This window comes from Strix uralensis, chromosome 32 (genome assembly GCF_047716275.1).
Source record: "Strix uralensis isolate ZFMK-TIS-50842 chromosome 32, bStrUra1, whole genome shotgun sequence".
In the NCBI taxonomy this organism is placed as follows: Eukaryota; Metazoa; Chordata; class Aves; order Strigiformes; family Strigidae; genus Strix; species Strix uralensis.
The window spans coordinates 1,994,436-2,055,383 of NC_134003.1; the positions used below are offsets into that span (position 1 = coordinate 1,994,436).

Consider the following 60,948-nt stretch of genomic DNA (forward strand, 5'->3'; position numbering starts at 1 on the left):
ACCTACATCAGCAGAGCATCCATCCCCAAGCATTTTCCTTTGATTATTTCTTCATTAGCAAGTGCTCTTGACTCAGCTTTTCAAACAAACTTCTGTGCTCTGAAGTTGAACAGAACTGGTTTGACCACATAAACCATATCTTAGCTAAGCAAGAGCCTTTATTACTACTGTCCCTGCCTTACACAAGGATATAATTTTCTAAAACAATTTCAAATTAATAGGTGCTGACAATATTAACGTTCTATATTGTGGTGTATGCAGTTGCATTACTCTTTGCCCTTTATTACCTTTGTTTGTCACTCTAGAGCACAACACAAACTGGGGAGAAAAAAGAAAATTCTGTATAGTATATGGGAGAATTTTGAAAAGAGTTAATTATGTTGTAGTTAAGGGACTGCGTCTTAATATGACAGGGAGGATTCTGTTCCTAGTTCCGTCAGGAACCTCCCAAATGCCACAGATATCAACTAAGAGGGGAACCCGCAGTGCTTATTAGCAAGAATCTTTTTGTAGGGGTGAATTTCATACTTAATATATGTGCTTTAATACCCATGTTTTAAAACAGCAATTTTGGGGTGCATCCTCGAAGGACTTCCAGACAGAAATTACCAAAGAGTTAGAACCAAGAGACATTGAAAACTTAGAGAGGAGAAGAAGAGACTCTAGACTATATTTTCAGCTGAACTGTGAGCTCCTCTGACATACATGATATTCATCCTACCTTGTTAGAACCAAATCATGAAAACCGGAGGCTACCTCTGCCGTGGCACATACCAACAGGCTGAACACTACCCCAGGCAGTACTGGTGGACTTAACTGGGCCCCTGTGCACGATGGGCGGCTCCCACACACGCAGAGGCTCCCTCCAGTGGCACAGGCCACCGGGAGGACCTTGTCCAAGTGCGCGTGCAGTACATTCCTTTTCCCAGAAATCAGTTCACCACACTCACTCTTCCCTCTGGAGAGAAGCTTTGTGCATAAAAAAAATGTCAAGCATATTTAAATGAATTAAAACCATCACCATCATAGTATTTATGACATAGTGCATTTATGACATTGTGCATTTATGACATTAATTATTCTTATTTCATGAGGCACCCCTAAAGATCCCCTGGGCTGTGGAGCTTATCAGGAATATTCCGGAGACATCAGAAAACAAGATTTCAAAGTAGTTCACAACCATCTGTTAGTATGTTATACATGGTAATTATTTTATGTTAATAGGAATAATATCCTAGTGGATTTAGACTGCTCTGACCTCATGCAGAATGAAATATGTAAAACATTTATTTAATCAGCTCCTCATTTTAAGCTTCATAATTGGAGATGGCTTCATTTTTATTTAAAAGATAACTCTGTGATAGCTTTGCTCTTTAAAGTTTTTGCACCAGATACTTTCTCTGGCTTAAGAATATATCTGTAAACCTCATTAACGTGATATCAGATGAAAACCAAGCCCTGTCTTTCTAGTGATTTATGTAGGCATGGAGACAAATACTAGATGTTAACTTGTATTTCCAATAAGGAAAATAAAACTTGTGTGTGCTGACACACTGTGCCACTGACATCTCTGCGACTCCCTGCGCAATCATGTTTTTAGCAAAGGTAATTCACCAGAAGTCTATTAATTCGTTGGGTATTTTTAATTCTTAATTAAATCAGTAGAGTAAAACCAGGAAATTAGAAGATGAAAGAACTTGCAAGTTACCATCTGCATTTTGTATTATTACCCAACTCAGCTTTAGATAATCATAAACAGTGAGCAAAACAATTACTGCAACTACAGGAGTAATACATGCAACAAAGTTTGCTTCATAAGTAATTAAGGTGTTTTACACAAAGGGTGTCTCAGCTCCTCCAGGCAATCTGCAAAAGGGTATAAAACTCTCTCCGTGCAAGGCTTTTCCAGCTACTTCTCTTGACTTGTTCTCTCCGGTACACTGAGTAAGTCTGATTTGACAACTATAAAAACCTTGAGTTTAATTTTGCTTTAGTGTGAATTTTTGTTAAAATCGGGTCTAAATCCTGCATAAATATTGTGACTCTCAGAGACATTAGTAAACATCTTTCTACAGATGTTTTCTATGCTGGATAAAGGATGTAAAAATAAAAGCAAGGGCTTTTCAAAACTGCTTTGGACTGTTAATTTTATGGGAGAATTAGGAAGTTAAATCTGAAAAATTTTCGGAAGAGCTCTGAAAATAGATTTTAGCATTGTTTTTGTATATATGATTTGATTAGGGGATTCAGCAGTTGTTACACGGGGGAATTTCACAGATAACTATTGAAGTAAAAAACTTGCTCAAATTCAGTTCTGTGTAGCTATAGACACGCAGTGTTACTGTTGTTCGTTATCTACCGATCTTTAGCTGATTTAATTGGGGTCACAACAAGCTACACCAAGTCATGATTAGATACTATGACTTCATGTAACTCTGGAAATAAGCTTTCATTTCTAATTATTAAAACTTTGCTAGTACTTTAATGTGTTTTTACAGAGATTAAATTAAGAATTTTTTTAGGTCAAAGCTATGTTCTAACCTAAGGGTATTTGGGGGAAAATGCTATGCATGTTTGCCTTTTTTTCTTTAGCATGATACATTTAAGGATACTTTTGCTTTCCTCTGAATATAGCCGAGACAAGTAACTACATCAAAGAGCTCACTGTCCTGCGCCAGCATGCTGCTAGCACCTGGTGCTAGATATCACTGAGCTTCTGAAGTGGAGGAAAAAGTAGCTTTCAGGATATTTTTACTTTATGCTTGGCAATATAATAGTTTATTTATTAGAAATTGTCGCTGGCTACATATTTTAGGATCCTGTATACTACTTCTCCATAAGTAAGACTTATTGATTTGAGAGATTGGCTCCAAATTACCCACCACCTGCTTTAGAAACATTCTGCATTTTCTGTTTACTAATTGTAAGGAGTACTGCAAAGCTGCCATGTCCCCTAGTCTTTGTCTTCCAAATGTTCTCAAGGACAGCAGTTCTGGTATTCTGCAGCACACTGGACTTAACGGAGAATAAAATTATGCTTTTGCCTTATTCATCACTATAAGGTATCTTTGATTTACAAGTTTAAAAAAATAGTGTAATGCTATACCATGGAGAATCAGCCTTTATGTGAAGATTTAAACTGAAGAAAGAAATAAACACTATTAAACGTGTGTACCTTAGCTGAAGATGCAATTCTCTTATCTGGGTTGACAATACCACCACAATATAAATATTTTAAGTTATGTGTCTTACTTATTAAACCAGTATTTTTAAACCCCCCCCCTATATTCTTAGCCTTTCATTTTCCTGTGTTTTAGTGGAACATTTTGGTATCTGGAAATAACAGGAACCTGCAATAAAAATAATAAAGAAAATTAAGCGGGCTGCTAAACAGATTAGTCAACACTCAAATCTATTGAGAATCCAGATTTTCACCACCACCACCCCTCTCCCTTGTGCCCCACCTGCAAAATGCAGACTGTAGGCACTGCCCTGAGAAGCTGTGTGTGGGAGGAAAAGGGATGCTGTGGGAACAAGTTCAAGCTTGTCTCCAGGAACTATTACAAAGGACTGGGAGGTTCTAGAGCAGATGTTTGTTTTGGAGGTGGCACACAAAGAAGGGGGAGGATTTTTGCTCCCAGAGAAAAAGAAGTAAAGTGAGTAAGCTTAAAGCAGCAAATTAGAAAGGACAAATAGATGTAGGCTAACTAAAAGGTGGCAGATAAAAGGAAAGGAGCCCAGCTGCTGTCTTTATGCAAGTTCTCTCTGTCTAAAGATCTCTCAGAGCCAATCTTAGAAGCATCAATAACCAAGAGCATGATTGTCGGGTTTTTTTCTAACTCTGCAAATAAATTGCAGGCACTCCCCTACCACGGCCAGGCGATGGCTTCCGACCAGCTGGCATGCACCAACCCCTGTGAAGCAAAATGTCCCCAGCCCCTGGCCACCAGCAGCAATGAACCCTGCGTTGTGGCCTGCGGTGACTCCCGGGTGATTATATACCCACCACCCGTTGTCGTCACCTTCCCAGGGCCCATCCTCACCACCTATCCACAGCAAACCGTCGTGGGAGCCTCAGAGCCCACCGAGGTGGCCCTGGCAGAGCCCTCCACCGCAGCACCTCTGCCAGCAGAAGTGACAGGGAGGCTGGAGGCAGCAGTTGCCCCCCAGGTCATTGCCCGACCTGAGCCACGGTGTGCCCCTAAATACTCCTACACCTATTCCTCCCAATGGACACATCCATGCAATTCATACCGCTCCGGGAAACGGTGGACATACTAAACTCAGCCATAGTGTGCACAGAGCAGTTTAAAGAAGCAGCAGAAGAAACTTGAGATGCAAATTGGGGGTGAAGCTGATAGACACCAGCCAGAATGCTGCGTGTTGTCCGGCTCCAGCTGAAAAGAATGAGAGCTGCAAATACTCAGTACCTGTGAGAGGCAGGCTCATGTGTGCATTTTCTCATTTTGGCTTTAGTTTAGATCTGTTAACCTCTGGCTTTTCAGTTTAGTCATCTGCTTACATTGTGCTTTGTCTTATTTCAGTTATCTTATTGACACTGAACTTAGGAAGGTGACTTAGAATGCTAGAAATTGCACACAGCAACTGCGCCAAAGGACAAAAACCATTTTTTATAGACTGCATCACTTTGAGTCTGGTGATTAGCCAGAGCCTCATTGAACCCCTGGAAAGATGGTCTTTATATTCTGCACAATTTTGTTCCAGAATTGTAGAAAAGCTGTCTCTTTCCAAATAAATTTTCTGTACCAAAGTATGTCTTCTGGTTTTCATTACCACATAAGCATTTCCTTCTTCTTTTAATTATCAATTGAATTTATAGTATATTTATCCTTGCTTATAGGTACTCCATGTTTCTTCTTTGAGTGCAAATGTCAGAAAATCCCAGGAATACATTTCTACACAATTTCATTAAAAATGTGTTGAACAGTTGACACTCCCTAGGAAGAACCTGAGTCCCTGACAGTTGCTGCTTGGAGCAACAGTCACTGCAAGGGCTTGGGTAATGCTCAGCTCCTAATTTGTCACATCCATCTCAGGACAGAACAACTTTCCAGACCTTCGCCCCAAGCCCAAAGGAATACATGAAAATCTGGGTGCAGCTGACAGGGTGGAGAAATGTGTGGCCCCCACACGGCCCTCTGACACATTGTGCAGAGCTTCCCTGAGGTCACCGGGGAAGGATGCCCTTGGGCTGCCCACAGGTGATGACAATTGTGAATGCACTAGCCATATAGCAGGGTGTATGCTCAATGCATCACCCCGAGCATTGACTGACTGTTGGGAATAGGGTGCAGAGTATGAATGGGAAAGAAATATGCCACTAGTTTAGTTTTCATTCTAGTTTTCATTCCTCTATACTCTATAGACCTCACAAAACAGAAAGCAGTATCTCACCTTTGAAATCTGTCTTTTGTAATGAAGCTAATCATTTGTTAGGAACTTCACTACCTTGCAGTTCTAAAGTCTTTTCTGAGAGAAATTCAGAGATTCCACAATTTTTTTTAGCGAATTAATTACCATCTAAACTTTCACACCATCGCTCAGTTACAGACATAATTCCAATCACAGTGAAGAACAATTTCAGACTAAGAAAAATTGTTCATGCAATGTGGATACTCTAATGTGGATAGAAAATCCAATAGGCAGTGTCAGAAACAAAACAGCATAGAAACAATTGATGTTATATTTGGGATAGCAGCTGTTAAAGGTGGGGTGTTACTATTCAATCTCTGATAGTCAGTTGTTAGCCACCACCACCCACCTGGTTTACGGACTGGCCAAACTGAAGAATTATAAGGGGAATGTGTGTGACTTATGATCTCTCTTTTCTCAAGATTAATTACCTCTAAAATATTCCACTTGGCAGCAGTTGGCAATGGATATTGAGAGATATGGGTTACTTTAGATTGCAGTAGTAAAGGAGCAACATGCAAAATTCTTACATGAGTCACCCCTGTCCACCTACTTCCAAAACTCCACACTCTGCCATCCAGTAAATACCATCATTTACCTGCCAGCACATCAACCCCCAATATGTTTCCCTTATAAGGGCTGTCATCCCCTTTTCCCCTGGTAATCAAAACTGCATTCACACTATGGGACATTTTTCTACCATCCTGTCTCACCTATTATGTTTATAATCTTTCTTGATGGTTTAAGTCCTAACTCAATGGCTTGTTGTCTGTTTAAGATACTAATTTGGGCCCCGTATCAATTAAAAATTCTAAACTTATCTGTCTAAGACCCACAGGGATATGTACGCAGGGCTCCTTGTCAGTGGACCATTGGTAGGAATTCACCATGTGGAGTGGGCAGTCTGACCCCCAAACCACACTTCTAGTTTTTTGACTCTCTCAATTCCCCTCTTGATGTCACAGAAGGATTAAATTTCCCTTCCTGAGGGAGAGCGATTGCCTGCATTTCCCTTTGATCTCCTAATTTGGTGGGTGCATTGCCCATGTGACATCAATTGGGGTGCCCCCAGGGCCAATGCCTTCCGACAAAGATCAGGCCTTCCTGGATCCTAAGATTGACCTGGCCTGCCCTGGGGCAGTTCAAACTCCCCATGAGGAGGCCACTCAGGGTGGAGTTTTCGCTGACTTGCTGGACTTCCTGATCTCCATCCCCACCACTGCCCGGCTCAGCGCAGCCCATCTCATGCCCATCAGCACCCAGATCGTGTCACACTTCCATCCACTTTCTTACAGGTGCAGGAGGGGTTGGAGGGTTTCACTGGATGTGGTTGATGGCCCTTTGCACCTTTTCTCTGAGGGCCTGAATGTGTGTCTTTAAAGCATCCAGGAGTCCTCTAATGAGAGGTCTAAGGTTATTGGGGTCCACCAGTGTGGCAATCACTATCCCGTGTCACCTCTTCTCATACGTCACCTGAATACAAGCAGCATTTGTAGTCCTTCCACCAATTCTGATAATCCCTTCACCTCGATAGTAACAGGTATCCACCTCTCCTTGGGGTCGACATGCCCAGCCCAATAAGCCACTCGCAATGTCATAGACTGGTTACCCACTAGCCAGTCACTGAAGAACACTCTGGGACCCCAGACACCCCCACCTCATCATCACTCAACAGGATTCGATCATCTACCCTGTTAAAGAAACCCTCCACAGATACTCGGTTTCAGTACCATGAGAAAACCATGAGTCAACATTGTGATACAACACAGCTTTTATTGCAGTTTGAGGGGAGGAGGGATTGGGGAGAAGAGCAGATCCCTGGCAAAGGGCAGCCTACATCTGGCAGCAGGCAGAACAACAGCGAGCATCAGCCGTGCTGCAGGAACAGGCACCCAGCACGGGGCTGCGTCATCAGGGGCAGCAATGAGTCCTGAAGTGAAGCTCAAGTGGGGCAGGAGGAAGGCAGAGTGTGGCCCCGAGCAGGCACAAGCTATGGAGCCCAGCAATGCCAAAGGGATGTCCTTCCTTCGGGCGTCATGTTGGGCAAGCTTGCATTCGTCTGTGGCCAGAGCAAGTGTGGGGCTTAGCAGGGAGAACAGTTGCCATTGAGGTACCTGTGGGATCCGCCCCAGCCACCATATCCACAGCCCCCATAGCCTCCATAGCCTCCATGGCCCCCATAACCCCCATAACCTCCATAGCCTCCCCAGCCACCATAGCCTCCATAGCCACCCCAACCACCATAGCCACGGCCTCCAAAACTGCCGCCATAGCCAGATCCAACACCAGGCACTCCCGCTGAGCCAACAACACTTTGCTGTGGGAAGGAGCTGAGGATGGGCCCGGGGAAGGTGACCACCGAGGCCGGGGGCTGGATCACCACCGTGGAGTCGGGGCACTGCCGCACACAGGGCTCATTGCAAGTGTCAGCCAGTGGGGCTGGGGCGGCCACCCCACAGGTCGTGTTGCACAGGCTGGAGCAGGACATCTTTCAGGCAGGCAAGGACTCCTGGAAAACACACCAGGAATTAAGCACGGGTGCTGGGAAGGGGCCTTATTGAGGGAGGCATGGAGAGATGCCCAAGAGGTTTCCAAGAGCTGGACTTACCCAGTTGGTGAGGAGAGTCCACCGGAGGAAGATGGATAGAGGGCTGCAGAGCCCTCAGCTCTTTTATACATGTCCCAGAGTGCCCGGGGCATCAGCCAAAGGGGCCGTGGTAAAAACCCCAGATAATCATGCAATCCATTGGTCAAGCTTCATAACACAGATTGTGACGCGAGACAATTACATGCCTCCTAATTCTGGACACTGGCGTACAAATGTGGCCTGAAGAGGGTAGGGGTGATGGGAGAGACAAACCATGACATGCCACCACATGAAAGACAAGGTGCTGCTGATGTAGCTGACCAGGTAGCACCAATAAAACCCAATCTTTCCATAATCCCCCCACTTTTCTTATGTGACAACATTCTGAGCATCTTGCAGAAGTGCTTTGCATCCTGTGCACAGACATCATATCTGTCATTACCTCCTTTTTACAAGCTGGTAAACAGAGTCACTGGGATGTTGGGCGAAGGGAGAAGCCATTCCACACTCTCGGAGTGACTCCCAAATCCACACCCTCTCCCAGTTCCTTTGATGGCTGGAGGCCTTTTGGGGCAGCACATCAGGAGTATCCCTAAGCCTTCACCATCTCCATGCCTGTGCTTCACAGGGTGTACTTGGAGCACACCAATTAACTGCCATGCAAAGAGAAGGGACACTCTTAGCGCTGTGTTACGTGAAGACCCATAGGAGCAAGGGGTCAACACACACATGAGTGAGGAGCAGTGAAATGAGATGGCAAGGTCATGTGTGAGGGGGGACGTGCACAGAGCAGCTGGAGAGCAGGAGGGGTAGCAGGACACTTTCAGCTTCCTTGGCCTCATGTCTGTGAGTGTGGTCCTTCTTGAGACCACTCTGGAGGGAGTCAATTACTCAGCATTGAGGGCTGTGCCAGGAGATGCTGGCTGAGCACCCACAGAGAGCCAGGCTGCATGTGGCCACGCTCCCCACAGGCACCAGCACACTCGACACTGCTGGCTCCGGACGCATGACTGGACTGTTGCTGAGTGTGGTGTGGTTGGGAACAGAAATCTTCTGCAAGATGTTTAGAACATTGGCATGTAAGCGAAGCAGGGGAATAAAGGACAGATTAAGGTTTATTGGTGCCACCAGGTCAGCTACAACACTGCCTTTTCTTTCATGTAATGGCATGTCACGTTTTGTACCTCCCACCACCACTTTCTTCTCCAGCGTGCATTTGCACGCCAATGTGCCCAGTGAGGAGGCATGAAATTGTCTCGCATCACAATCTGTGTCAAGAAGGTTGTCCTTTTGACTTCATGATTACCTGGGGTTTCCACCACCACCCCTTTAGCTGATGCCCCGGGCACTCTGGGACATGTATAAAAGAGCTGAGGGCTCTGCAGCCTCTATCCATCTTCCTCTGCTGAACTCTCCTCACCAACTGGGTAAGTCCAGCTCTTGGAAACCTCTTGGGCATCTCTCCATGCCTCCCTCAATACAGCCCATTCCCTGCACCATTTTCTAATTCCTGGTGTGTTTTCCAGGAGTCCTCTCCCGCCTGAAAGATGTCCTGCTCCAGCCTGTGCAACACGTCCTGTGGGGTGGCTGCCCCAGCCCCACTGGCTGACACTTGCAATCAGCCCTGCGTGCGGCAGTGCCCCGACTCCACGGTGGTGATCCAGCCCCCGGCCTCGGTGGTCACCTTCCCCGGGCCCATCCTCAGCTCCTTCCCACAGCACAGCACTGTTGGCTCAGCGGGAGTGCCCGGTGTTGGATCTGGCTACGGCGGCAGTTTTGGAGGCCGTGGTGGTTTTGGAGGCTATGGTGGCTATGGAGGCTATGGTGGCTGGGGAGGCCACAGAGGCTATGGAGGCTGGGGAGGCTATGGAGGCTATGGGGGCTGTGGATATGGAAGCTGGGGTGGATCCCACAGGTACCTCAATGGCAACTGTTCTCCCTGCTAAGCCCCACGCTTGCTCTAGCCACAGGCGAATGCAATCCTGCCCAACATGACACCCAAAGGAAGGACATCCCTTTGGCATTGCTGGGCTCCACAGCTTGTGCCTGCTCGGGGCCACACTCTGCCTTCCTCCTGCCCCACTTGAGCTTCACTTCAGGACTCATTGCTGCCCCTGATGACGCAGCCCCGTGCTGGGTGCCTGTTCCTGCAGCACGGCTGATGCTCGCTGTTGCTCTGCCTGCTGCCAGATGTAGGCTGCCCTTTGCCAGGGATCTGCTCTTCTCCCCAATCCCTCCTCCCCTCAAACTGCAATAAAAACTGTGTTGCATCACAATGTCAACCCATGGGGTTTTTTTCATCCTTCCTCTGTACCCTGTACCCTGAGTGACAGCCTTTTCTCCCAGGGCCGTCTCAGCAATCTCCAAGCTGGGGCCTCCTGAGGGGCACCTGTAGGAGGTGCCTTGCTTCCTCCTGCCTGCCCTCAGCAGCACATCCCTCCACCAGATGGTTGCATGCAGTGCGGGCTGTGCTCATCTTCAACAAGAGCTTCTCCCTCTTTGCCCTCCCTGTCTTCTCCCCACTTTGAGCTCTTGCCCTCTGCAGCACAAGAAGGCCTGTTGGGCCCCACAGGGAGTTTGCCACCCACTCTGGCTATTCCCCACGGGCTGCCTGTATCCCCAGGGCTGCGGGGATTGGGGTGCCAACGGAACCACTCACATGGCAAAGGCCCAGGTCAGAGCCACATGGGAGGCCACAGTCAATAGGTGAGAGGGAGGGTGAGCAACCCATAGCACCTCCCATCTGTCAGGCCTCCATCCACTCCACATTCTTCACCCCTGCACCACCTCCTTGTCCTAGTTTTCCTCCATCTTCCAGTGCTCCCTGGAGCACTTCTGGCCCCATCAGAAGCAGAAGCTCTTCCTGGCATTCCCTGAGTTACTCACCCCACCACCTGGAGACACGACTCTGCCCAGGAATGACAGGAGAGCTTCCCACAGCCCGCTGGTCTGGACCAGACTTTCCTGGCCCTTTGCTGCCCTTCCTCACTCACCACTCCACACAGTAGCCCACACTGTCACAGCCCCAGAAAGCACCCAACCACAGCAGCCAAGACAGGGTCACCAGAATCCCCTTCCATGACCGTGCCCTCAGCAGACACACAGGGGAAACCACATGAGCCAAGGGCTGGTGGATGGCCGAGAGACCGTGCAGGGGGACCTGGCCACACATGGGGATGGCCAGACACTGAAACAGCCTCAAGGGGAAGAGAAAATGTGCAAGATTCAGTTGAGGTGGTGGAAAAAAACAAATGCCTGCTCTTGCCATTTTGCTGCCTTTTTTCTCATCCTCTGCATCCACAGTTGCAGAAACATCTTTTCATGAGCTCCCCAGCAGTGACCAGCCTGCTGCCACACTGCACTTCCTGATGGCTCTGGCCAGAACTGTCTGTGTCCAAGACCACGTTGCCATGCTGGGCTCACAAGATCCAAAGAGACTTGGGGAAGGGAAGGGATGGGTCTCAGGAGGGTCGTCAGTCCAATCTCCTGCTCAGAGAGCTTTGTGCTTCATGTCACTGGATATTCATGGCCTCTTCATGGCTCCGAGAGGAATCTGGGGAAGACCTGGAAGCGTCTGTCTCACCCCTTCCCAGTGGACCCCCCATCCAGCTTAGCACAGGGACATGGCCAGCAGCCCTGTAGCCCCAGTGGTCGTCTCTCCATTTCCCTGCGCCTCCACATGTGATCGTTAAAAAGCCAATAAAAGGAGATAATACTGGGATACTGGTTTTGCAGAGAATTTGGAAGAGCTTCTGCAAGACACCTAAGGTGCTTTCACATATTTGGTGTGGGCTTTGGGAATGGTTGTGTTAATTGCTGGTGGGAGACCAGAGGAAGGTCAGTGGCGTGTGCTCTGTAAGACCCAGCTGGGGCTGCCATCATCAGTTGTCATACACTGAGCAAGCTGTCAATATGCTCCAAGGGCACAACCGTGGGAGATTCAAGCAGTCCAGACTGACACACCCACAGCTTTGAAGGAAGTGGAAAAGAGCAGGAAGGATGAAGAAAAACCATGGGTCGACATTGCGATGCAAAATAGCTTTTATTGTAGTTGGAGGGGAGGAGGAAGGTGGGAGAAGAGCAGGGGCCTGGGCAGAGATTTCACCTTCCCTGGCAGTGGGCAGAGTACAACGAGAATCAGCCGTGACTCAGGAGAAGGCACCCAGTGTGGGTCTCTGTCATCAGGAAGCAATGAATCTTGACGGGATGCTCAAGCAGGGCAGGAGGAAGGCAGAGTTGGCCCCCAGGAAGGCACAAGGTATCCAGGCTCTGGAGTCCAGCAGTACCAAAGGAATGTCCTTCACAGAGTATTGTGTCTGGATGTGCCAGGGCACTTTCCAGAGCCTGCCTTTGTGTATGCCTGGAACAAGTATCAGGCTTAGCAAGGCGCACAGTTGCCATTGAGGTATCTGTGGCCTCGGTTCCACCCGCCATATCCACAGCCCCCATAGCCTCCATAGCCTCCCCAGCCACCATAGCCTCCATAGCCTCCCCAGCCCCCATAGCCTCTGTGGCCTCCCCAGCCACCATAGCCTCCAAAACCACCACGGCCTCCAAAACTGCCGCCATAGCCAGATCCAACGCCGGGCACTCCCGCCGAGCCAACAACGCTTTGCTGTGGGAAGGAGCTGAGGATGGGCCCAGGGAAGGTGACCACCGAGGCTGGGGGCTGGATCACCACCGTGGAGTCAGGGCACTGCCGCACACAGGGCTCATTGCAAGTGTCAGCCAGTGGGGCTGGGGCGGCCACCCCACAGGTCGTGTTGCACAGGCTGGAGCAGGACATCCTTTTCTTTGTTAGGTAACGCTGCAAGACAAGGCAGAGCTACAGCTCAGTGCAAGGCCTGATCCCAAATCCTTCCTGGCTCTCTCACACTTCACACCTGTGTCCCAGGACAAGCTCTGGATCCTCTCATGCACTCAGAGCAGAATGCTGGTTTGGACCCCTTGCCTCCCCTCATGCTCCCTGCTTCCTACTCGCCCACGGGTGTGAGGAAAAACTCCCTCAGTCAAAGCAGATGGAAAATCGCCAAGCTCCTAAAGGACTTCATTCCATTGGTACACTCAGGCATTGTACCTACAGGTTTAGATTTCCATCCTTTCCACAGCTCTCAAACAGCACCATCACACCGTACCACTGCACTATGAAAGCGCGGTGCAGAAAGACACAGCAAGAGATACCATGAGAAACCACTGCTGAGGAACGAATAATGGACATAAAACTTGGACTTACCACAGAGATCAGGACAGTCAAGCACAGGAAGATGGATAGAGGGCTGCAAAGTCCTCAGCTCTTTTATACATGTCCCAGAGTGCCCGGGGCATCAGCCAAGGGGCGGTTGCAAAAAAATCCCGTAATTATGAAATGAAGCAAACAAACTTCAAGACACAGATAGTGATGTGGGACAATTACATGCCTCCTCACTGGGGACACTGACGTGCAAAAGCTTCTGCAGAAGAAAGAGATGATGGGAGGGACATATCATTATATGAAGACAAGGCGCTGCTTTAGCTGAACCTGCGGCACCAATAAAACTTTATCTGTCCCTAATCCCTCACTTTGCTTATGTGGAAGAATCTGGGGCAACTTGCAGAAGATTGCTGTGCCCAACCACGCCACACTCAGCAGCAGTCCAGCCACACGTGACCAGAGCCAGCAGTGACAAGCATGCCAGTGCCTGTGGGGAGCGTGGCCACGTGCAGCCTGGCTCTCTAGGGGTGCTTGACCAGCATCTCCTGGCACAGCCCTCAATACACAGCTGAGTAATCAAGTCCCTCCAGAGAGGGGTCAGGAAGGACCATGTTCACAGACGTGAGGCAGAAGGAGCTGACAGTCACCTGGTTCTGTTGCTGCCCTTCTGCTCCTCCATATCTGTTCACCCTCTCAGAGGTCCAACCTGCTCTATCCCACTGCCGTGCCCATCACATCTCTACCAGTCCCCCATGCGTTTGTGATTTTGCCATGCATGGGACCTGTCTCCTCTACTCCTTGCGTGGCCATCAAATGAAACCAGGACCTAAAACTCCCCATGTGCTCCAGAGCCTTAGAGATGGGCAATTAATAGAGATGTCTGTGGACCCCAGGCGCATCAGGTGTGCAGCTGTTGTGGGCATTTGGAGGTGGTGAGCATTGGGAAGTCACCGTGAGCGTGTCGAATGGCTTCTCCCTTTGCGCAACCTCCCAATGCCTCTGTTTACCAGCCTGTAAAAGAGAGGGAAGGACAGGCGTGATGCCTGCGCCCAGGATTGCAAAGCACTTCTGCAAGATGCTCAGGATTCTTCTACGTAGGCAAAGTGCTGGATTAAGGAGAGATAAGGTCTTATTAGTGCCGCGAGTTCTGCTACAACATCACCTTGTCTCTCATGTAATGGTGTGTCATGGATTGTCCCTCCCACCACCACTTTCCTCTCCAGCATGCATTTGCATGCCTGTGTACATGAGGAGGGATATAATTGTCCCATATCACTATCTGTGTCATAAAGCTTGTCCACTGGCTTTCATGATTACCAGCGGTTTCCATCACCACCCCCTTGGCTGATGCCCCGGGCAGTCTGGGACATGTATAAAAGAGCTGAGGACTCTGCAGCCTCTATCCATCTTCCTCCACTGGATTCTCCTCATCAACTGGGTAAGTCCAGCTCTTGGAAGCCTCTTGGGCATCTCTCCATGCCTCCCTCAATAAGGCCCCTTCCTCGCACCCTTGCCTAATCCCCGGTGTGTTTTCCAGGAGTCCTTGCCTGCCTGAAAGATGTCCTGCACCAGCCTGTGCAACACAGCCTGTGGGGTGGCTGCCCCAGCCCCACTGGCTGACACTTGCAATGAGCCCTGTGTGCGGCAGTGCCCCGACTCCACGGTGGTGATCCAGCCCCCGGCCTCGGTGGTCACCTTCCCCGGGCCCATCCTCAGCTCCTTCCCACAGCAAAGCGTTGTTGGCTCGGCGGGAGTGCCCGGTGTTGGATCTGGCTACGGCGGCAGTTTTGGAGGCCGTGGTGGTTTTGGAGGCTATGGTGGCTGGGGAGGCTATGGAGGCTATGGGGGTTATGGGGGCTATGGAGGCTGTGGTGGCTGGGGAGGCTATGGAGGCTATGGGGGTTTGGGATTTTGTGGCTGGGGACGAGGCCACAGGTACCTCAATGGCAACTGTTCGCCCTGCTAAGACCCACACTGGATCTGATCGCAAATAGAGGAGAGCTCCAGAATAACCCCCTACACATCCCAAGTCAATACCACAGGAAGGACATCCGTGTGGCACTGCTGGGCTCCAGAGTTTGGATGCCTTATGTCTGCTTGGGGCCACACTCTGCCTTTCTCCCGCTCTGCTACTCCTCCCTTCAAAGCTCCCTGTGCCCTGATGACAGAGACCCACACTTGGTGCCTGCTCCTGCAGCACGGCTGATGCTCACTGTTGCTCTGCCTGCTGCCAGATGTTGGCTGACCTTGACCCTGAAGACCCTGCTCTTCTTCCAAATCCCTCTTCCCCTCAAACTTCAATAAAACCTGTGTTGCATCGCAATGTTGACCCATGCTGTGTCTTCATCCGTCATAGAATCTTAGGATCAGAGAATGGTTTGGTTTGGAAGGGACTTTAAAGACTTTCTAGTTCCCAAACCCCCTGCCACGGGGAGGGACACCTTCCACTAGCCCAGGTTGCTCAAAGCCCCATCCAACCTGGCCTTGAACCCTTCCAGGGAGGGGGCAGCCACAGTTTCTCTGGGCAACCTGTGCCAGTGTCTCACCACCCTCACAGGGAAGAATTTCTTCCTTGTATCTCATCTAAATCTATCCTCTATCAGTTTAAAACCATCACCCCTCATCCTATCCCTACACCCCTTATAAAGAGTAGGTCCTTATCTTTACTGTAGCTCCTTTAAGTGCTGGGAGACGGCTATAAGGTTTTACTGAAGCCAGCTGAACACCCCCAACTGTCTCAGCCTGTCCTCACGAGGAGGGTGCTCCAGCCCCTCATCTTTGTGGCCTCCTCTAGACCCACTCAAGCATGTCCGTGTCCTTCTTATTTTGGGGGGCACAGAGCTGGATACTGCACTGCAAGTGGGGCCTCAGGAGAGTGGAGCAGAGGAGAAGAATCGCCTCCCTCGCCCTGCTGGCCACACTTCTCTGGATGCAGCCCAGGACATGGGTGGCTTTCTGAGCTGTGAGCACCCTTTCCTGGCTCACACTTAGTTTTCCAATCACTATTACCCACAAGTTCTTCTCCTTGGGGCTGCTCTCAATCCACTCCTCACCCAGCCTGCGTTTGTGCTTGGGATTTCCCCAAAACATAACCAGGACCTTGCACTTGGCCTCTTTGAATTTTATGATGTTCCCACAGACCCAACTCTCCAGCCTGTCCAGGTCCCTCTGGATGGCATCCCTTCTCTCCAGTGTATCAACTGCATCACACATCTCAGTGTTGTCGCAAACATACTAATGGTGCAAATTTACTGAGGGGGACCTGGCCACACATGGGGATGGCCAGACACTGAAACAGCCTCAAGGGGAAGAGAAAATGTGCAAGATTCAATTGAGGTGGTGGAAAAAAACAAATGCCTGCTCTTGCCATTTTGCTGCCTTTTTTCTCATCCTCTGCATCCACAGTTGCAGAAACATCTTTTCATGAGCTCCCCAGCAGTGACCAGCCTGCTGCCACACTGCACTTCCTGATGGCTCTGGCCAGAACTGTCTGTGTCCAAGACCACGTTGCCATGCTGGGCTCACAAGATCCAAAGAGACTTGGGGAAGGGAAGGGATGGGTCTCAGGAGGGTTGTCAGTCCAATCTCCTGCTCAGAGAGCTTTGTGCTTCATGTCACTGGATATTCGTGGCCTCTTCATGGCTCTGAGAGGAATCTGGGGAAGACCTGGAAGCGTCTGTCTCACCCCTTCCCAGTGGAACCCCCATCCAGCTAGACACAGGGGTATGGCCAGCAGCCCTGTACATGCAGTGGTCATCTCTCCATCTCTCTGCAACTCCACGTGTGACAATTAATAAGCCTGGCATGCGGGTTTTGCAGAAAAGTTTGGAAAAGCTTCTGTGACACAACTATGGCAATACACATATTCAGTGAGGAATTTGTGAATGTGTTGTGTTTATTGCTGGTGGGAGACAAGAGAAAGCTCAGTGGCGTGTGCTCTATAAGATGCAGCTGGGGCTGCCATCATCAGTTGTCACACTGAACAAACGACACAAATACTGCAAGGGCGCAACTGTGGGAGATTCAAGCAGCCCAGACTGACATGCTCTGAGATTTGGATGAAGTAGAAAAGAAGCAGGAAGGCTGAAGAAAACACATGGGTCAACATTGCAACGCAACACAGCTTTTATTGTTTGAGGGGAGCTTTTACAGTTTGAGGGGAGGAGGGAGTTGGGAGAAGAGCAGGGCCCTGGCCAGGGCCTTTGCCTCTTTCCTGGCAGAGGGCACAGTAAAATGAGCATCAGCCATGCTGCAGGAAAAGGCACCCAGTGTGGGCCCTGATCATCAGGAAGTAACAAGCCTTGAAGGGATGTTCAAGCAGGGTAGGAGGAAAGCAGAGTTGGGCCCGAGGGAGGCACGAGACATCCAAGATCTGGAGCCCAACAGTGTTGAAGGGATGTCCTCCCTTCTGGCGACATGTTGGGCAAGATTGCATTTGTCTTCAACCAGACCCAGTGTGGGGCTTAGCAGGGCGAACAGTTGCCATTGACGTACCTGTGGCATCCACCCCAGCCGCCATATCCACAGCCCCCATAGCCTCCATAGCCTCCCCAGCCTCCATAGCCTCTGTGGCCTCCCCAGCCACCATAACCTCCATAGCCCCCATAGCCTCCAAAACCACCACGGCCTCCAAAACTGCCGCCGTAGCCCGATCCAACACCGGGCACTCCCGCTGAGCCAACAACGCTGTGCTGTGGGAAGGAGCTGAGGATGGGCCCGGGGAAGGTGACCACCGAGGCTGGGGGCTGGATCACCACCGTGGAGTCGGGGCACTGCCGCACGCAGGGCTCATTGCAAGTGTCAGCCAGTGGGGCTGGGGCGGCCACCCCACAGGACGTGTTGCACAGGCTGGTGCAGGACATCTTTCAGACAGGCAAGGACTCCTGGAAACACACCAGCGATTAGAAAAGGGTGCCAGGAAAGGGCCTTATCAAGAGAGGCCGTGACAGATGGCCAAGAGGCTTCCAAGAGCTGGACTTACACAGTTGATGAGGAGAGTCCAGCGGAGGAAGATGGTTAGAGGTTGCAGAGTCCTCAGCTCTTTTATACATGTCCCAGACTGTCCAGGGACATCAGCCAAGGGGGTGGTTGCAAAAAACTCCATGAAATTATGAACTGAGGCAGACAAGCCTCATGACACAGAGAGTGATGAGAGACAATTTTATCCCTCCTCATGGGGGACACTGGCGTGCGAACACACCCTTGAGAAGAAAGAGGTGATGGGAGGGGAATGATATTACATGAAAGACAGAGAACTGCTGTAGCTGAATCCGCAGCACCAATAAACCTTGATCTGTCCCTAATCCCTCACTTTGCTTACCTGGAAGAATCTGGGACATCTTGCAGAAGATTGCTGTGCCCAACCACGCCAAACTCAGCAGCAGTCCAGCCACACGCCCAGAGCCAGCAGTGCCGAGCGTGCCGGTGCCTGTGGGGAGCGTGGCCACGTGCAGCCTGGCTCTCTAGGGGTGCTTGACCAGCATCTCCTGGCACAGCCCTCAATACACAGCTGAGTAATCAAGTCCCTCCAGAGAGGGTTAAGGGGGACCAAGCTAACAGACATGAGGCAGAAGGAGCTGACAGTCACCTGGTTCTGTTGCTGCCCTTCTGCTCCTCCATATCTGTTCACCCTCTCAGAGGTCCAACCTGCTCTATCCCACTGCCATGCCCATCACATCTCTACCAGCACCCCATGCGTTTGTGATTTTGCCACGCATGGGACCTGTCTCCTCTACTCCTTGCGTGGCCGTCAAGTGAAACCAGGACCTAAAACTCCCCATGTGCTCCAGAGCCTTAGAGGTGGGCAATTAATAGAGATGTCTGTGGACCCCAGGCGCATCAGGTGTGCAGCTGTTGTGGGCATTTGGAGGTGGTGAGCATTGGGAAGTCACCGTGAGCGTGTCGAATGGCTTCTCCCTTTGCGCAACCTCCCAATGCCTCTGTTTACCAGCCTGTAAAAGAGAGGGAAGGACAGGCGTGATGCCTGCGCCCAGGATTGCAAAGCACTTCTGCAAGATGCTCAGGATTCTTCTGCGCAGCTAAAGTGGAGGGGATTAGGGACAGATCAGGGTTTATTAGGGATGTGTGGTCAGCTACAGCAGTGCCTGCTCTTTCATGTAATGGCGTGTCATGGACTGTCCCTCCCATCACCTCCTCCTTCTCCAGGGCACATCTATACATCAATGTGCCCAGTGAAGAGGGGATATAATTGTCTCTCATCCCTATATGTGTCATGAAGCTTGACCAATGGATGGCATGATTACCTGGGGATTCTGTGGCTGTCCCCTTGGCTGATGCCCCAGGCAGTCTGGGACTTGTATAAAAGAGCTGAGGGCTCTGCAGCCTCTATCCATCTTCCTCCACTGGATTCTCCTCATCAACTGGGTAAGTCCAGCTCTTGGAAACCTCTTGGGCGTCTCTCCATGCCTCCCTCAATACAGCCCCTTGTTTGACTCTTGTCTAATGCCCGGTCTGTTTTCCAGGAGTGCTTCCCTACCTGAAAGATGTCCTGCTCCAGCCTATGCAACACATCCTGTGGGGTGGCCGCCCCAGCCCCACTGGCTGACACTTGCAATGAGCCCTGCGTGCGGCAGTGCCCTGACTCCACGGTGGTGATCCAGCCCCCAGCCTCGGTGGTCACCTTCCCCGGGCCCATCCTCAGCTCCTTCCCACAGCAAAGCGTTGTTGGTTCGGCGGGAGTGCCCGGCGTTGGATCTGGCTATGGCGGCAGTTTTGGAGGCCGTGGTGGTTTTGGAGGCTATGGTGGCTGGGGTAGCTATGGAGGCCATGGAGGCTGGGGAGGCTATGGAGGCTATGGGGGTTGTGGATATGGCGGCTGGGGCCGAGGCTCTGGGTACCTTCGTGGCAACTGCGGTTCCTGCTAAGCCCCACACTGGGTCCAGGTACCTATGAAAGAGGCCTCCGAATAGTCCCTGGCACATCCCAACAGGATGCTCTGTGAAAGGATCTATTTGGACTGCTGGGCTCCAGAGCTTGGATGCCTCGTGCCTGCCTGGGGCCCAACTCTGCCCCAACTCCTGCCCTGCCTAAGCATCCCTTCAGGACTCATTCCTTCCTGATTATTAGGGCCCACTCTGAGTGCCTCCTCCTGCAGCACGGCTGATGCTTGTTGTACTGTGCCCTCTGACAGGAAACAGGCAAAGGCCCTGGCCAGGGCCCTGCTCTTCTCCCAACTCTCTCCTCCCCTGAAACTGCAATAAAAGCTGTGTTGCATCGCAATGTTGACCCATGTTTTTTCTTCACCCTTCCTACTTCTTTCCCACTTCCCCAAAAGCTGAGGGCGTGCAGGTGTGGGCTGCTTGAATCTCCAACAGTACTAGTAGGAATCTTCACATCTTCCCTTCCCCTCAAGGCTGTTTCAGTCTCTGCCCATCCCCATGTGTGGTCAGGTCCCTCTGCACGGACACTCGGCCATCCACCAGGTCCTGGCTCATGTGGTGTCCCCTATGTCTCTGCTGTGGACACTGTGGTGGAGGGGTGTTCTGGTGACCCCACCATGACTGTGGTGGCTGCATCCTTTCGAAGGGGTGTGACAGTGTGAGCTACTGTGTGGGCTGGAGAGTGAGGAAGGGCAGCAAAGGGGCCAGCGAAGTCTGGTCCAGACCAGTGGGAAGCTCTCTTCTCATTCCTAGGCAGATCTGTGTCCACAGATGGTGGGGTGGGTGACACAGGTAATGGCAGGAAGAGCTTCTGCTCAAGCAGTGGGGGCAAGGGGGGGTAAGATTTGCTTCAGGAAACATTGTAAAATGGAGGAAACGAGGACAAAGAAGTATTAGAGGGTGCAGGAAGGTGGAGTGTTTGGAAGCATGGAATTTGCGGAGGCGCTGGGTGTTGCTCACCCTCTCTCTCACCTATCAACTGTGGCCTCCCATGTGGCTCTGACCTGGCCATTTGCCATGTGAGTGTCTCCATTGGCACTCCAATCCCCGCAGCCCCGGGGGGAAAAGCAGCCCATGGGTAATGGTCAGAGTGGGTGGCAAACCCCTGTGGGGCCAGCAGGTCTTCTTGTGCTGCAGAGGACAGGAGCCCAAAATGGGGAGAAGACAGGGAGGGCAAAGAGGGAGAAGCTTTTGCTGAAGGAGTCCTCTACTGCAGGCAAAAGGCTCATGAAGGGATTTGTCTCCAAGGGCAGGCAGGAGGAAGAGGAGCAGCTCTCATACACAGCTCTCAGGAGACCTTGGGTTGGTCATGGCTGGGATGGCCCATGCAGCCAAGGCTGCCGCTTGAGGTATGGAAGAAGGGGATTGAGTGCACCTTCAGCAAGTTCACTGACGACACCGAGCTGTGTGGTGCCGCCAACACACTGGAGAGAAGGGATGCCATCCAGAGGGACCTGGACAGGCTGGAGAGTTGGGTCTGTGGGAACCTCATGAAGTCCAGCAAGGCCAAGTACAAGGTCCTGCCCATGGGTCGGGTCTATTCCAAGCACAAATCCAGTCTGGGTGAGGAGTGGATTGAGAGCAGCCCTGCAGAGAAGGACTTGAGTGTATTAGTGGTTGGAAAACTGAGCCAGAAATGTGCACTCGCGGCCCAGAAAGCCAATCGTGTCCTAGGATGCATCAAGAGAAATGTGGCCAGCAAGTTGAGGGAGGGCATTGTCGCCCTCTAGCCGGCTCTTGTGAGACCCCAACTGCAGTGGTGTGTCAAGCTCTTGGGATCCCAATATCAGAAGGACACAGACCTGCTGAACTGGGTGCAAAGAAGGCCACGAAGATGATAAGGGTGTTAGCGTACCTCCCTCATGAGGACAGGCTGAGAGAGTTGGGGGTGTTCAGCTGGAGAAGAGAAGGCTCCAGGGAGACCTTAGAGCAGCCTCCCAGCACTTAAAGGAGCTATAGTAAAGCTGATATGGGACTCTTTATCAGGGGTGTAGGGATAGGATGAGGGGTGATGGTTTTAAACGGACAGAGGGTAGGTTTAGATTAGATCTAAGGAAGAAACTCTTCCTTGTGAGGGTGGTGAGACAGTAGCACAGGTTGCCCAGGGAAACTGTGGCTGCCCCCTCCCTGGAAGGGTTCAAGGCCAGGTTGGATGGGGCTTTGGGCAACCTGGGCTAGTGGAAAGTGTCCCTCCCCATGGCAGGGGGTTTGGGAACTAGAAAGTCCCTTCCAAACCAAACCATTCCCTGATTCTGTGATTCTATGAAGGATGAAGAAACAGCATGGGTCAACATTGTGGTGCAACACAGCTTTTATTGAAGTTTGAGGGGAGGAGGGGTTGGGGAGAAGAGCAGGGCCCTGGTCAAGGGAAGCCAACAACTCCTGGCAGCAGGCAGAACAACAGCGAGCATCAGCCGTGTGGCAGGAGCAGGCACCCAGCACGGGGCTGCATCATCAGGGGCAGCAATGAGTCCTGAAGTGAAGCTCAAGTGGGGCAGGAGGAAGGCACAGTGTGGCTCCAAACAGGCACAAGCTGTGGAGCCCAGCAATGCCAAAGGGATGTCCTTCCTTTGGGCGTCATGTTGGGCAGGATTGCATTCATCTGTGGCCAGAGCAATTGTTGGGCTTAGCAGGGCGAACAATTGCCATTGAGGTACCTGTGACATCCACCCCAGCCGCCATATCCACAGCCCCCATAGCCTCCATAACCTCCCCAGCCACCATAGCCTCCACAGCCACCCCAGCCACCATAGCCTCTGTGGCCTCCCCAGCCACCATAGCCTCCATAGCCCCCATAGCCTCCAAAACCACCACGGCCTCCAAAACTGCCGCCGTAGCCAGATCCAACACCAGGCACTCCCGCTGAGCCAACAGTGCTGTGCTGCGGGAAGGAGCTGAGGATGGGCCCGGGGAAGGTGACCACCGAGGCTGGGGGCTGGATCACCACCGTGGAGTCAGGGCACTGCCGCACGCAGGGCTCATTGCAAGTGTCAGCCAGTGGGGCTGGGGCGGCCACCCCACAGGTCGTGTTGCATAGGCTGGAGCAGGACATCTTTCAGGTAGGGAAGCACTCCTGGAAAACAGACCAGGCATTAGACAAGAGTGCAAACAAGGGGCTGTATTGAGGGAGGCATGGAGAGATGCCCAAGAGGCTTCCAAGAGCTGGACTTACCCAGTTGATGAGGAGAATCCAGTGGAGGAAGATGGATAGAGGCTGCAGAGCCCTCAGCTCTTTTATACAAGTCCCAGGCTGCCTGGGGCATCAGCCAAGGGGGTGGTGATGGAAACCCCTGGTAATCATGAAAGCCAGTGGACAAGCTTTATGACACAGATAGTGATATGGGACAATTATATCCCCTCTTCACTGGGCACATTGATGTATAGATGTGCCCTGGAGAAGGAGGAGGTGATGGGAGGGACAGTCCATGACACGCCATTACATGAAAGAGCAGGCACTGCTGTAGCTGACCACACATCTCTAATAAACCCTGATCTGTCCCTAATCCCCTCCACTTTAGCTATGAAGAAAAATCCTGAGCATCTTGCAGAAGTGCTTTGCAATCCTGGGCGCAGGCATCACGCCTGTCCTTCCCTCTCTTTTACAGGCTGGTAAACAGAGGCATTGGGAGGTTGCGCAAAGGGAGAAGCCATTCGACACGCTCACGGTGACTTCCCAATGCTCACCACCTCCAAATGCCCACAACAGCTGCACACCTGATGCACCTGGGGTCCACAGACATCTCTATTAATTGCCCACCTCTAAGGCTCTGGAGCACATGGGGAGTTTTAGGTCCTGGTTTCACTTGACGGCCACGCAAGGAGTAGTGGAGACAGGTCCCATGCGTGGCAAAATCACAAATGCATGGGGTGCTGGTAGAGATGTGATGGGCACGGCAGTGGGATAGAGCAGGTTGGACCTCTGAGAGGGTGAACAGATATGGAGGAGCAGAAGGGCAGCAACAGAACCAGGTGACTGTCAGCTCCTTCTGCCTCATGTCTGTTAGCTTGGTCCCCCTTAACCCTCTCTGGAGGGACTTGATTACTCAGCTGTGTATTGAGGGCTGTGCCAGGAGATGCTGGTCAAGCACCCCTAGAGAGCCAGGCTGCACGTGGCCACGCTCCCCACAGGCACCGGCACGCTCGGCACTGCTGGCTCTGGGCGTGTGGCTGGACTGCTGCTGAGTTTGGCGTGGTTGGGCACAGCAATCTTCTGCAAGATGTCCCAGATTCTTCCAGGTAAGCAAAGTGAGGGATTAGGGACAGATCAAGGTTTATTGGTGCTGCGGATTCAGCTACAGCAGTTCTCTGTCTTTCATGTAATATCATTCCCCTCCCATCACCTCTTTCTTCTCAAGGGTGTGTTAGCACACCCAGTGTCCCCCACGAGGAGGGATAAAATTGTCTCTCATCACTCTCTGTGTCATGAAGCTTGTCTGCCTCAGTTCATAATTTCATGGAGATTTTTGCAACCACCCCCTTGGCTGATGTCCCTGGACAGTCTGGGACATGTATAAAAGAGCTGAGGACTTTGCAGCCCTCTATCCATCTTCCTCCACTTGAATCTCCTGATCATTTTGGTAAGTCCAAGTCTTCCCTTCCTCAGCAGTGGTTTCTCACGGTATCTCTTGCTGTTTGCTGCACCGTGCGTTCATAGTGCAGTGGTAGGGTGTAATGGTGCTGTTTGTGAGCTGTGGAAAGGATGGAAATCTAAAGTTGCAGGTACAATGCCTGAGTGTACCAATGGAATGAAGTCCTTTAGGAGCTTGGCGATTTTCCATCTGCTTTGACTGAGGGAATTTTTCCTCACACCCGTGGGCGAGTAGGAAGCAGGGAGCATGAGGGGAGGCAAGGGGTCCAAACCAGCATTTCATCTCTGGAATGTGTTTTTGCTCTGAGTGCGTGAGATGATCCAGAGCATGTCCTGCGACACAGGTGTGAAGTGTGAGAGAGCCAGGAAGGGTTTGGGATCCGGCCTTGCACTGAGCTGTAGCTCTGCCTTGTCTTGCAGCATTACCTACCAAACAGTAGGATGTCCTGCTCCAGCCTGTGCAACACGACCTGTGGGGTGGCCGCCCCAGCCCCACTGGCTGACACTTGCAATGAGCCCTGCGTGCGGCAGTGCCCCGACTCCACGGTGGTGATCCAGCCCCCAGCCTCGGTGGTCACCTTCCCTGGGCCCATCCTCAGCTCTTTCCCACAGCACAGCACTGTTGGCTCAGCGGGAGTGCCCGGCGTTGGATCTGGCTACGGCGGCAGTTTTGGAGGCCGTGGTGGTTTTGGAGGCTATGGGGGCTATGGAGGCTATGGTGGCTGGGGAGGCCACAGAGGCTATGGTGGCTGGGGTGGCTGTGGAGGCTATGGTGGCTGGGGAGGTTATGGAGGCTATGGGGGCTGTGGATATGGCGGCTGGGGTGGATGTCACAGGTACCTCAATGGCAACTGTTCGCCCTGCTAAGCCCAACAATTGCTCTGGCCACAGATGAATGCAATCCTGCCCAACATGACGCCCAAAGGAAGGACATCCCTTTGGCATTGCTGGGCTCCACAGCTTGTGCCTGTTTGGAGCCACACTGTGCCTTCCTCCTGCCCCACTTGAGCTTCACTTCAGGACTCATTGCTGCCCCTGATGATGCAGCCCCGTGCTGGGTGCCTGCTCCTGCAACACGGCTGATGCTCGCTGTTGTTCTGCCTGCTGCCAGGAGTTGTTGGCTTCCCTTGACCAGGGCCCTGCTCTTCTCCCCAACCCCTCCTCCCCTCAAACTTCAATAAAAGCTGTGTTGCACCACAATGTTGACCCATGCTGTTTCTTCATCCTTCATAGAATCATAGAATCAGAGAATGGTTTGGTTTGGAAGGGACTTTCTAGTTCCCAAACCCCCTGCCACGGGGAGGGACACTTTCCACTAGCCCAGGTTGCCCAAAGCCCCATCCAACCTGGCCTTGAACCCTTCCAGGGAGGGGGCAGCCACAGTTTCCCTGGGCAACCTGTGCTACTGTCTCACCACCCTCACAAGGAAGAGTTTCTTCCTTAGATCTAATCTAAACCTACCCTCTGTCCGTTTAAAACCATCACCCCTCATCCTATCCCTACACCCCTGATAAAGAGTCCCATATCAGCTTTACTATAGCTCCTTTAAGTGCTGGGAGGCTGCTCTAAGGTCTCCCTGGAGCCTTCTCTTCTCCAGCTGAACACCCCCAACTCTCTCAGCCTGTCCTCATGAGGGAGGTACGCTAACACCCTTATCATCTTCGTGGCCTCCTTTGCACCCAGTTCAGCAGGTCTGTGTCCTTCTGATATTGGGATCCCAAGAGCTTGACACACCACTGCAGTTGGGGTCTCACAAGAGCCGGCTAGAGGGCGACAATGCCCTCCCTCAACTTGCTGGCCACATTTCTCTTGATGCATCCTAGGACACGATTGGCTTTCTGGGCCGCGAGTGCACATTTCTGGCTCAGTTTTCCAACCACTAATACACTCAAGTCCTTCTCTGCAGGGCTGCTCTCAATCCACTCCTCACCCAGACTGGATTTGTGCTTGGAATAGACCCGACCCATGGGCAGGACCTTGTACTTGGCCTTGCTGGACTTCATGAGGTTCCCACAGACCCAACTCTCCAGCCTGTCCAGGTCCCTCTGGATGGCATCCCTTCTCTCCAGTGTGTTGGCGGCACCACACAGCTCGGTGTCGTCAGTGAACTTGCTGAAGGTGCACTCAATCCCCTTCTTCCATACCTCAAGCGGCAGCCTTGGCTGCATGGGCCATCCCAGCCATGACCAACCCAAGGTCTCCTGAGAGCTGTGTATGAGAGCTGCTCCTCTTCCTCCTGCCTGCCCTTGGAGACAAATCCCTTCATGAGCCTTTTGCCTGCAGTAGAGGACTCCTTCAGCAAAAGCTTCTCCCTCTTTGCCCTCCCTGTCTTCTCCCCATTTTGGGCTCCTGTTCTCTGCAGCACAAGAAGACCTGCTGGCCCCACAGGGGTTTGCCACCCACTCTGACCATTACCCATGGGCTGCTTTTCCCCCCGGGGCTGCGGGGATTGGAGTGCCAATGGAGACACTCACATGGCAAATGGCCAGGTCAGAGCCACGTGGAAGAGAGAGGGTGAGCAACACCCAGCACCTTCCCAAATGCCATGCCTCCGTCCCCTCTACATTCCTTCACCCCTACACCAACTCCATCCCCTCATTATCCTTCATTTTCCTGTGCCCCTTATACAACCTTTGGCCCCATCTTGCCCCCACTGCTTGAGTAGAAGCTCTTCCTGGCATTCACTGTGTTCACCCACCCCACCACCTGTGGAAACAGCTCTGTCCAAGAATGACTAGATAGATTCCCACAGCCCACTGGTCTGGACCAGACTTCGCTGGCCCTTTGCTGCCCTTCCTCACTCTCCAGCCCACACAGTAGCTCACACTGCCACACCCCTTTGAAAGCACGCAGCCACAGCAGCCATGGTAGGGTCATCAGAACATGCTTCCACCACCATGCCCTCAGCAGACACGCAGGGGACACCACATGAGCCAGGACCTGGTGGATGGCCTAGAGTCTGTGCAGAGGGACCTGGCCACACATGGGGATGGGCAGAGACTGAAACAGCCTTGAGGGGAAGGGAAGATGTGAAGATTCCTACTACTACTGTTGGAGATTCAAGCAGCCCATACCTGCATGTTCTCAGCTTTTAGGGAAGTGGGAAGGAAGCAAGAAGGATGAAGAAAAAACATGGGTCAACATTGCGATGCAACACAGCTTTTATTGCAGTTTCAGGGGAGGAGAGAGTTGGGAGAAGAGCAGGGCCCTGGCCAGTGATTTTGCCTGTTTCCTGTCAGAGGGCACAGTACAACGAGCATCAGACATGCTACAGGAGAAGGCACCCAGAGTGGGCCCTGATCATCAAGAAGCAATGAGTCTGAAGGGATGCTTAAGCAGGGCAGGAGCTGGGGCAGAGTTGGGCCCCAGGCAGGCACGAGCCATCCAATCTCTGGAACTCAGCATTGCCAAAGGAATGTCCTTTCACATACCATCCTGTTAGGAAGTGTGAGGACCTTTTCTGGAGCCCTCCTTCGTCTATTCCCAGATGCGGTGTGCGGCTTAGCAGGAACCACAGCTGCCATGAAGATACCCATATCCTCGGCCCCAGCCGCCATATCCACAACCCCCATAGCCTCTAAAGCCCCCATAACCCCCAGAGCCTCCATAGCCTCCCCAGCCACCATAGCCTCCAAAACCACCACGGCCTCCAAAACCACCACGGCCTCCAAAACTGCCGCCATAGCCAGATCCAACACCGGGCACTCCTGCCGACCCAATAACGCTGTGCTGCGGGAAGGAGCTGAGGATGGGCCCGGGGAAGGTGACCACTGAGGCTGGGGGCTGGATCACCACCGTGGAGTCAGGGCACTGCCGCACGCAGGGCTCATTGCAAGTGTCAGCCAGTGGGGCTGGGGCGGCCACCCCACAGGCTGTGTTGCATAGGCTGGAGCAGGACATCTTTCAGGCAGGCAAGCACTCCTGGAAACACACCGGGGATTAGGCAAGGGTGCCAGCAAGGGGCTGTATAGAGAGAGGCGTGATAGATGCCCAAGAGGCTTCCAAGAGCTGGACTTACCTAGTTGATGAGGAGAGTCCAGTGGAGGAAGATGGATAGAGGCTGCAGAGCCCTCAGCTCCTTTATACAAGTCCCAGACTGCCTGGGGCATCAGCCAAGGGGGCGGTGGTGGAAATCCCAGGTAATCATGAAAACCGTTGGACAGGCTTCCTGACAGAAATGGGACAATTACATGCTTCCACACTGGGGACGTTGACGTACAAATGCACCCTGGAGAGGAAAGAGGTGATGGGAGGGGAATGATATTACATGAAAGACAGAGAACTGCTGTAGCTGAATCCGCAGCACCAATAAACATAATCCCTCACTTTGCTTACCTGGAAGAATCTGGGACATCTTGCAGAAGATTGCTGTGCCCAACCACGCCAAACTCAGCAGCAGTCCAGCCACACGCCCAGAGCCAGCAGTGCCGAGCGTGCCGGTGCCTGTGGGGAGCGTGGCCACGTGCAGCCTGGCCCTCTACGGGTACTCGGCCAGCATCTTCTGGCACAGCCCTCAATACACAGCTGAGTAATCAAGTCCCTCCAGAGAGGGGTCAGGCAGGACCATGATCACAGATGTGAGGCAGAAGGAGCTGACAGTCACCTGGTTCTGTTGCTGCCCTTCCGCTCCTCCATATCTGTTCACCCTCTCAGAGGTAAAACCTGCTCTATCCCACTGCCGTGCCCATCACATCTCTACCAGCACCCCATGCATTTGTGATTTTGCCACGCATGGGACCTGTCTCCACTACTCCTTGCGTGGCCGTCAAGTGAAACCAGGACCTAAAACTCCCCATGTGCTCCAGAGCCTTAGAGGTGGGCAATTAATAGAGATGTCTGTGGACCCCAGGTGCATCAGGTGTGCAGCTGTTGTGGGCATTTGGAGGTGGTGAGCATTGGGAAGTCACCGTGAGCGTGTCGAATGGCTTCTCCCTTTGCGCAACCTCCCAATGCCTCTGTTTACCAGCCTGTAAAAGAGAGGGAAGGACAGGCGTGATGCCTGCGCCCAGGATTGCAAAGCACTTCTGCAAGATGCTCAGGATTCTTCTACGCAGCTAAAGTGGAGGGGATTAGGGACAGATCAGGGTTTATTAGGGATGTGCGGTCAGCTACAGCAGTGCCTGCTCTTTCATGTAATGGCGTGTCATGGACTGTCCCTCCCATCACCTCCTCCTTCTCCAGGGCACATCTATACATCAATGTGCCCAGTGAAGAGGGGATATAATTGTCGCTCATCCCTATATGTGTCATGAAGCTTGACCAATGGATGGCATGATTACCTGGGGATTCTGTGGCTGTCCCCTTGGCTGATGCCCCAGGCAGTCTGGGACTTGTATAAAAGAGCTGAGGGCTCTGCAGCCTCTATCCATCTTCCTCCACTGGATTCTCCTCATCAACTGGGTAAGTCCAGCTCTTGGAAGCCTCTTGGGCGTCTCTCCATGCCTCCCTCAATACAGCCCCTTCCTCCTTGATGGCACCCTTGCCTAATCCCTGGTGTGTTTTCCAGGAGTGCTTCCTTACCCGAAAGATGTCCTGCTCCAGCCTGTGCAACACGTCCTGTGGGGTGGCTGCCCCAGCCCCACTGGCTGACACTTGCAATGAGCCCTGCGTGCGGCAGTGCCCCGACTCCACGGTGGTGATCCAGCCCCCAGCCTCAGTGGTCACCTTCCCCGGGCCCATCCTCAGCTCCTTCCCACAGCAGAGTGCTGTTGGCTCGGCGGGAGTGCCCGGCGTTGGATCTGGCTTCGGCGGCAGTTTTGGAGGCCGTGGCTATGGTGGCTGGGGAGGCTATGGAGGCTATGGGGGTTATGGGGGCTATGGTGGCTGGGGAGGTTATGGAGGCTATGGGGGCTGTGGATATGGAGGCTGGGGCGGATCCCACAGGTACCTCAATGGCAACTGTTCTCCCTGCTAAGCCCCACACTTGCTCCGGCCACAGACAAATGCAAGCTTGCCCAACATGACGCCCGAAGGAAGGACATCCCTTTGGCATTGCTGGGCTCCACAGCTTGTGCCTGCTCGGGGCCACACTCTGCCTTCCTCCTGCCCCACCTCAGCTTCACGTCAGGACTTGCTGCCCCTGATGGTGCAGCCCTGTGCTGGGTGCCTGTTCTTGTGGCACAGCTGATGCTCGCTATTGCTCTGCCTGCTGCCAGGAGATGTGGGCTGCCCTTGACCAGGGCCCTGCTCTTCTCCCCAATCCCTCCTCCCCTCAAATTGCAATAAAAGCTGTGTTGCATCGCAATGCTGACTCATGTTGTTTCTTCATCCTTCCTAGAATCAGAGAATCAGAGAATGGTTTAGTTTGGAAGGGACTTTAAAGACCTTCTAGTCCAGCTCCCCTGCCATGGGCAGGGTCATCTTCCACTAGCTCAGGCTGCCCGAAGCCCTGTCCAACCAGGCCTTGAACCCTTCCAGGGAGGGGCCAGCCTCAGTTTGTCTGGGCAACCTCTGCCAGTGTCTCACCACTCTCACAGGGAAGAATTTCGTCCTTATATCTAATCTAAATCTCTCCTCTTTCAGTATAAAAATTTTACCCCTCACCCTATGCCTACACCCCTGATCAAGAGTCCCTCCCCACCTTTCCTGTAGCCCCTTTAAGTGCTGGGAGGCCACTATAAGGGTTTACTGGAGCCTTCTCTTCTCCAGGCTAAACAACCCCAACTCTCGCAGGACTCTTCATGAGGGAGATGCTCTAACACCCTTATCATCTTCATGGCCTCCTCTGCACCCACTTGAGCAGGTCTGTGTCATTCTGATATTGGGATCCCAAGAGCTCAACACAGCACTGCAGTTGGGGTCTCACAAGATTGGGGTAGAGGGGGACAATGCCCTCCCTCGACCTGCTAGCCACACTTCTCTTGATGCACCCAGAACATGACTGTCTTTCTGGGCTGTGAGTGCACATTGCCGGCTCACACTCAGTTTTCCACCCACTAATACCCCCAAGTCCTTCTCCACAGGGCTGCTCTCAATCCACTCCTCACCCAGACTGGATTTGTGCTTGGGATTGCCCCAACCCATGGGAAGGACCTTGCACTTGGCCTTGATGAATTTCATGAGGTTTCCACAGACCCAACTCTCCAGCTTGTCCAGGTCCCTCTGGATGGCACCCGTTCCCTCCAGTGCGTTGGCCGCAGCACACACTCGGTGTCGTCAACGTACTTGCTGAAGATGCACTCAATCCCCGTCCTCCATACCCCATACACCGAGTGACAGCCTTGGCTACCTGGGCTGTCTCAGCCATATCCAAGCCGGGGTCTCCTGAGGGGCACCTGTGGGAGCTGCCTCACTTCCTCATGCTTGCCCTTGGAGACGCATCCCTCAATCACATATATGCCTGCAGTGGAGGCTATCCTCATCTCCTTCAGGAAGAGCTTCTCCCTCTTTGCCTTCCCTGTCCTCTCCCCACTTTGGGCCCTCCGCAGCCCAAGAAGACCTCTTGGGCCCCACAGGGAGTTTGCCACCCACTCTGACCATTGCCCAGGGCTCCCGGGATTGGGGTGCCAATGGAGCCACTCACATGGCAAAGGCCCAGGTCAGAGCCAAATAGGCGGCCATGGCTGATAAGGGAGAGAAAAAATGACCGATCCCTGGCGCCTCCTCAACTGCCATGCTTCCATTCCCTCCACCTTCCTGCACCGCTGCACCACCTCCTCCTCCTGGTTTTCCTCCATCTTACAATGCTCCTTATAGAAATTCTGGCCCCATCTTGCCGCCACTGCTTGAGCTGAAGCTCTTTCTGGCAATTCCCTGTGTCACCCACCCAGTGCATGGGGACACAGCTCTGCCCAGGAATGACAAGACAGCTTCCCACAGCCCGATGGGGTGGACAAGAATTTGCTGGCCCGTTGCTGCGCTTCGTCGCCCACCAGCCCACCCAGTAGCCCACACTGCCACAGCCCTTCGAAAGCACCCAGCTGCAGTATCCATGGCGGGGTCACCAGAACCCCCTTCCACCACCGTGCCCTCAGCAGACACACAGGGGACATCACAAGAGCCAGGACCTGGTAGATGGCCAAGAGTCCATGCAGGGGGACCTGGCTACATGTGGGAATGGGCAGACATTGATACAGCCTTGAGGGGAAGAGAAATTTTGAAGATTCCTACTACTACTGTGGGAGATTCAAGCAGCCCAGACCAACATGCACTCAGTCTTAGGGAAGTGGGAAAGAAGCAGGAAGGATGAAGAAAAACCATGGGTCGCTATTGCAATGCAACACAGCTTTTATTGCAGTTTGAGGGGATGAGGGATTTGGGAGAAAAGCAGGGTCCTGGCTAGGGCCTTTCCCTGTTTCTTGGCAGAGGGCAGAGTACAATGAGCATCAGCCATGCCACAGAAGAAGGTCCCTGTTGTGGGCCCTGGTCATCAGGTTGAAACGAGTCCTGAAGAGATGCTCAAGCGGGGCAGGAGGAAGGCAGAGCTGGGCCCCAGGCAGGCACGAGGTATCCAAGCTCTGGAGCCCAGCAGTGCTAGAGGGATCTCCTTCCACAGAGCGTTGTGTTGGGATGTGCCAGGGCCTTTTCCGGAGACCTTCTTCTGTGCCCAAACACGGCGTGGGGCTTAGCAGGAACCGCAGTTGCCACGGAGGTACCCACGGCCTCGGCCCCAGCCGCCATATCCACAACCCCCATAACCTCCATAGCCTCCCCAGCCACCATAGCCGCCATAGCCCCCATAGCCACCATAGCCTCCCCAGCCACCATAGCCACGGCCTCCAAAACTGCCGCCGAAGCCTGATCCAACACCGGGCACTCCTGCCGAGCCAACAGCACTCTGCTGCGGGAAGGAGCTGAGGATGGGCCCGGGGAAGGTGACCACCGAGGCTGGGGGCTGGATCACCACCGTGGAGTCGGGGCACTGCCGCACGCAGGGTTCATTACAAGTGTCAGCCAGTGGGGCCGGGGCGGCCACCCCACAGGTCGTGTTGCACAGGCTGGAGCAGGACATCCTCCTGTTTGGTAGGTAACGCTGCAAGACAAGGCAGAGCTACGGCTCAGTGCAAGGCCTGATCCCAAATCCCTCCTGGCTCTCTTGCACTTCAAACCTGTCTCCCAGGACAAGCTCTGGATCATCTCACGCACTCAGAGCAAAAACACATTCCAGAGATGAAATGCTGGTTTGGACCCCTTGCCTCCCCTCATGCTCCCTGGTTCCTCCTCGCCTACGGGAGTGAGGAGAAACTCCATCAGCCACAGCAGATGCAAAATCACTAAGCTCCCAAAGGTCCATTGGTAGACTCAGGACATCGTACCTACAAGTTTAGATTTCCATCCTTTCCACAGCTCTCAAACAACACCATCACACCCTTCAACTGCACTATGAGAGCGTGGTGGAGCACACAGCAAGAGATACCTTGAGAAACCACTGCTGAGGAAGAAACAAGGGACATAACACTTGGACTTACCACAGAGATCAGGAGAGTCAAGCAGAGGAAGATGGATAGAGGCTGCAGAGCTCTCAGCTCTTTTATACACATACCATACTGCCGGGGCCACCGGCCAAGGGGGCGGTTGTAAAAAAATCCACGTAATTATGAACTGAAGCGAACAAGGTTAATGACACAGATAGTGATGTGGGACAATTACATGCTTCCACACCGGGGACACCTGTATGCAAACGTGTCCTACAGAAGGAAGAAGTGATGGGAGGGACATGTTATTATATGAAAGACAAGGCGTTGCTGTAGCTGAACCCGTGGCACCAATAAACCGTGATCTGTCCCTAATCCCTCACTTTGCTTACCTGGAAGAATCTGGGACATCTTGCAGAAGATTGCTGTGCCCAACCACGCCACACTCAGCAGCAGTCCAGCCACATGCCCAGAGCCAGCAGTGACAAGCGTGCCGTTGCCTGTGGGGAGCGTGGCCATGTGCAGCCTGGCTCTCTGTGGGAGCTCGGCCAGCATCTCCTGGCACAGTCCTCAATACACAGCTGAGTAATCAAGTCCCTCCAGAGAGGGTTCACAGACATGAAGCAGAAGGAGCTGACAGTCACCTGGTTCTGTTGCTGCCCTTCTGCTCCTCCATATCTGTTCACCCTCTCAGAGGTCCAACCTGCTCTATCCCACTGCCGTGCCCATCACGTCTATACGTGCCCCCTGTACGTTTGTGATTTTGCCATGCGTGGGACCTGTCTCCTCTACTCCTTGCGTGGCCGTCAAGTGAAACCGGGACCTAAAAATCCCAATGTCCTCCAGAGCCTTAGAGGTGGGCAATTAATAGAGATGTCTGTGGACCCCAGGTGTCGGGGTCACCATTAGCCGGGGTCCTTATTTCTCCGTGCAGGAACAGAAATGACACAACACCAGTGTGATGATCAGATCGTCCATCTTTATTTTCCCAATCCTGGTTACATTTATATTCTACTAAGTTCCGTACACACACTCATCTATCTTCTAATAGGCTACAGGTTATCTACACCCACTGTTCATGCGCCTCTACAAGCATTTGCACTGGTTAATTGCAATTAGCACGTAAAGCCCAAAACTTGCCAAAAACTCCCTTGTCTCATACCCTGTTTTGCTCAGACTTACGTGCTTTTGCTGACCACAGGTGTTTCTCAGTTATCTGCCATCTTGGGTGTTTTTGTCAGCCTTATTTTGCTGCCCTTGTCTTCATCCTTGCATTCTTCTGCCTGCACTAACTTCCCCCAGCGCAGCCCAGACTCCTACACCCAGGCGCATCAGGTGTGCAGCTGTTGTGGGCATTTGGAGGTGGTGAGCATTGGGAAGTGACCGTGAGCGTGTGGAATGGCTTCTCTCTTTGCACAACCTCCCAATGCCTCTGTTTACCAGCCTGTAAAAGAGAGGGAAGGACAGGTGTGATGCCTGCGCCCAGGATTGCAAAGCACTTCTGCAAGATGCTCAGGATTCTTCTACGCAGCTAAAGTGGAGGGGATTAGGGACAGATCAGGGTTTATTAGGGATGTGCGGTCAGCTACAGCAGTGCCTGCTCTTTCATGTAATGGCGTGTCATGGACTGTCCCTCCCATCACCTCCTCCTTCTCCAGGGCACATCTATACATCAATGTGCCCAGTGAAGAGGGGATATAATTGTCGCTCATCCCTATATGTGTCATGAAGCTTGACCAATGGATGGCATGATTACCTGGGGATTCTGTGGCTGTCCCCTTGGCTGATGCCCCAGGCAGTCTGGGACTTGTATAAAAGAGCTGAGGGCTCTGCAGCCTCTATCCATCTTCCTCCACTGGATTCTCCTCATCAACTGGGTAAGTCCAGCTCTTGGAAGCCTCTTGGGCGTCTCTCCATGCCTCCCTCAATACAGCCCCTTCCTCCTTGATGGCACCCTTGCCTAATCCCCGGTGTGTTTTCCAGGAGTGCTTCCTTACCCGAAAGATGTCCTGCTCCAGCCTGTGCAACACGTCCTGTGGGGTGGCTGCCCCAGCCCCACTGGCTGACACTTGCAATGAGCCCTGCGTGCGGCAGTGCCCCGACTCCACGGTGGTGATCCAGCCCCCAGCCTCAGTGGTCACCTTCCCCGGGCCCATCCTCAGCTCCTTCCCACAGCAGAGTGCTGTTGGCTCGGCGGGAGTGCCCGGCGTTGGATCTGGCTTCGGCGGCAGTTTTGGAGGCCGTGGCTATGGTGGCTGGGGAGGCTATGGAGGCTATGGGGGTTATGGGGGCTATGGTGGCTGGGGAGGTTATGGAGGCTATGGGGGCTGTGGATATGGAGGCTGGGGCGGATCCCACAGGTACCTCAATGGCAACTGTTCTCCCTGCTAAGCCCCACACTTGCTCTGGCCACAGACAAATGCAAGCTTGCCCAACATGACGCCCGAAGGAAGGACATCCCTTTGGCATTGCTGGGCTCCACAGCTTGTGCCTGCTCGGGGCCACACTCTGCCTTCCTCCTGCCCCACCTCAGCTTCACGTCAGGACTTGCTGCCCCTGATGGTGCAGCCCTGTGCTGGGTGCCTGTTCTTGTGGCACAGCTGATGCTCGCTATTGCTCTGCCTGCTGCCAGGAGATGTGGGCTGCCCTTGACCAGGGCCCTGCTCTTCTCCCCAATCCCTCCTCCCCTCAAATTGCAATAAAAGCTGTGTTGCATCGCAATGCTGACTCATGTTGTTTCTTCATCCTTCCTAGAATCAGAGAATCAGAGAATGGTTTAGTTTGGAAGGGACTTTAAAGACCTTCTAGTCCAGCTCCCCTGCCATGGGCAGGGTCATCTTCCACTAGCTCAGGCTGCCCGAAGCCCTGTCCAACCAGGCCTTGAACCCTTCCAGGGAGGGGCCAGCCTCAGTTTGTCTGGGCAACCTCTGCCAGTGTCTCACCACTCTCACAGGGAAGAATTTCGTCCTTATATCTAATCTAAATCTCTCCTCTTTCAGTATAAAAATTTTACCCCTCACCCTATGCCTACACCCCTGATCAAGAGTCCCTCCCCACCTTTCCTGTAGCCCCTTTAAGTGCTGGGAGGCCACTATAAGGGTTTACTGGAGCCTTCTCTTCTCCAGGCTAAACAACCCCAACTCTCGCAGGACTCTTCATGAGGGAGATGCTCTAACACCCTTATCATCTTCATGGCCTCCTCTGCACCCACTTGAGCAGGTCTGTGTCATTCTGATATTGGGATCCCAAGAGCTCAACACAGCACTGCAGTTGGGGTCTCACAAGATTGGGGTAGAGGGGGACAATGCCCTCCCTCGACCTGCTAGCCACACTTCTCTTGATGCACCCAGAACACGACTGTCTTTCTGGGCTGTGAGTGCACATTGCCGGCTCACACTCAGTTTTCCACCCACTAATACCCCCAAGTCCTTCTCCACAGGGCTGCTCTCAATCCACTCCTCACCCAGACTGGATTTGTGCTTGGGATTGCCCCAACCCATGGGAAGGACCTTGCACTTGGCCTTGATGAATTTCATGAGGTTTCCACAGACCCAACTCTCCAGCTTGTCCAGGTCCCTCTGGATGGCACCCGTTCCCTCCAGTGCGTTGGCCGCAGCACACACTCGGTGTCGTCAACGTACTTGCTGAAGATGCACTCAATCCCCGTCCTCCATACCCCATACACCGAGTGACAGCCTTGGCTACCTGGGCTGTCTCAGCCATATCCAAGCCGGGGTCTCCTGAGGGGCACCTGTGGGAGCTGCCTCACTTCCTCATGCTTGCCCTTGGAGACGCATCCCTCAATCACATATATGCCTGCAGTGGAGGCTATCCTCATCTCCTTCAGGAAGAGCTTCTCCCTCTTTGCCTTCCCTGTCCTCTCCCCACTTTGGGCCCTCCGCAGCCCAAGAAGACCTCTTGGGCCCCACAGGGAGTTTGCCACCCACTCTGACCATTGCCCAGGGCTCCCGGGATTGGGGTGCCAATGGAGCCACTCACATGGCAAAGGCCCAGGTCAGAGCCAAATAGGCGGCCATGGCTGATAAGGGAGAGAAAAAATGACCGATCCCTGGCGCCTCCTCAACTGCCATGCTTCCATTCCCTCCACCTTCCTGCACCGCTGCACCACCTCCTCCTCCTGGTTTTCCTCCATCTTACAATGCTCCTTATAGAAATTCTGGCCCCATCTTGCCGCCACTGCTTGAGCTGAAGCTCTTTCTGGCAATTCCCTGTGTCACCCACCCAGTGCATGGGGACACAGCTCTGCCCAGGAATGACAAGACAGCTTCCCACAGCCCGATGGGGTGGACAAGAATTTGCTGGCCCGTTGCTGCGCTTCGTCGCCCACCAGCCCACCCAGTAGCCCACACTGCCACAGCCCTTCGAAAGCACCCAGCTGCAGTATCCATGGCGGGGTCACCAGAACCCCCTTCCACCACCGTGCCCTCAGCAGACACACAGGGGACATCACAAGAGCCAGGACCTGGTAGATGGCCAAGAGTCCATGCAGGGGGACCTGGCTACATGTGGGAATGGGCAGACATTGATACAGCCTTGAGGGGAAGAGAAATTTTGAAGATTCCTACTACTACTGTGGGAGATTCAAGCAGCCCAGACCAACATGCACTCAGTCTTAGGGAAGTGGGAAAGAAGCAGGAAGGATGAAGAAAAACCATGGGTCGCTATTGCAATGCAACACAGCTTTTATTGCAGTTTGAGGGGATGAGGGATTTGGGAGAAAAGCAGGGTCCTGGCTAGGGCCTTTCCCTGTTTCTTGGCAGAGGGCAGAGTACAATGAGCATCAGCCATGCCACAGAAGAAGGTCCCTGTTGTGGGCCCTGGTCATCAGGTTGAAACGAGTCCTGAAGAGATGCTCAAGCGGGGCAGGAGGAAGGCAGAGCTGGGCCCCAGGCAGGCACGAGGTATCCAAGCTCTGGAGCCCAGCAGTGCTAGAGGGATCTCCTTCCACAGAGCGTTGTGTTGGGATGTGCCAGGGCCTTTTCCGGAGACCTTCTTCTGTGCCCAAACACGGCGTGGGGCTTAGCAGGAACCGCAGTTGCCACGGAGGTACCCACGGCCTCGGCCCCAGCCACCATATCCACAGCCGCCATAACCTCCATAGCCTCCATAGCCACCCCAGCCACCATAGCCTCCATAACCCCCATAGCCACCATAGCCTCCATGGCCACCAAAAGTGCCACCGTAGCCAGATCCAACGCCGGGCACTCCTGCCGAACCAACAACGCTGTGCTGCGGGAAGGAGCTGAGGATGGGCCCAGGGAAGGTGACCACCGAGGCCGGGGGCTGGATCACCACCGTGGAGTCGGGGCACTGCCGCACGCAGGGTTCATTACAAGTGTCAGCCAGTGGGGCCGGGGCGGCCACCCCACAGGTCGTGTTGCACAGGCTGGAGCAGGACATCCTCCTGTTTGGTAGGTAACGCTGCAAGACAAGGCAGAGCTACGGCTCAGTGCAAGGCCTGATCCCAAATCCCTCCTGGCTCTCTTGCACTTCAAACCTGTCTCCCAGGACAAGCTCTGGATCATCTCACGCACTCAGAGCAAAAACACATTCCAGAGATGAAATGCTGGTTTGGACCCCTTGCCTCCCCTCATGCTCCCTGGTTCCTTCTCGCCTACGGGAGTGAGGAGAAACTCCATCAGCCACAGCAGATGCAAAATCACCAAGCTCCCAAAGGTCCATTGGTAGACTCAGGACATCGTACCTACAAGTTTAGATTTCCATCCTTTCCACAGCTCTCAAACAACACCATCACACCCTTCAACTGCACTATGAGAGCGTGGTGGAGCACACAGCAAGAGATACCTTGAGAAACCACTGCTGAGGAAGAAACAAGGGACATAACACTTGGACTTACCACAGAGATCAGGAGAGTCAAGCAGAGGAAGATGGATAGAGGCTGCAGAGCTCTCAGCTCTTTTATACACATACCATACTGCCGGGGCCACCGGCCAAGGGGGCGGTTGTAAAAAAATCCACGTAATTATGAACTGAAGCGAACAAGGTTAATGACACAGATAGTGATGTGGGACAATTACATGCTTCCACACCGGGGACACCTGTATGCAAACGTGTCCTACAGAAGGAAGAAGTGATGGGAGGGACATGTTATTATATGAAAGACAAGGCGTTGCTGTAGCTGAACCCGTGGCACCAATAAACCGTGATCTGTCCCTAATCCCTCACTTTGCTTACCTGGAAGAATCTGGGACATCTTGCAGAAGATTGCTGTGCCCAACCACGCCACACTCAGCAGCAGTCCAGCCACATGCCCAGAGCCAGCAGTGACAAGCGTGCCGTTGCCTGTGGGGAGCGTGGCCATGTGCAGCCTGGCTCTCTGTGGGAGCTCGGCCAGCATCTCCTGGCACAGTCCTCAATACACAGCTGAGTAATCAAGTCCCTCCAGAGAGGGTTCACAGACATGAAGCAGAAGGAGCTGACAGTCACCTGGTTCTGTTGCTGCCCTTCTGCTCCTCCATATCTGTTCACCCTCTCAGAGGTCCAACCTGCTCTATCCCACTGCCGTGCCCATCACGTCTATACGTGCCCCCTGTACGTTTGTGATTTTGCCATGCGTGGGACCTGTCTCCTCTACTCCTTGCGTGGCCGTCAAGTGAAACCGGGACCTAAAAATCCCAATGTCCTCCAGAGCCTTAGAGGTGGGCAATTAATAGAGATGTCTGTGGACCCCAGGTGTCGGGGTCACCATTAGCCGGGGTCCTTATTTCTCCGTGCAGGAACAGAAATGACACAACACCAGTGTGATGATCAGATCGTCCATCTTTATTTTCCCAATCCTGGTTACATTTATATTCTACTAAGTTCCGTACACACACTCATCTATCTTCTAATAGGCTACAGGTTATCTACACCCACTGTTCATGCGCCTCTACAAGCATTTGCACTGGTTAATTGCAATTAGCACGTAAAGCCCAAAACTTGCCAAAAACTCCCTTGTCTCATACCCTGTTTTGCTCAGACTTACGTGCTTTTGCTGACCACAGGTGTTTCTCAGTTATCTGCCATCTTGGGTGTTTTTGTCAGCCTTATTTTGCTGCCCTTGTCTTCATCCTTGCATTCTTCTGCCTGCACTAACTTCCCCCAGCGCAGCCCAGACTCCTACACCCAGGCGCATCAGGTGTGCAGCTGTTGTGGGCATTTGGAGGTGGTGAGCATTGGGAAGTGACCGTGAGCGTGTGGAATGGCTTCTCTCTTTGCACAACCTCCCAATGCCTCTGTTTACCAGCCTGTAAAAGAGAGGGAAGGACAGGTGTGATGCCTGCGCCCAGGATTGCAAAGCACTTCTGCAAGATGCTCAGGATTCTTCTGCGTAGCTAAAGTGGAGGGGATTAGGGACAGATCAGGGTTTATTAGGGATGTGCGGTCAGCTACAGCAGTGCCTGCTCTTTCATGTAATGGCGTGTCATGGACTGTCCCTCCCATCACCTCCTCCTTCTCCAGGGCACATCTATACATCAATGTGCCCAGTGAAGAGGGGATATAATTGTCGCTCATCCCTATATGTGTCATGAAGCTTGACCAATGGATGGCATGATTACCTGGGGATTCTGTGGCTGTCCCCTTGGCTGATGCCCCAGGCAGTCTGGGACTTGTATAAAAGAGCTGAGGGCTCTGCAGCCTCTATCCATCTTCCTCCACTGGATTCTCCTCATCAACTGGGTAAGTCCAGCTCTTGGAAGCCTCTTGGGCGTCTCTCCATGCCTCCCTCAATACAGCCCCTTCCTCCTTGATGGCACCCTTGCCTAATCCCCGGTGTGTTTTCCAGGAGTGCTTCCTTACCCGAAAGATGTCCTGCTCCAGCCTGTGCAACACGTCCTGTGGGGTGGCTGCCCCAGCCCCACTGGCTGACACTTGCAATGAGCCCTGCGTGCGGCAGTGCCCCGACTCCACGGTGGTGATCCAGCCCCCAGCCTCAGTGGTCACCTTCCCCGGGCCCATCCTCAGCTCCTTCCCACAGCAGAGTGCTGTTGGCTCGGCGGGAGTGCCCGGCGTTGGATCTGGCTTCGGCGGCAGTTTTGGAGGCCGTGGCTATGGTGGCTGGGGAGGCTATGGAGGCTATGGGGGTTATGGGGGCTATGGTGGCTGGGGAGGTTATGGAGGCTATGGGGGCTGTGGATATGGAGGCTGGGGCGGATCCCACAGGTACCTCAATGGCAACTGTTCTCCCTGCTAAGCCCCACACTTGCTCTGGCCACAGACAAATGCAAGCTTGCCCAACATGACGCCCGAAGGAAGGACATCCCTTTGGCATTGCTGGGCTCCACAGCTTGTGCCTGCTCGGGGCCACACTCTGCCTTCCTCCTGCCCCACCTCAGCTTCACGTCAGGACTTGCTGCCCCTGATGGTGCAGCCCTGTGCTGGGTGCCTGTTCTTGTGGCACAGCTGATGCTCGCTATTGCTCTGCCTGCTGCCAGGAGATGTGGGCTGCCCTTGACCAGGGCCCTGCTCTTCTCCCCAATCCCTCCTCCCCTCAAATTGCAATAAAAGCTGTGTTGCATCGCAATGCTGACTCATGTTGTTTCTTCATCCTTCCTAGAATCAGAGAATCAGAGAATGGTTTAGTTTGGAAGGGACTTTAAAGACCTTCTAGTCCAGCTCCCCTGCCATGGGCAGGGTCATCTTCCACTAGCTCAGGCTGCCCGAAGCCCTGTCCAACCAGGCCTTGAACCCTTCCAGGGAGGGGCCAGCCTCAGTTTGTCTGGGCAACCTCTGCCAGTGTCTCACCACTCTCACAGGGAAGAATTTCGTCCTTATATCTAATCTAAATCTCTCCTCTTTCAGTATAAAAATTTTACCCCTCACCCTATGCCTACACCCCTGATCAAGAGTCCCTCCCCACCTTTCCTGTAGCCCCTTTAAGTGCTGGGAGGCCACTATAAGGGTTTACTGGAGCCTTCTCTTCTCCAGGCTAAACAACCCCAACTCTCGCAGGACTCTTCATGAGGGAGATGCTCTAACACCCTTATCATCTTCATGGCCTCCTCTGCACCCACTTGAGCAGGTCTGTGTCATTCTGATATTGGGATCCCAAGAGCTCAACACAGCACTGCAGTTGGGGTCTCACAAGATTGGGGTAGAGGGGGACAATGCCCTCCCTCGACCTGCTAGCCACACTTCTCTTGATGCACCCAGAACACGACTGTCTTTCTGGGCTGTGAGTGCACATTGCCGGCTCACACTCAGTTTTCCACCCACTAATACCCCCAAGTCCTTCTCCACAGGGCTGCTCTCAATCCACTCCTCACCCAGACTGGATTTGTGCTTGGGATTGCCCCAACCCATGGGAAGGACCTTGCACTTGGCCTTGATGAATTTCATGAGGTTTCCACAGACCCAACTCTCCAGCTTGTCCAGGTCCCTCTGGATGGCACCCGTTCCCTCCAGTGCGTTGGCCGCAGCACACACTCGGTGTCGTCAACGTACTTGCTGAAGATGCACTCAATCCCCGTCCTCCATACCCCATACACCGAGTGACAGCCTTGGCTACCTGGGCTGTCTCAGCCATATCCAAGCCGGGGTCTCCTGAGGGGCACCTGTGGGAGCTGCCTCACTTCCTCATGCTTGCCCTTGGAGACGCATCCCTCAATCACATATATGCCTGCAGTGGAGGCTATCCTCATCTCCTTCAGGAAGAGCTTCTCCCTCTTTGCCTTCCCTGTCCTCTCCCCACTTTGGGCCCTCCGCAGCCCAAGAAGACCTCTTGGGCCCCACAGGGAGTTTGCCACCCACTCTGACCATTGCCCAGGGCTCCCGGGATTGGGGTGCCAATGGAGCCACTCACATGGCAAAGGCCCAGGTCAGAGCCAAATAGGCGGCCATGGCTGATAAGGGAGAGAAAAAATGACCGATCCCTGGCGCCTCCTCAACTGCCATGCTTCCATTCCCTCCACCTTCCTGCACCGCTGCACCACCTCCTCCTCCTGGTTTTCCTCCATCTTACAATGCTCCTTATAGAAATTCTGGCCCCATCTTGCCGCCACTGCTTGAGCTGAAGCTCTTTCTGGCAATTCCCTGTGTCACCCACCCAGTGCATGGGGACACAGCTCTGCCCAGGAATGACAAGACAGCTTCCCACAGCCCGATGGGGTGGACAAGAATTTGCTGGCCCGTTGCTGCGCTTCGTCGCCCACCAGCCCACCCAGTAGCCCACACTGCCACAGCCCTTCGAAAGCACCCAGCTGCAGTATCCATGGCGGGGTCACCAGAACCCCCTTCCACCACCGTGCCCTCAGCAGACACACAGGGGACATCACAAGAGCCAGGACCTGGTAGATGGCCAAGAGTCCATGCAGGGGGACCTGGCTACATGTGGGAATGGGCAGACATTGATACAGCCTTGAGGGGAAGAGAAATTTTGAAGATTCCTACTACTACTGTGGGAGATTCAAGCAGCCCAGACCAACATGCACTCAGTCTTAGGGAAGTGGGAAAGAAGCAGGAAGGATGAAGAAAAACCATGGGTCGCTATTGCAATGCAACACAGCTTTTATTGCAGTTTGAGGGGATGAGGGATTTGGGAGAAAAGCAGGGTCCTGGCTAGGGCCTTTCCCTGTTTCTTGGCAGAGGGCAGAGTACAATGAGCATCAGCCATGCCACAGAAGAAGGTCCCTGTTGTGGGCCCTGGTCATCAGGTTGAAACGAGTCCTGAAGAGATGCTCAAGCGGGGCAGGAGGAAGGCAGAGCTGGGCCCCAGGCAGGCACGAGGTATCCAAGCTCTGGAGCCCAGCAGTGCTAGAGGGATCTCCTTCCACAGAGCGTTGTGTTGGGATGTGCCAGGGCCTTTTCCGGAGACCTTCTTCTGTGCCCAAACACGGCGTGGGGCTTAGCAGGAACCGCAGTTGCCACGGAGGTACCCACGGCCTCGGCCCCAGCCGCCATATCCACAACCCCCATAACCTCCATAGCCTCCCCAGCCACCATAGCCGCCATAGCCCCCATAGCCACCATAGCCTCCCCAGCCACCATAGCCACGGCCTCCAAAACTGCCGCCGAAGCCTGATCCAACACCGGGCACTCCTGCCGAGCCAACAGCACTCTGCTGCGGGAAGGAGCTGAGGATGGGCCCAGGGAAGGTGACCACCGAGGCTGGGGGCTGGATCACCACCGTGGAGTCGGGGCACTGCCGCACGCAGGGTTCATTACAAGTGTCAGCCAGTGGGGCCGGGGCGGCCACCCCACAGGTCGTGTTGCACAGGCTGGAGCAGGACATCCTCCTGTTTGGTAGGTAACGCTGCAAGACAAGGCAGAGCTACGGCTCAGTGCAAGGCCTGATCCCAAATCCCTCCTGGCTCTCTTGCACTTCAAACCTGTCTCCCAGGACAAGCTCTGGATCATCTCACGCACTCAGAGCAAAAACACATTCCAGAGATGAAATGCTGGTTTGGACCCCTTGCCTCCCCTCATGCTCCCTGGTTCCTCCTCGCCTACGGGAGTGAGGAGAAACTCCATCAGCCACAGCAGATACAAAATCACTAAGCTCCCAAAGGTCCATTGGTAGACTCAGGACATCGTACCTACAAGTTTAGATTTCCATCCTTTCCACAGCTCTCAAACAACACCATCACACCCTTCAACTGCACTATGAGAGCGTGGTGGAGCACACAGCAAGAGATACCTTGAGAAACCACTGCTGAGGAAGAAACAAGGGACATAACACTTGGACTTACCACAGAGATCAGGAGAGTCAAGCAGAGGAAGATGGATAGAGGCTGCAGAGCTCTCAGCTCTTTTATACACATACCATACTGCCGGGGCCACCGGCCAAGGGGGCGGTTGTAAAAAAATCCACGTAATTATGAACTGAAGCGAACAAGGTTAATGACACAGATAGTGATGTGGGACAATTACATGCTTCCACACCGGGGACACCTGTATGCAGACGTGTCCTACAGAAGGAAGAAGTGATGGGAGGGACATGTTATTATATGAAAGACAAGGCGTTGCTGTAGCTGAACCCGTGGCACCAATAAACCGTGATCTGTCCCTAATCCCTCACTTTGCTTACCTGGAAGAATCTGGGACATCTTGCAGAAGATTGCTGTGCCCAGCCACGCCACACTCAGCAGCAGTCCAGCCACATGCCCAGAGCCAGCAGTGACAAGCGTGCCGTTGCCTGTGGGGAGCGTGGCCATGTGCAGCCTGGCTCTCTGTGGGAGCTCGGCCAGCATCTCCTGGCACAGTCCTCAATACACAGCTGAGTAATCAAGTCCCTCCAGAGAGGGTTCACAGACATGAGGCAGAAGGAGCTGACAGTCACCTGGTTCTGTTGCTGCCCTTCTGCTCCTCCATATCTGTTCACCCTCTCAGAGGTCCAACCTGCTCTATCCCACTGCCGTGCCCATCACGTCTATACGTGCCCCCTGTACGTTTGTGATTTTGCCATGCATGGGACCTGTTTCCTCTACTCCTTGCGTGGCCGTCAAGTGAAACCGGGACCTAAAAATCCCAATGTCCTCCAGAGCCTTAGAGGTGGGCAATTAATAGAGATGTCTGTGGACCCCAGGTGTCGGGGTCACCATTAGCCGGGGTCCTTATTTCTCCGTGCAGGAACAGAAATGACACAACACCAGTGTGATGATCAGATCGTCCATCTTTATTTTCCCAATCCTGGTTACATTTATATTCTACTAAGTTCCGTACACGCACTCATCTATCTTCTAATAGGCTACAGGTTATCTACACCCACTGTTCATGCGCCTCTACAAGCATTTGCACTGGTTAATTGCAATTAGCACGTAAAGCCCAAAACTTGCCAAAAACTCCCTTGTCTCATACCCTGTTTTGCTCAGACTTACGTGCTTTTGCTGACCACAGGTGTTTCTCAGTTATCTGCCATCTTGGGTGTTTTTGTCAGCCTTATTTTGCTGCCCTTGTCTTCATCCTTGCATTCTTCTGCCTGCACTAACTTCCCCCAGCGCAGCCCAGACTCCTACACCCAGGCGCATCAGGTGTGCAGCTGTTGTGGGCATTTGGAGGTGGTGAGCATTGGGAAGTGACCGTGAGCGTGTGGAATGGCTTCTCTCTTTGCACAACCTCCCAATGCCTCTGTTTACCAGCCTGTAAAAGAGAGGGAAGGACAGGTGTGATGCCTGCGCCCAGGATTGCAAAGCACTTCTGCAAGATGCTCAGGATTTTTCTTCATAGCTAAAGTGGAGGGGATTAGGGACAGATCAGGGTTTATTAGGGATGTGCGGTCAGCTACAGCAGTGCCTGCTCTTTCATGTAATGGCGTGTCATGGACTGTCCCTCCCATCACCTCCTCCTTCTCCAGGGCACATCTATACATCAATGTGCCCAGTGAAGAGGGGATATAATTGTCGCTCATCCCTATATGTGTCATGAAGCTTGACCAATGGATGGCATGATTACCTGGGGATTCTGTGGCTGTCCCCTTGGCTGATGCCCCAGGCAGTCTGGGACTTGTATAAAAGAGCTGAGGGCTCTGCAGCCTCTATCCATCTTCCTCCACTGGATTCTCCTCATCAACTGGGTAAGTCCAGCTCTTGGAAGCCTCTTGGGCGTCTCTCCATGCCTCCCTCAATACAGCCCCTTCCTCCTTGATGGCACCCTTGCCTAATCCCCGGTGTGTTTTCCAGGAGTGCTTCCTTACCCGAAAGATGTCCTGCTCCAGCCTGTGCAACACGTCCTGTGGGGTGGCTGCCCCAGCCCCACTGGCTGACACTTGCAATGAGCCCTGCGTGCGGCAGTGCCCTGACTCCACGGTGGTGATCCAGCCCCCAGCCTCAGTGGTCACCTTCCCCGGGCCCATCCTCAGCTCCTTCCCACAGCAGAGTGCTGTTGGCTCGGCGGGAGTGCCCGGCGTTGGATCTGGCTTCGGCGGCAGTTTTGGAGGCCGTGGCTATGGTGGCTGGGGAGGCTATGGAGGCTATGGGGGTTATGGGGGCTATGGTGGCTGGGGAGGTTATGGAGGCTATGGGGGCTGTGGATATGGAGGCTGGGGCGGATCCCACAGGTACCTCAATGGCAACTGTTCTCCCTGCTAAGCCCCACACTTGCTCCGGCCACAGACAAATGCAAGCTTGCCCAACATGACGCCCGAAGGAAGGACATCCCTTTGGCATTGCTGGGCTCCACAGCTTGTGCCTGCTCGGGGCCACACTCTGCCTTCCTCCTGCCCCACCTCAGCTTCACGTCAGGACTTGCTGCCCCTGATGGTGCAGCCCTGTGCTGGGTGCCTGTTCTTGTGGCACAGCTGATGCTCGCTATTGCTCTGCCTGCTGCCAGGAGATGTGGGCTGCCCTTGACCAGGGCCCTGCTCTTCTCCCCAATCCCTCCTCCCCTCAAATTGCAATAAAAGCTGTGTTGCATCGCAATGCTGACTCATGTTGTTTCTTCATCCTTCCTAGAATCAGAGAATCAGAGAATGGTTTAGTTTGGAAGGGACTTTAAAGACCTTCTAGTCCAGCTCCCCTGCCATGGGCAGGGTCATCTTCCACTAGCTCAGGCTGCCCGAAGCCCTGTCCAACCAGGCCTTGAACCCTTCCAGGGAGGGGCCAGCCTCAGTTTGTCTGGGCAACCTCTGCCAGTGTCTCACCACTCTCACAGGGAAGAATTTCGTCCTTATATCTAATCTAAATCTCTCCTCTTTCAGTATAAAAATTTTACCCCTCACCCTATGCCTACACCCCTGATCAAGAGTCCCTCCCCACCTTTCCTGTAGCCCCTTTAAGTGCTGGGAGGCCACTATAAGGGTTTACTGGAGCCTTCTCTTCTCCAGGCTAAACAACCCCAACTCTCGCAGGACTCTTCATGAGGGAGATGCTCTAACACCCTTATCATCTTCATGGCCTCCTCTGCACCCACTTGAGCAGGTCTGTGTCATTCTGATATTGGGATCCCAAGAGCTCAACACAGCACTGCAGTTGGGGTCTCACAAGATTGGGGTAGAGGGGGACAATGCCCTCCCTCGACCTGCTAGCCACACTTCTCTTGATGCACCCAGAACACGACTGTCTTTCTGGGCTGTGAGTGCACATTGCCGGCTCACACTCAGTTTTCCACCCACTAATACCCCCAAGTCCTTCTCCACAGGGCTGCTCTCAATCCACTCCTCACCCAGACTGGATTTGTGCTTGGGATTGCCCCAACCCATGGGAAGGACCTTGCACTTGGCCTTGATGAATTTCATGAGGTTTCCACAGACCCAACTCTCCAGCTTGTCCAGGTCCCTCTGGATGGCACCCGTTCCCTCCAGTGCGTTGGCCGCAGCACACACTCGGTGTCGTCAACGTACTTGCTGAAGATGCACTCAATCCCCGTCCTCCATACCCCATACACCGAGTGACAGCCTTGGCTACCTGGGCTGTCTCAGCCATATCCAAGCCGGGGTCTCCTGAGGGGCACCTGTGGGAGCTGCCTCACTTCCTCATGCTTGCCCTTGGAGACGCATCCCTCAATCACATATATGCCTGCAGTGGAGGCTATCCTCATCTCCTTCAGGAAGAGCTTCTCCCTCTTTGCCCTCCCTGTCCTCTCCCCACTTTGGGCCCTCCGCAGCCCAAGAAGACCTCTTGGGCCCCACAGGGAGTTTGCCACCCACTCTGACCATTGCCCAGGGCTCCCGGGATTGGGGTGCCAATGGAGCCACTCACATGGCAAAGGCCCAGGTCAGAGCCAAATAGGCGGCCATGGCTGATAAGGGAGAGAAAAAATGACCAATCCCTGGCGCCTCCTCAACTGCCATGCTTCCATTCCCTCCACCTTCCTGCACCGCTGCACCACCTCCTCCTCCTGGTTTTCCTCCATCTTACAATGCTCCTTATAGAAATTCTGGCCCCATCTTGCCGCCACTGCTTGAGCTGAAGCTCTTTCTGGCAATTCCCTGTGTCACCCACCCAGTGCATGGGGACACAGCTCTGCCCAGGAATGACAAGACAGCTTCCCACAGCCCGATGGGGTGGACAAGAATTTGCTGGCCCGTTGCTGCGCTTCGTCGCCCACCAGCCCACCCAGTAGCCCACACTGCCACAGCCCTTCGAAAGCACCCAGCTGCAGTATCCATGGCGGGGTCACCAGAACCCCCTTCCACCACCGTGCCCTCAGCAGACACACAGGGGACATCACAAGAGCCAGGACCTGGTAGATGGCCAAGAGTCCATGCAGGGGGACCTGGCTACATGTGGGAATGGGCAGACATTGATACAGCCTTGAGGGGAAGAGAAATTTTGAAGATTCCTACTACTACTGTGGGAGATTCAAGCAGCCCAGACCAACATGCACTCAGTCTTAGGGAAGTGGGAAAGAAGCAGGAAGGATGAAGAAAAACCATGGGTCGCTATTGCAATGCAACACAGCTTTTATTGCAGTTTGAGGGGATGAGGGATTTGGGAGAAAAGCAGGGTCCTGGCTAGGGCCTTTCCCTGTTTCTTGGCAGAGGGCAGAGTACAATGAGCATCAGCCATGCCACAGAAGAAGGTCCCTGTTGTGGGCCCTGGTCATCAGGTTGAAACGAGTCCTGAAGAGATGCTCAAGCGGGGCAGGAGGAAGGCAGAGCTGGGCCCCAGGCAGGCACGAGGTATCCAAGCTCTGGAGCCCAGCAGTGCTAGAGGGATCTCCTTCCACAGAGCGTTGTGTTGGGATGTGCCAGGGCCTTTTCCGGAGACCTTCTTCTGTGCCCAAACACGGCGTGGGGCTTAGCAGGAACCGCAGTTGCCACGGAGGTACCCACGGCCTCGGCCCCAGCCACCATATCCACAGCCGCCATAACCTCCATAGCCTCCATAGCCACCCCAGCCACCATAGCCTCCATAACCCCCATAGCCACCATAGCCTCCATGGCCACCAAAAGTGCCACCGTAGCCAGATCCAACGCCGGGCACTCCTGCCGAACCAACAACGCTGTGCTGCGGGAAGGAGCTGAGGATGGGCCCAGGGAAGGTGACCACCGAGGCCGGGGGCTGGATCACCACCGTGGAGTCGGGGCACTGCCGCACGCAGGGTTCATTACAAGTGTCAGCCAGTGGGGCCGGGGCGGCCACCCCACAGGTCGTGTTGCACAGGCTGGAGCAGGACATCCTCCTGTTTGGTAGGTAACGCTGCAAGACAAGGCAGAGCTACGGCTCAGTGCAAGGCCTGATCCCAAATCCCTCCTGGCTCTCTTGCACTTCAAACCTGTCTCCCAGGACAAGCTCTGGATCATCTCACGCACTCAGAGCAAAAACACATTCCAGAGATGAAATGCTGGTTTGGACCCCTTGCCTCCCCTCATGCTCCCTGGTTCCTTCTCGCCTACGGGAGTGAGGAGAAACTCCATCAGCCACAGCAGATGCAAAATCACCAAGCTCCCAAAGGTCCATTGGTAGACTCAGGACATCGTACCTACAAGTTTAGATTTCCATCCTTTCCACAGCTCTCAAACAACACCATCACACCCTTCAACTGCACTATGAGAGCGTGGTGGAGCACACAGCAAGAGATACCTTGAGAAACCACTGCTGAGGAAGAAACAAGGGACATAACACTTGGACTTACCACAGAGATCAGGAGAGTCAAGCAGAGGAAGATGGATAGAGGCTGCAGAGCTCTCAGCTCTTTTATATATGTCCCAAACTTCCTGGGGCATCAGCCAAGGGGGCAGTAGTGAAAACCCCTTTTAATTTGATAGCAAGCGGATAATCCTCATTAAAAAGACAATTAGATCCCTCTTCACTCGGCACATGGGTGTGCAAATGTGCCCTGGAGAAGAAGAGGTCATGGGAGGGACAGTCCATGACACGCCATTACATGAAAGAGCAGGCACTGCTGTAGCTGACCGCACATCCCTAATAAACCCTGATCTGTCCCTAATCCCCTCCACTTTAGCTACGCAGAAAAATCCTGAGCATCTTGCAGAAGTGCTTTGCAATCCTGGGCGCAGGCATCACGCCTGTCCTTCCCTCTCTTTTACAGGCTGGTAAACAGAGGCATTGGGAGGTTGCGCAAAGGGAGAAGCTATTCCACACGCTCACGGTGACTTCCCAATGCTCACCACCTCCAAATGCCCACAACAGCTGCACACCTGATGCGCCTGGGGTCCACAGACATCTCTATTAATTGCCCACCTCTAAGGCTCTGGAGCACATGGGGAGTTTTAGGTCCTGGTTTCACTTGACGGCCACGCAAGGAGTAGAGGAGACAGGTCCCATGCGTGGCAAAATCACAAACGCATGGGGTGCTGGTAGAGATGTGATGGGCACGGCAGTGGGATAGAGCAGGTTGGACCTCTGAGAGGGTGAACAGATATGGAGGAGCAGAAGGGCAGCAACAGAACCAGGTGACTGTCAGCTCCTTCTGCCTCATGTCTGTGAACTCTCTCTGAAGGGACTTGATTACTCAGCTGTGTATTGAGGACTGTGTCAGGAGATGCTGGCCGAGCTCCCACAGAGAGCCAGGCTGCACATGGCCACGCTCCCCACAGGCAACAGCACGCTTGTCACTGTTGGCTCTGGGCATGTGGCTGGACTGCTGCTGAGTGTGGCGTGGTTGGGCACAGCAATCTTCTGCAAGATGTCCCAGATTTTTCCAGGTAAGCAAAGTGAGGGATTAGGGACAGACCAAGGTTTATTGGTGCCGCGGGTTCAGCTACAACAGCACCTTGTCTTTCATGTAATGACATGTCCCTCCCATCACCTCTTCCTTCTGCAGGACGCGTTTGCACACCAGTGTCCCCAGTGAGGAGGCATGTAATTGTCTCACATCACTGTCTTTATCATAAAGCTTGTCTGCTTCAGTTCATAGTTACGTGGATTCTTTTGAAACCGCCCCCTTGGCTGATGCCCCGGGCAGTCTGGGACATGTATAAAAGAGCTGAGGGCTCTGCAGCCCTCTATCCATCTTCCTCTGCTGGACTCTCCCGATCAACTAGGTAAGTCCAGATCTTGAAAGCCTCTTGGGCATCTCTCCCTGCCTCCCTCGATACAGCCCCTTCCCGGCACCCGTGCCTAATTTCTTGTGTGTTTTCCAGGAGTGCTTGCCTGTCTGAAAGATGTCCTGCACCAGCCTGTGCAACACGACCTGTGGGGTGGCTGCCCCGGCCCCGCTGGCTGACACTTGCAATGAGCCCTGCGTGCGGCAGTGCCCTGACTCCACGGTGGTGATCCAGCCCCCGGCCTCGGTGGTCACCTTCCCCGGGCCCATCCTCAGCTCCTTCCCACAGCACAGCGTTGTTGGCTCAGCGGGAGTGCCCGGCGTTGGATCTGGCTACGGTGGCACTTTTGGAGGCCGTGGTGGTTTTGGAGGCTATGGGGGCTATGGAGGCTATGGTGGCTGGGGAGGCCACAGAGGCTATGGAGGCTGGGGAGGCCATGGGGGTTATGGAGGCTATGGGGGCTGTGGATATGGTGGTTGGGGCGGATCCCACAGGTACCTCAATGGCAACTGTTCTCCCTGCTAAGCCCCACTCTGAGTCCGAGCACAGACAAATGCAATCTTGCCCAACATGATGCCCAAATGAATGACATCCCTTTGGCATTGCTGGCCTCCAGTAGTTGGATGCCTCTTACCTGCCAGGGGCCCAACTCTGCCTTCCTCCTGCCCCACTTGAGCATCCCTTCAAGGCTCATTGCTCCCTGATGACACAGGCCTGCCCTGGGTGCTTTTTCCATGGCTGATGCTCATTGTGCTCTGCCCACTGCCAGGAAACAGAGAAAGGCCCTGGCCAGCGTCCTGCTCTTATTCCAACTCCCTCCTCCCCTCAAACTGCAATAAAAACTGTGTTGCATCACAATGTTGACCCATGTTTTTTCTTTATCCTTCCTGCTTCTTTCCCACTTCTTCCAAAGCTCAGAGCATGTCAATCTGGGATGCTTGAATCTCCCACAGTTGCGCCCTTGCAGCAGTTGAGCAATTTGTTCAGTTTGTGACAACTGATGATGGCATCCCCAACTGGGTCTTGCAGAGCACATCCCACTGAGCTTCCTCTGGTCTCCCACTAGCTATAAACTCAACACATTCACAAATTCCTCACTGAATATGTGTAATTGCCATAAGTGTCTCACAGAAGCTCTCCCAAATCTTGTCCAAAGGCCACATGACAGCTTGTTAATGGTTGCACGTGGAGTTGCAGTAACACGGAGAGTTGGCCACTGCATGTACAGGGCTGCTGGCCAAGCCCCTGTGTCTAGCTGGATGGGGGATCCACTGGGAAGGGGTGAGATAGACACTGCTGGGTCTTTCCCAGATGTCTCTCAAAGCCATGAAGTGGCCATGGATATCCAGTCACATGAAGCACAAAGCTCTCTGAGCAGGAGGTTGGACTGATGACCCTCCTGAGACCCATCCCTTCCCTTCCCCAAGTCTCTTTGGATCTTGTGAGCCCAGCACGACAAGTTGGTCTTGGACAGACTCAGTTCTGGCCACAGCCATCAGGAAGGGCAGTGTGGCAGCAGGCTGATCACTGCTGGGGAGTTCAAGAAAAGATGTCTCATCTGCAACTGTGGATGCAGAGAGTGGGAAAAAAGGCAGCAAAATGGCAAGAACAGGCATTTGGTTTTTTCCACCACCTGAACTGAAGTTTACGCATTTTCTCTTTCCCTCGAGGCTGTTTCAGTCTCTGCCCATCCCCATGGCCAGGTCCCCCTGCATGGACTCTCAGCCATCCACCAGGTCGTGGCTCTTGTGGTGCCCCTGTGTGTCTGCTGAAGGCATGGTGGTGGAAGGGGGTTCTGATGACCCCGCCATGGATACTGCAGCTGGGTGCTTTCAAAGGGTTGTGGCAGTGTGGGCTACTGTGTGGAGTGGTGAGTGAGGAATGGCAGCAAAGGTCCAGCAAAGTCTGGTGCACACCAGCAGACTGTGGGAAGCTGTCTTGTCATTCCTGGGCAGAGCCGTGTCCCCATGCACTGGGTGGGTGACACAGGGAATGCCAGAAAGAGCTTCAGCTCAAGCAGTGGTGGCAAGAAGGGGCCATAATTGCTATAAGGAGCACTGGAAGATGGAGGAAAACCGGGAGGAGGAGGTGGTGCAGCGGTGCAGGAAGGTGGAGGGGATGGACGCATGGCATTTGGGGAGGTGCTGGGCATTGCTCACTCTCTCTCCCCTATTGACCATGGCTTCCCATGTGGCTCTGACCTGGGCCCTTGACATGTGAGTGGTTCCATTGGCACCTGAATCCCCGCAGCCCTGGGGGTACAGACAGCCCGTGGGTAATGGCCAGACAGGGCAGCAAATACCCTGTGAGGCCCAACAGGTCTTGGGCTGAAGAGGGCAGGAGCCCAAAGTGGGGAGAGGACAGGGAGGGCAAAGAGGGAGAAACTCTTGTTGGAGGAGATGAACACAGCCCCCACTTCAGGAAAACATCTGGTGGAGGGATGTGCTGCGAAGGGCAGGCAGGAGGAAGTGAGGCAAATCCCGCAAGCGCCCCTGACAAGGTTCTGACTAGAAGCTGTCTGGAATGGCCCAGGTAGGCAAGGCTGTCACTCGAGGTACAGGGTATGGAGGAAGGATGAAGAATAATCATGAGTCGACATTGCAATGCAACACAGCTTTTATTGCAGTTTGAGGGGAGGAGGGATTGGGGAGAAGAGCAGGGCCCTGGCCAAGGGCAGCCGACATCTCCTGGCAGCAGGCAGAGCAACAGCGAGCATTAGCCGTGCTGCAGAAGCGGGCACCCAGTGCGGGGCTGCATCATCAGGGAGAATTAAGTCCTAAAGTGAAGGTCAAGCAGGGCAGGAGGAAGGCAGAGCTGGGCCCCATGCAGGCATGAGGCATCCAAGCTCTGGAGCCCAGCAGTGCCAAAGGGATGTCCTTCATTTCGGTGTCGTGTTGGGATGTTTTCGGAGTTTTTCTGGAGCTCTCTTTTGTCTGCAACCAGATCCAGTGTGGGGCTTAACAGGAACCACAGCTGCCACCAAGGTACCCATATCCTCGGCCCCAGCCACCATATCCACAGCCTCCATAGCCTCCCCAGCCACCATAGCCTCTGTGGCCACCCCAGCCACCATAGCCTCCATAGCCCCCATAGCCTCCAAAACCACCACGGCCTCCAAAACTGCCGCCGAAGCCTGATCCAACGCCAGGCACTCCCGCTGAGCCAACAACGCTGTGCTGCGGGAAAGAGCTGAGGATGGGCCCGGGGAAGGTGACCACCGAGGCTGGGGGCTGGATCACCACCGTGGAGTCGGGGCACTGCCGCACGCAGGGCTCATTGCAAGTGTCAGCCAGTGGGGCCGGGGCGGCCACCCCACAGGTCGTGTTGCACAGGCTGGAGCAGGACATCTTTCAGACAGGCAAGCACTCCTGGAAAACACACAAGGAATTAGGCACGGGTGCCGGGAAGGGGCTGTATCGAGGGAGGCAGGGAGAGATGCCCAAGAGGCTTCCAAGAGCTGGACTTACCTAGTTGACCAGGAGAGTCCAGCAGAGGAAGATGGATAGAGGGCTGCAGAGCCCTCAGCTCTTTTATACATGTCCCAGACTGCCCGGGGCATCAGCCAAGGGGGCGGTTGCGGAAACCCCAGATAATCATGCAATCCAGTGAACGAGCTTCATGACACAGTGATGAGAGACAATTATATCCCTCCTCACTGGGGATATTGACATGCAAACATGCCCTGGAGAGAATAAGGGTAATGGGAGGGACAGTCTGTCACACATGATTACATGAAAGACCCGGTGTTGCTGTATATGACTGTGCATCCCTCATAAACCCTGATCTGTCCCTAATCCCCCCCACTTTGTGTATGTAGCAGAATCCTGAGCATCTTGCAGAAGTGCTTTGCAATCCTGGGCACAGGCATCACACCTGTCCTTCCCTCTCTTTTACAGGCTGGTAAACAGAGACAATGAGAGGTTGGTAAAGTGAGAAGCCATCCCAGCCGCTCGGTGTGGCTTCTATGTGCCCTCCATCTCCCAGTGCTGACCCCTCACAGGGGCTAGGGGCATCCCTAAGCCTTGGCCATCTCCAGACACTCGCCGGGTTTTTGGGGCTCCCAGGCTGTGAGGCACATGCTGGTGGTGCGGAGGATGCCTGCAGCCTCAGGTCAGCTTTTTCTGCAAAGGGTCCTGCAGCAGGGCTGTGGCGAGGCACAAAAGCTGTTGCAGCCCTACGTTTTCCTCAACTCACAGCCCAACCACCTTCACTTGTCAGCCTCAGTAATCTCACAGCCTGGTATTACCTGTGCCAGCACACACTGGGTGTCACGAAACAGTACCACCCTCAGTGATGTAGTGTGGGACATGGTATAGCGTGGCCCTCCCCAAGCCCCCTCTGGAGGGACTTAATTAATCAGCTGGGCAGTGAGGCCTGTGCCAGGACTGGCTACCCGGGAAGCCGCAGTGAGGCAGGGCTGCACGTGCCCACATTCTCTGCAGTCACGGGCTTGTCAAGCAGCCTGCTCTTTGCATTTTCCACAGGGGCAACTATGGGCCCCAAATACTCGTCAAGGGCCCGGAGATGGCCAAGGCTTAGGGATGCCCCTAGCCCCTGTGAGGGGTCAGCACTGGGAGATGGTGGGCACATAGGAGCCACACCGAGCAGCTGGGATGGCTTCTCACTTTACCAAACTCCCATTGTCTCTGTTTACCAGCCTGTAAAAGAGAGGGAAGGACAGGCGTGATGCCTGTGCCCAGGATTGCAAAGCACTTCTGCAAGATGCTCAGGATTCTGCTACATACACAAAGTGGGGGGGATTAGGGACAGATCAGGGTTTATGAGGGATGCACAGTCATATACAGCAACACCGGGTCTTTCATGTAATGGCATGTCATCGACTGTCCCTCCCATCACCTCTTCCTTCTCCAGGGCGCATTTGCACACCAATGGGCGCAGTGAGGAGGGATATAATTGTCTCTCATCACTATCTGTGTCATGAAGCTTGTCCACTGGATTGCATGATTATCTGGGGTTTCCGCAACCGCCCCCTTGACTGATGCCCCGGGCAGTCTGGGACATGTATAAAAGAGCTGAGGGCTCTGCAGCCCTCTATCCATCTTCCTCTGCTGGACTCTCCTGATCAACTGGGTAAGTCCAGCTCTTGGAAGCCTCTTGGGCATCTCTCCCTGCCTCCCTCGATACAGCCCCTTCCCAGCACCCGTGCCTAATTCCTTGTGTGTTTTCCAGGAGTGCTTGCCTGTCTGAAAGATGTCCTGCACCAGCCTGTGCAACACGACCTGTGGGGTGGCCGCCCCGGCCCCGCTGGCTGACACTTGCAATGAGCCCTGCGTGCGGCAGTGCCCTGACTCCACAGTGGTGATCCAGCCCCCAGCCTCGGTGGTCACCTTCCCCGGGCCCATCCTCAGCTCCTTCCCGCAGCACAGCGTTGTTGGCTCAGCGGGAGTGCCCGGTGTTGGATCAGGCTTTGGCGGCAGTTTTGGAGGCCGTGGTGGTTTTGGAGGCTATGGTGGCTGGGGTGGCTATGGAGGCTATGGTGGCTGGGGTGGCTACGGAGGCTATGGTGGCTATGGGGGTTGTGGATATGGTGGCTGGGGCCGAGGCAGCTGTGGAATCTGCTAAACCCCAGATACCCACAGAGTTCAGTTCTGCCTCTGCCCTTGGTCTCCACAAGTACCTCCTCTTGTCTTCTGCCACCAGACACAGAACAAATTTTTCAGCCCCTATTTAGGCTGTGGCAAAGCAGCTACTTGAACATTACAGTCCTTGTTTATTTGCAGAGTAGCCTTGCAGATCTTCAGGTGGCTGCTATAGGGTTTCCAGCACTGCCTCCAAAAGCTCCCCTCTATCCGTGATAGAACAAAGCTGTACTCATCCTCGGATGAGAGTCTCCCCAACAATGCCTGGCTGTGAGACTGTCAACCTGCCATAGGAGGGGGGAATCTTCAGAGTGGAGCCCTGGGTTGTGCCTTGCTGCAGCCTCATGATTTTCATGTTTCCAAACCATTGTTTCTGTGTTGATTTTTTTCCTGCTGTCACTGTTTATTGCATTTTCTATCCCAATTAAAGAATCTACATTGCATCAATAACTTGACTTTTGGTTGGTTTGTATGAGTTTGCTCTTCTGATTTTCCATGTTGGCCACGAGTATGTTGATAATGAAGCTCAAACCACAGGGTTAAATAGATGGCACGTGGGTTAGTGAACAGGGTTTGTGAGAGGTTCAACAGCTTGTGATAGACAACCTTGTGTTGTAGCACACAACAGTTACAAGCTGTTACAAATTAGCTCTATTTTAAGGAACAGCTTTTGAAGGAAAAAAATATCAGTAAATTTATTTGTTACTTTGTGGTCCTTTTCTCAAGCAGAAATATAGAATGTCTTCACTTTTTTCCATGCTAGGTAGTCTGACTTGTTTAAAGCCATTCTCAGATGGTCATAATTATTTTATAAATTTATAGTGCATTATTACTCTATTAAAATCTTACTGCTCTTGTCAGATGTTTTGTTATTGAATAGTTACTTCAAAAGTACCTGTTGAGACATTTCTATACATGCTTTAGTCAGAATGTGATTTTATAGCCTTCCAATTTGTCATGCAAATGTGGCTCTGTACAAACAACCATGATAGACCCTACCATTATTTACTTTGCCTTCTCATCCCAGAAATTTGGATTTCTTTCTAGTGTTATTTTAAGATTTCCAGGAAAGAAAGATACGTGTGTGTGGCATTTCACTAATTTCTAACTCTTTCTTTTAACTAGGTCCCCTGTTAAAGCAACTAAGTCCATAAACTGTCTGCAGAACTACTGAGATATTAGCAATTATTTTAAGTTAACATCATCTCTTACTTGTCCACTCTGAGACACTTAATACTTTCCAGTTTTTGCTTAGTAACTTATTCATAATTTTCCAGATTTTATTTCATAGATTTAGCTAATGAAAAAATGAAATTATGACCAGTTCCAGCTAAATTTATAGACCTTAATGTCAATATACAGGTTGAACAGCAACTTGCACTGCACTTCTGCAGGAACATGTCAGGCGCCAAAGTTAGGGAGTGCTTTCCTAGCAGCAAAGCCCCTCAGAAGCCATGAGAAATCTCCATCCCCAAAGCTGCTGGAAGTGTAACCCACAGCTTTACTTGCAAAGGTTTTCAAAGAATTTTGTACCTCATATTTTGTATTGCAGCACAATTGAGCTCTGTTCCTCTCATGAGACTGCCCTCAAAGTGCCTCTGTGTGTGTTCAAAGGACAGCAATCACATCCACAATGAGGGTTCTAGAGTTTAATAGGGCTTTCAAAGCACTTCACTGGCTGTTTCATGCCTAGAGTGTTACAGCATCGTACTATTAAGAGGTTACTACAGCCGCAGTTAAGTACTTCAGTCATGAATAATAGAGTCATTTCAGACTTACACCAAGGGATCTCACCCTAATAACAACTGTGTGATTGTGCAGCCTGGGAACTTCATGCCATTTCATTGTCATTCAAATGGAGCTTTGCAGTAACCTTGTAAACACTTGCCCTTACCAGCACTTAATAAGGTGAACGGAAAGTGTGCAATTTTCTGCTTTGTGTAACAGATCACGTCTCTAATCCCAGAAAGCGTCCCAGACACTGCCAGCACAAAAACACGTGAGAAAGAGGGATTTTCTCCCAACTTCTTGGCTTATTCCCCAGTTAAATTGGGTTTGCCTGCAAGCAGTCTGTGCATTTACAAATCACTAAGATGTGGTGCTGTTATGTCCAATGTCTGCACATGCACTGTGATGCTAAGGCAAATTTAAAAGAATATTTCCAAATCCTTCCTCGGAAATTCCAAAATGGGTGACTTTGTTTTCTGAGTTACTACTGGGTTATTAGCTTGGAAAATGTGTGCTCAGGTTCAGCTGACATTCATAAAAGCTACAGGGTGTGATATGTCTCCATAAAACATATCACGCAGGGGACAGAAATCTGTGTACATCCAAGTCAGAAAAAGGAAAACAGGGACATGTAATGATGCTATAACATTTTTAATAAGAAT

At 53.0% G+C, this 60,948-nt stretch overlaps 20 protein-coding genes across 20 annotated transcripts; 10 read left to right on the plus strand and 10 right to left on the minus strand.

Moving 5' to 3' along the window:
• Nucleotides 1–7,516: 7,516 nt before the first annotated feature.
• LOC141936314 (claw keratin-like) lies at nt 7,517–7,921 on the minus strand. Its single transcript, XM_074853186.1, has one exon. The coding sequence runs from the start codon at nt 7,919–7,921 to the stop codon at nt 7,517–7,519; it is 405 nt and encodes a 134-aa protein (XP_074709287.1).
• Nucleotides 7,922–9,567: 1,646 nt separating this feature from the next.
• LOC141936333 (claw keratin-like) lies at nt 9,568–9,966 on the plus strand. The gene has a single exon (XM_074853208.1). It carries the CDS (start codon nt 9,568–9,570, stop codon nt 9,964–9,966), a length of 399 nt encoding a protein of 132 aa, XP_074709309.1.
• Nucleotides 9,967–12,398: 2,432 nt separating this feature from the next.
• On the minus strand, nt 12,399–12,806 carry LOC141936320 (claw keratin-like). The gene has a single exon (XM_074853193.1). It carries the CDS (start codon nt 12,804–12,806, stop codon nt 12,399–12,401), a length of 408 nt encoding a protein of 135 aa, XP_074709294.1.
• A 1,963-nt stretch (nt 12,807–14,769) lies between these two features.
• On the plus strand, nt 14,770–15,177 carry LOC141936321 (claw keratin-like). Its single transcript, XM_074853194.1, has one exon. The coding sequence runs from the start codon at nt 14,770–14,772 to the stop codon at nt 15,175–15,177; it is 408 nt and encodes a 135-aa protein (XP_074709295.1).
• Nucleotides 15,178–17,674: 2,497 nt separating this feature from the next.
• On the minus strand, nt 17,675–18,073 carry LOC141936318 (claw keratin-like). Its single transcript, XM_074853191.1, has one exon. The coding sequence runs from the start codon at nt 18,071–18,073 to the stop codon at nt 17,675–17,677; it is 399 nt and encodes a 132-aa protein (XP_074709292.1).
• Nucleotides 18,074–19,714: 1,641 nt separating this feature from the next.
• Nucleotides 19,715–20,095, plus strand: LOC141936335 (claw keratin-like). The gene has a single exon (XM_074853212.1). It carries the CDS (start codon nt 19,715–19,717, stop codon nt 20,093–20,095), a length of 381 nt encoding a protein of 126 aa, XP_074709313.1.
• Nucleotides 20,096–22,736: 2,641 nt separating this feature from the next.
• LOC141936316 (claw keratin-like) lies at nt 22,737–23,162 on the minus strand. Its single transcript, XM_074853189.1, has one exon. The coding sequence runs from the start codon at nt 23,160–23,162 to the stop codon at nt 22,737–22,739; it is 426 nt and encodes a 141-aa protein (XP_074709290.1).
• A 1,977-nt stretch (nt 23,163–25,139) lies between these two features.
• LOC141936328 (claw keratin-like) lies at nt 25,140–25,565 on the plus strand. Its single transcript, XM_074853203.1, has one exon. The coding sequence runs from the start codon at nt 25,140–25,142 to the stop codon at nt 25,563–25,565; it is 426 nt and encodes a 141-aa protein (XP_074709304.1).
• Nucleotides 25,566–28,199: 2,634 nt separating this feature from the next.
• LOC141936306 (claw keratin-like) lies at nt 28,200–28,598 on the minus strand. Its single transcript, XM_074853179.1, has one exon. The coding sequence runs from the start codon at nt 28,596–28,598 to the stop codon at nt 28,200–28,202; it is 399 nt and encodes a 132-aa protein (XP_074709280.1).
• A 1,627-nt stretch (nt 28,599–30,225) lies between these two features.
• LOC141936322 (claw keratin-like) lies at nt 30,226–30,612 on the plus strand. Its single transcript, XM_074853195.1, has one exon. It carries the CDS (start codon nt 30,226–30,228, stop codon nt 30,610–30,612), a length of 387 nt encoding a protein of 128 aa, XP_074709296.1.
• Nucleotides 30,613–33,261: 2,649 nt separating this feature from the next.
• LOC141936319 (claw keratin-like) lies at nt 33,262–33,648 on the minus strand. Its single transcript, XM_074853192.1, has one exon. The coding sequence runs from the start codon at nt 33,646–33,648 to the stop codon at nt 33,262–33,264; it is 387 nt and encodes a 128-aa protein (XP_074709293.1).
• Nucleotides 33,649–36,055: 2,407 nt separating this feature from the next.
• LOC141936329 (claw keratin-like) lies at nt 36,056–36,442 on the plus strand. The gene has a single exon (XM_074853204.1). It carries the CDS (start codon nt 36,056–36,058, stop codon nt 36,440–36,442), a length of 387 nt encoding a protein of 128 aa, XP_074709305.1.
• A 2,649-nt stretch (nt 36,443–39,091) lies between these two features.
• LOC141936310 (claw keratin-like) lies at nt 39,092–39,472 on the minus strand. Its single transcript, XM_074853183.1, has one exon. The coding sequence runs from the start codon at nt 39,470–39,472 to the stop codon at nt 39,092–39,094; it is 381 nt and encodes a 126-aa protein (XP_074709284.1).
• Nucleotides 39,473–41,879: 2,407 nt separating this feature from the next.
• Nucleotides 41,880–42,266, plus strand: LOC141936332 (claw keratin-like). The gene has a single exon (XM_074853207.1). The coding sequence runs from the start codon at nt 41,880–41,882 to the stop codon at nt 42,264–42,266; it is 387 nt and encodes a 128-aa protein (XP_074709308.1).
• Nucleotides 42,267–44,915: 2,649 nt separating this feature from the next.
• Nucleotides 44,916–45,302, minus strand: LOC141936323 (claw keratin-like). The gene has a single exon (XM_074853196.1). It carries the CDS (start codon nt 45,300–45,302, stop codon nt 44,916–44,918), a length of 387 nt encoding a protein of 128 aa, XP_074709297.1.
• Nucleotides 45,303–47,709: 2,407 nt separating this feature from the next.
• LOC141936327 (claw keratin-like) lies at nt 47,710–48,096 on the plus strand. The gene has a single exon (XM_074853201.1). The coding sequence runs from the start codon at nt 47,710–47,712 to the stop codon at nt 48,094–48,096; it is 387 nt and encodes a 128-aa protein (XP_074709302.1).
• A 2,649-nt stretch (nt 48,097–50,745) lies between these two features.
• On the minus strand, nt 50,746–51,126 carry LOC141936309 (claw keratin-like). Its single transcript, XM_074853182.1, has one exon. The coding sequence runs from the start codon at nt 51,124–51,126 to the stop codon at nt 50,746–50,748; it is 381 nt and encodes a 126-aa protein (XP_074709283.1).
• Nucleotides 51,127–53,075: 1,949 nt separating this feature from the next.
• On the plus strand, nt 53,076–53,483 carry LOC141936317 (claw keratin-like). Its single transcript, XM_074853190.1, has one exon. The coding sequence runs from the start codon at nt 53,076–53,078 to the stop codon at nt 53,481–53,483; it is 408 nt and encodes a 135-aa protein (XP_074709291.1).
• Nucleotides 53,484–55,915: 2,432 nt separating this feature from the next.
• Nucleotides 55,916–56,305, minus strand: LOC141936326 (claw keratin-like). The gene has a single exon (XM_074853200.1). It carries the CDS (start codon nt 56,303–56,305, stop codon nt 55,916–55,918), a length of 390 nt encoding a protein of 129 aa, XP_074709301.1.
• A 1,864-nt stretch (nt 56,306–58,169) lies between these two features.
• LOC141936381 (claw keratin-like) lies at nt 58,170–58,541 on the plus strand. The gene has a single exon (XM_074853290.1). It carries the CDS (start codon nt 58,170–58,172, stop codon nt 58,539–58,541), a length of 372 nt encoding a protein of 123 aa, XP_074709391.1.
• The last annotated feature ends 2,407 nt before the right edge of the window (nt 58,542–60,948 follow it).

Coding starts and splice junctions, on each gene's coding strand:
- LOC141936314 (XM_074853186.1), bottom strand. CDS start 7,921: ATGTCCTGCTCCAGCCTGTGCAACACGACCTGTGGGGTGGCCGCCCCA.
- LOC141936306 (XM_074853179.1), bottom strand. CDS start 28,598: ATGTCCTGCTCCAGCCTATGCAACACAGCCTGTGGGGTGGCCGCCCCA.
- LOC141936327 (XM_074853201.1), top strand. CDS start 47,710: ATGTCCTGCTCCAGCCTGTGCAACACGTCCTGTGGGGTGGCTGCCCCA.
- LOC141936320 (XM_074853193.1), bottom strand. CDS start 12,806: ATGTCCTGCTCCAGCCTGTGCAACACGACCTGTGGGGTGGCCGCCCCA.
- LOC141936310 (XM_074853183.1), bottom strand. CDS start 39,472: ATGTCCTGCTCCAGCCTGTGCAACACGACCTGTGGGGTGGCCGCCCCG.
- LOC141936319 (XM_074853192.1), bottom strand. CDS start 33,648: ATGTCCTGCTCCAGCCTGTGCAACACGACCTGTGGGGTGGCCGCCCCG.
- LOC141936316 (XM_074853189.1), bottom strand. CDS start 23,162: ATGTCCTGCTCCAGCCTATGCAACACGACCTGTGGGGTGGCCGCCCCA.
- LOC141936317 (XM_074853190.1), top strand. CDS start 53,076: ATGTCCTGCACCAGCCTGTGCAACACGACCTGTGGGGTGGCTGCCCCG.
- LOC141936322 (XM_074853195.1), top strand. CDS start 30,226: ATGTCCTGCTCCAGCCTGTGCAACACGTCCTGTGGGGTGGCTGCCCCA.
- LOC141936321 (XM_074853194.1), top strand. CDS start 14,770: ATGTCCTGCACCAGCCTGTGCAACACAGCCTGTGGGGTGGCTGCCCCA.
- LOC141936323 (XM_074853196.1), bottom strand. CDS start 45,302: ATGTCCTGCTCCAGCCTGTGCAACACGACCTGTGGGGTGGCCGCCCCG.
- LOC141936328 (XM_074853203.1), top strand. CDS start 25,140: ATGTCCTGCTCCAGCCTGTGCAACACGACCTGTGGGGTGGCCGCCCCA.
- LOC141936335 (XM_074853212.1), top strand. CDS start 19,715: ATGTCCTGCTCCAGCCTATGCAACACATCCTGTGGGGTGGCCGCCCCA.
- LOC141936333 (XM_074853208.1), top strand. CDS start 9,568: ATGTCCTGCTCCAGCCTGTGCAACACGTCCTGTGGGGTGGCTGCCCCA.
- LOC141936381 (XM_074853290.1), top strand. CDS start 58,170: ATGTCCTGCACCAGCCTGTGCAACACGACCTGTGGGGTGGCCGCCCCG.
- LOC141936309 (XM_074853182.1), bottom strand. CDS start 51,126: ATGTCCTGCTCCAGCCTGTGCAACACGACCTGTGGGGTGGCCGCCCCG.
- LOC141936332 (XM_074853207.1), top strand. CDS start 41,880: ATGTCCTGCTCCAGCCTGTGCAACACGTCCTGTGGGGTGGCTGCCCCA.
- LOC141936326 (XM_074853200.1), bottom strand. CDS start 56,305: ATGTCCTGCTCCAGCCTGTGCAACACGACCTGTGGGGTGGCCGCCCCG.
- LOC141936329 (XM_074853204.1), top strand. CDS start 36,056: ATGTCCTGCTCCAGCCTGTGCAACACGTCCTGTGGGGTGGCTGCCCCA.
- LOC141936318 (XM_074853191.1), bottom strand. CDS start 18,073: ATGTCCTGCACCAGCCTGTGCAACACGTCCTGTGGGGTGGCCGCCCCA.